The sequence below is a fragment of the Pistacia vera genome, unplaced genomic scaffold, assembly GCF_008641045.1.
Source record: "Pistacia vera cultivar Batoury unplaced genomic scaffold, PisVer_v2 Contig189, whole genome shotgun sequence".
NCBI lineage: Eukaryota > Viridiplantae > Streptophyta > Magnoliopsida > Sapindales > Anacardiaceae > Pistacia > Pistacia vera.
Genome location: NW_022195989.1, coordinates 540680 through 611519, shown reverse-complemented (window position 1 = coordinate 611519; position 70840 = coordinate 540680). Strand labels below are relative to the sequence as shown.

General features: G+C 34.3%; 8 protein-coding genes, 1 long non-coding RNA gene and 2 pseudogenes across 23 annotated transcripts in view; 4 read left to right on the top strand and 7 right to left on the bottom strand.

Moving 5' to 3' along the window:
- Positions 1–3430, bottom strand: part of LOC116127066 (anthocyanidin 3-O-glucosyltransferase 2-like) — a 4158-nt gene extending 728 nt beyond the window's left edge. Inside the window, exons 1-3 of the mRNA XM_031412730.1 lie at positions 3313–3430; positions 2707–2861; positions 1–1137 (exon numbers count right to left, since the gene is read on the bottom strand). The exon at positions 1–1137 is cut by the window's left edge and continues 728 nt beyond it. Of these exons, the coding sequence (XP_031268590.1) occupies positions 1–925 (925 nt within the window). The 5' untranslated portion in view covers positions 926–1137; positions 2707–2861; positions 3313–3430. The remainder of the gene's footprint in view (positions 1138–2706; positions 2862–3312) is intronic.
- On the bottom strand, positions 1845–6682 carry LOC116127120 (annotated as a pseudogene).
- An 8214-nt stretch (positions 6683–14896) lies between these two features.
- LOC116127067 (RCC1 domain-containing protein RUG3, mitochondrial-like) lies at positions 14897–18005 on the bottom strand. The gene is made up of 7 exons (XM_031412731.1): positions 17740–18005; positions 17205–17344; positions 16320–16448; positions 16108–16190; positions 15683–15755; positions 15341–15408; positions 14897–15250 (listed from the first exon to the last, which is right to left on the bottom strand). The coding sequence occupies exons 1-7, from the start codon at positions 17913–17915 to the stop codon at positions 15152–15154; spliced, it is 768 nt and encodes a 255-aa protein (XP_031268591.1). The 5' UTR covers positions 17916–18005; the 3' UTR covers positions 14897–15151.
- Positions 18006–23081: 5076 nt separating this feature from the next.
- LOC116127119 (anthocyanidin 3-O-glucosyltransferase 6-like) lies at positions 23082–23501 on the top strand. The gene has a single exon (XM_031412788.1). The coding sequence runs from the start codon at positions 23082–23084 to the stop codon at positions 23499–23501; it is 420 nt and encodes a 139-aa protein (XP_031268648.1).
- Positions 23502–26065: 2564 nt separating this feature from the next.
- Positions 26066–26752, top strand: LOC116127118 (anthocyanidin 3-O-glucosyltransferase 2-like). Its single transcript, XM_031412787.1, has one exon. It carries the CDS (start codon positions 26066–26068, stop codon positions 26750–26752), a length of 687 nt encoding a protein of 228 aa, XP_031268647.1.
- A 2550-nt stretch (positions 26753–29302) lies between these two features.
- LOC116127168 lies at positions 29303–30417 on the bottom strand. 2 transcript variants are annotated; one of them, XM_031412824.1, is made up of 3 exons: positions 29783–30417; positions 29588–29612; positions 29303–29461 (listed from the first exon to the last, which is right to left on the bottom strand). In XM_031412824.1, exons 1-3 carry the CDS (start codon positions 30353–30355, stop codon positions 29346–29348), a joined length of 714 nt encoding a protein of 237 aa, XP_031268684.1. In that variant the 5' UTR covers positions 30356–30417; the 3' UTR covers positions 29303–29345. The 2 variants fall into 2 exon arrangements, with proteins under 2 accessions (XP_031268684.1, XP_031268683.1); XM_031412823.1 differs by having other exon boundaries at positions 29303–29612.
- On the bottom strand, positions 30391–31227 carry LOC116127117. Its single transcript, XM_031412786.1, has 2 exons — positions 30886–31227; positions 30391–30459 (listed from the first exon to the last, which is right to left on the bottom strand). Exons 1-2 carry the CDS (start codon positions 31225–31227, stop codon positions 30391–30393), a joined length of 411 nt encoding a protein of 136 aa, XP_031268646.1.
- Positions 31228–32502: 1275 nt separating this feature from the next.
- On the bottom strand, positions 32503–34787 carry LOC116127116. Its single transcript, XM_031412785.1, has 2 exons — positions 34375–34787; positions 32503–32685 (listed from the first exon to the last, which is right to left on the bottom strand). The coding sequence occupies exons 1-2, from the start codon at positions 34651–34653 to the stop codon at positions 32503–32505; spliced, it is 462 nt and encodes a 153-aa protein (XP_031268645.1). The 5' UTR covers positions 34654–34787.
- LOC116127076 (disease resistance protein At4g27190-like) lies at positions 34432–63438 on the bottom strand. Of its 13 annotated transcripts, none has more exons than XM_031412737.1 (12): positions 49022–49275; positions 48787–48879; positions 48517–48549; positions 48066–48174; positions 47897–47976; positions 47785–47817; positions 47334–47442; positions 47163–47242; positions 47051–47083; positions 46363–46433; positions 45100–45196; positions 34432–37466 (listed from the first exon to the last, which is right to left on the bottom strand). In XM_031412737.1, the coding sequence occupies exons 11-12, from the start codon at positions 45104–45106 to the stop codon at positions 34792–34794; spliced, it is 2682 nt and encodes an 893-aa protein (XP_031268597.1). In that variant the 5' UTR covers positions 45107–45196; positions 46363–46433; positions 47051–47083; positions 47163–47242; positions 47334–47442; positions 47785–47817; positions 47897–47976; positions 48066–48174; positions 48517–48549; positions 48787–48879; positions 49022–49275; the 3' UTR covers positions 34432–34791. The 13 variants fall into 13 exon arrangements, with proteins under 13 accessions (XP_031268597.1, XP_031268599.1, XP_031268601.1 ...); XM_031412739.1 differs by having other exon boundaries at positions 48787–48837; XM_031412741.1 differs by having other exon boundaries at positions 48787–48792.
- Positions 38142–43563, top strand: LOC116127078. 2 transcript variants are annotated; one of them, XR_004127573.1, is made up of 4 exons: positions 38142–38372; positions 39200–39308; positions 41819–42012; positions 42835–43563. It is a non-coding gene; the product is annotated as an uncharacterized LOC116127078 (long non-coding RNA). The 2 variants fall into 2 exon arrangements; XR_004127574.1 differs by lacking the exon at positions 41819–42012 and having other exon boundaries at positions 38163–38372.
- Positions 63439–67239: 3801 nt separating the features above from the next.
- LOC116127061 lies at positions 67240–68295 on the top strand (annotated as a pseudogene).
- Positions 68296–70840: the final 2545 nt, after the last annotated feature.

The following is a 70840-nucleotide window of genomic DNA, read 5'->3' as shown; positions in this document are numbered from 1 at the left end:
AACCATTCTTATTTGTTTTCTCCAGGAACTCATTTGACAATACTTCCTGGAGATCACCTTTGTAATCACTAGGCCCTTCAAATTTATCCTTTGGTGGCGGCTTGCGTAAAGACCACAAGAATTTGTGACCACATTGCTCCAGCCCGAGTGCTATTTCTTTCACTTGCTCTCCATCAAAGCTCCCTAGGCCTCCAAAGCACAAGAAAACAACTGATGAATCAGGTTGATCATCAAGCCATTTCATGATCTCATCTCTTTCTGAATCATCACTGAAACATAACTTAACACTCTCCCCCTTCACATCAAAAAGCGGCCCAACTGTGTAAACATGATGTAAATTATCGTCTTCAAAATCATTCAACAAAAATTTAACAGCATGAGCCTCCAGCTCTGTGTAAGTGTTGACAATAATCCCTTTGGTCTCCTTGAATCTTCTTCCAATCTTCACAAATGTATCATAACCACCATACTTGTTAAACAAAAACAAAGGCATAATTCTGCTAGGAATTGGATTAACATAACCAGGAATTATATAATCAGAATATAACTCTTCAAACTCTCTTCCAACTTCATCATCTCGACCTGGAAGGTACAACATGAGACCAAGAAAATCTGCATTACAAGTGAAGAACAAATAAGAAGGAACACCTAGTTCATTTCCCACATCTACAATTGATGAACAAAACATATCAAACACCAACCCAGCAAGTGGAGCTGAGTTAGTGTTTGAAAGAACATTCTTAATAATAGCTTCTTTAACATAAGGTTTGTAACTCCCTCTATGATCAATCACAAGTTTTTCTCTGGAAACTTTAGATTTTTCCAGTGAAGGAGGGTCTACATAATGAAGATTAATGAACCTTATTTGAGTATCAAAAGCTGGAAGTGATCGAGTGTGATCAGAAGAGCCATCAATTGTTTTCATGATGACAAGAACTGTGATTGAGAACTGACCATCTCGATCCAACAGCCGCTTTGCAAAATCAGTAGTTGTAACTCATTTTTGCTTCTGGTTTTTCTGGTGATAACTCTCTCTTGGTTATATTTTCTCTTGCTTTAAGCTTTCTTGATTGTATCAGGGAGTTTTGTAAGAATAGTTGGTTGAGAAAACTTAGAATACGAGTCGTATCACGTCGTCTGTATAACAAATTACTGAATTTATGATGTGCATAAATGACATGAAATATTTACTTCTTAACTGATCATGCGGTATATGTGAGTTGTTGTATCATAAATTCTCTCAATATTTATATAATTATAGTTAAGAGAGATGAGGAGATATAAAGTTTAAATCACATAAGTTTTGTGTGAATGATGTTCTCCATTAACGTGATAGTTTATTTAGCTGGCTTAACTTCTATGAGATCTACCAACATTGAGGCAAATTCTACCCTTTAGCTTCTTCAAGAACGAAAAAGTTTATGTTACCACGGGATACCGCATTAATGATATCACAAATCAATATATGCATACTACGTAGATATTCAGTTCAATCACCAATCTCATTGATTACAAAAATGGATGGTAAAGAAAAAAAATTCTCAGACAACATATATACATGGACTTGTGACATGACTGACATGATATCTTGTGATATTCTATGTTTTTCTCGAAAATATACCCAACTTTAAATTTATCACTTTATAATATTGTCCACAGTTCCAGAGCATCAAAGATCATACAACAAAACCAATGGATATTCGTAACAGGGCATCAAATGCACCTGAGCAAACATAATTTATTTGCATGCTTTCTTATTAAAATTCATCGCAAATATTTCTCATGTCGACTCAAATAAAAGCAACTGAGCAATATGATCAATATTAAAAGGAAAAGTAGTCATGTTTGCAATAAACTTTCAACAAAAAGGAATGTCAATAAACTAATATGTAACGAGATGATGCATACAGTGAGAGGGAACAATAGGCATTACATGAGATTATGAAGGTAACTTGCATTTGTGACAAGAACTTATAATGTCAAAATTCTCTACTCTTCCCAGATAATTTAATTCATTAAAGGGATTCAAACAAAAGCAGTTATGAGTCAGCAATTGTCAAGGTGAAGCTCCACTTATTGACTAACCAGTCAGCAACCTGAATTCACCTCCTAAATACTTTGGCAATATTTTAGTAACTTAAAGAACTTACCCTATCCTCAGATTCTACACATCTATTCTAGCCTCCGTTTGAGCTGTTAAACGATACATACTTGTTTGTCGTGTCTATATGAGTTGAGAAAACCTTTCGATTAGTAGACCATCTTTAACAACATGACCTGGAAACCAAACATATGGCATGAGATGCACCAACTGCAATAGATAACACATTGTGGGGTCCCAATTGACTTCAATAGGCACAGTTGTACCTCTGGCAACCCAGGAACTCCCAATTGAGAATCTTTGGCATTTCCCCACATGTACAACTTCCCTTTATCTGAATATATAGCAAATTATCAAACATTATGGTAAAAACAAATATATACTCATGAGCTTTATTTATTTGATTTGCATATAAAATTATTGTTCTATAATGATATCCAAATATTTGATTTTATTAAATTTAAGTATCTTTCAACTTATGTTGAATACTAAAAGATATCCTCAACCTCATTTATGTGTTATTATGAGATCGGAAACTAAGATACGTTGGAAGATTGTAGGATTGAAGGGTGATGGAAATATCAAAGACCATTTAACTTTCTTACGTGTTATGGCTGCTGACGATGAGCCCCCACAAGAGAAGTAAACTACACACTCATCAGCTAAAGCCTCGATCACCACAGGTACTTTCTGATTTTCGGTGAAGAATGACCCAACTGACCATGTCCACCATATCCCCAAGAAAGAACTTTGCCTTCATCTGAAATTATACATAAAAAAAGAAAAACCAATATTAGTATACAGCCTAGAATGGAACGAGGGGCGGCAAGTGAGGAATGGATTTAATAAGGTTACTGTGGCAATCGTGAATTTAAGGAATTATTTTACTGTTAATGCAAGGGAGTGACAGCCACCACTTGCTATCTGAATGATACGAAATCTTCAAGGCTAGGAATTGGCTTGGGTCTCCACCACCAACCTTATCACCTCTTCCAAGCTCATAGTAAAACTTTCTGAGCAGAACACATGACAATGTGTAATATGATGTCATTGTAATGTTAGAAGCAGAGATAGATGAAATTCATCAAAGTTGAAAACTTAAGAGAGTGATATCCAGAACTGTGAACTTTCCGAACAAATAAATGAAAGTAACTAAACTGCAATTGGGTAGAGATAAGGAGAGAAATAAACAAAAGAGTTGATATCTTTACCTCCCCAATTCCAAAGTTGCCCTTCCTCTGTCAGCACTATTGTAAACAAGCCACCACAGAAACAGCAGCCATAGGTACAGGTAATGCTTTGACCTTAGAAGGGATACTAAGTCCACCTCCCTCATTAGGGCCTCAACCAGGACCAAGGCCAATTTCCATCTCCTTCTCGACTCCAAGTGCAAAGTTCCCCCATATTCAATAATAGATGGATTAAGATATTTGACATCCTCTTTCTTTATTTTTTCTGTAATTAATATGAAGGCAATATGAATCATCTTCTCATAAAGAACAACAGAAACCCATAAATGCTAGTATATAAACCTATAGACATTTGAAATATGTTCCATTCAATTTGTTCTGCAGTACTAGATTGATATGTTCACATATTGAGGTCAGAGGGCAGTTTCCAAAGGTCGCAAATCAAAACTCCTATAAATTTAGTCCAGGTTAAGCAGATATACCAAAATGCAAACCCCATAATACATGAAAGAAAGATTTCCATACAAAAAACAGGGTCAGTTAAGAAGAACAACCTGATTCAGTTATTGCAGCAGTATGTGTCCCACTGGTTGCAATGTGCCGTATTTTCCCATTCCAAGAACCTTCCACCAATCTAGGAAACAACCATGATAGACAGAATGTCCAACTGCACCAAAACCACCATAACCCCTGCAAACTTCATTGATAGAGCCATTTATTATCAGGCTAAAAACACGTAAGTGAACACAACAATGTGATGAATATGTGCACACAACTCTCTTCTCTGATATTTATCCAATCAAGCACAAGAACATCATTAATTATCAGGCAACAGTAAACTGACATAGATATATTCTAAATCATAACATACTAGTTGCTTCAACATCCCATTTTAACTAAGACAGGAAAATTGCTCTGGATCAAATGTGATTCCATATATCGATAAAAGCTCTTTTGCTTTCTGTTTCATTAGTCCTTGGTTGCAATTCAAGGAGAGTGCTACATCATGTCAACTAACTTCCCCAATAAGCTCTTTTAAAATATTAAATTACCATACCCAAGAAAATTTGGTTAGGGTATTACATTACCCCTGCAAGATTCATAGACAAATTTAAGGTCAAAATTTGTATAGACTCCAAATAAAACAACATCTCGTTGCAAATCATAAATAAAAGTGATATTTTTTGTAAGCCTTTTTGCTAATTACTTCTTAAAAAAAAAAAAAAAAAAAAATAGACACTCTTTAACCTTTGATTACTCAACACGTAATACACTTATAAAAACAATAGGCTTGCTAATGACGCCTAAGCAAAAGATGTTTAAACCTTCACACCAAACGAACAACATATCAATGAACAAAAATGAATGTAGAGTTGTTAATACCACTGACCAAGCGAAAATCTTCCCAAGTGAAGTCAAAGCAACGAGAGTGAACTCCACCAAGAGCAACACACTGAACAAGATCATCATCCAAATAAGGGTTCAAACTAGGCACAAACACAGTATTTCATGCCCAAAACAAGTCTCCACCATCTCTTTCTCTCTAACCACAGCTTTCCATCCACAACCACCCACTATGAAACAAGCCACAGAAATATTCAAACTTGAACCCGAACCACTTCAGAACTTTCTGAACAAGTCGGCGGGAGTTTGGGAGATGGTAAAGGGTAGAGAAAGAATGAGGTTTGGAACTGGCACCGAGTAGAGTCTCACTTCTTCAATGCCACCGCCCAACTGGCCTGAGGCGCCTCCCCCAACGAGAGGAGTGGAGAGTGACGTGTCATTTTGGTTTTCATTTGTGTGCGTGTAGAGAAGTGGGATTGGTGGATGAAGAGGAAAAGGGAAGGGAGGATGGCAATGAGAGTTGTGAGGCGTTGGCAAAGAAGCATTGAAGTTGAAGAAGGGGGTTGTATTGAGGAAATACCATTTTCATCCAATATTCTCGGAACGTGGTACTGTTACCCCTGTCAGATATGGAGTTAGGGTGTTAGACGGTGTAGGGGCTAAAAGTCTTTCAATACAATTTAGCAAAACAGAAGTAAAAAAAAAGGTAATCTTGTGAGTTCAATATAAAAGATGGAATGTTCTATTGGCAAAAAGCTTTTTAATGGTATTAATAAATAACAAAATCTCAATATTCATGATTCTATATATTAATAAGGTTTTCAATTTCTTTGTTTATTTTCCTCAAAATTTCTAAACGTGGAAAAACTATAGACTTCATTACAAATATCAATTATCGGTAGACCAAATTTATCTTGTAGTATTAACGGACGGAATTAAACATTGTTCCCTAATGCCAACAAACGTGATCTAAATTTGATATTTTCAGGAAATCTCATGAGAAAACTTGTATGCTTTTACTATAAAAGGACCTAGGGAGTTAGAGAGTTTGGGGGATCAAATTCTTTTTGTGAGTAGAAATTGTTCAAGATGTTCTAATTGCGTATATTTCACTAATGAATATCATAATCTAGACTGTAATGAGTGAGATAATTATAGAATATCTGTAAAGAAGGATAAGGTTCTGAGATTGATGATTCGGATCATTTTAGATTGGATGATAAAGAATTAAAGATTAGCCAAGCGTTTTGTTCGTCCTAAAAAAACCCATTTGGTCAGGTGTTTGGATGACTACACCTTCAATATAACCAAGAAGCACGATGAAGTTATATGTGAGTGATGAAGTGTGAAAAATTTTATTTTTAGTTGATTTTTTTCAACTATTATCAACATTAGATTGTTAGTTTACTTTTAATCTCCATTGTAGATGTTTCTATCGTGTAAAGAATCCTTTTTCTGAATTTGGTTTGTAGTTTGTCATGGGTAATTCTCTAATAATTATCTATTGTAGTTTTTCAAATCACTAATGCAAAGTATGAAGAATTTTAAAAAGATGTCTATACGAAGTAATGTGACAGGGAATGAATAAAAAGATGTCCGTATAAAGAGATATGACAGAAAATAAATAAAACAGTAATATGATAATTTGACTTTATATTCATTCGTCTATTTATTTTCTGTCAACATATTTGTACGTTCCACCTAGATTGGCAAAAGAAGTTCAGAACCGGTTTGACCCATACCCGGTCTGACCGTTTTGAAAGCGGGTGAGACGGGTACACCGCGGGTCTCGGTTTGTCTTTTGAATTGAAATCCTCATCATATCTCCTCTCTCACACTCACTCACTCTCGTCTCTCAAACTCACTCGCGCAACCGGCAAATCCACCGTCGCCGCTACCCAAGAACTCCACCGTTGCCGCTTCTCCAGTCTGCACTCTCCAGAGCCACGTCTACAGTCTCCACCGTCACCGCATCCTCAATCTCAGCCACAAACGCAACTCCACGTCTTGTAGTGATCTTTTCAACCTTAATCACATCCTCGTTCATAACTCACATTCACTCTCGTATCTTTAAACTCATCTCACAGTCACTCACCACTCACTCTGTTAAAGCTCCTCAGTCTCCACCGACTGCCACTTCTCAGTCTCCACAGGCCGCCGCTTCTCTAGTCCCACCGGCCGCCGCTTCTCCCGTCTCCACCGGCTGCCGCTTGCTCAGGTAACATGAAGCACATCTTACCTTAAACAGCAGATAGCTACAATGAATTAAATAATAAATATACATGAACTTGAAAATTTCATGGATGGAGAGAAAAAACAAATTAGCTTCTGTTTGTCTTAATTTGTTGCTCTTATCTCTTGAATGTACCGACTTCTTGTAATTATGGGGCCCGTCTCCGTATGAGATTATGATTCAAGAAAGGTAATGATTGACTTTTCTTCAACCTTACGGGAGACTGGTTGTGTGTGTTGGTTATTACAATATTGTTTTTATAATTAAGGATTAAGACCCCAAATTCAATCACGTCCTGCGGCTCCACCGATTATTAATCTAAATCTCACTTTCATTGCTTCTCGTTAATTATTTTTCAAGAGGATCTCTTTGCTTTGATTTCCTCTTCGTTGGTTTTTGGTTGGTTGGGCGCTCTGCTGTGTGTGCATGTTCTCTAGGTGTCTTTTTTGTGTTTGCTTGGGATGTTGTGGGTTCCTTTCGTGGCAGTTGGAGGCAGTTTTTGGAGTGTTGTGGAATATTTGAGTTCGGATTTTTTTAGCTGCTGTCCTTGCCCCATGTTGTTTGTTGGTATAGTGGGTTTTTTGGGTGATCATGCTGCTGTAGGTTTTTTCTGGGCTGTTGGGTTTTTGGCAGTTTTTTTCTGGTGTTTGTTCTGTTTTTTGCTGGTTAAGGCCTTGGCGGATGGTTTCTTGCTGGCTGGTTGGTGTCTGTTTGCTGCGGAACTGTGAGCTGGTGTGAAGACTGGTTTCTGGCCTCCCCGTGGTGTTTTTGAGGTGTGCTGCGTTGGGTTTTTCAGCTGCTGCTCTTGGGTTGTGTTGCTAGTTTTGCTTGGCTGTCCAAAGGCTGTTGTGGTTACTAAAACCATTGTATTATTTAATGTAAGTATTTATAATAACAAACTGTATGAAATGAGCTAATGCAGTAATAATATACTCTTTAATCTTATCAACTTTTCAGTCAATAATAAATATATTTAAATACATGTTTGAGGTATTGTGCTTTTCATTGAAGCTATGTTATCAGATGAAAGTTGTTTGATGAGGTGACTTTTTTATCGGTCTTAACTGCAGTTTCACAGTTGCAGGATGGACTTAGCTTAACAGCTGCATGCCTAATAATTAAGAATTTGGCAATATTGCCAGTTATGGATTGAGTGCAATTATTGTCATGTTCAAGATGCGGTTTGTCCTTACATCATTTAAAGTTTTGATAATATGCTGGAGCGGGATGTTGTTTCTTTGAATACAATGATTTTGCTTTGTGTCAGAATGGGTGGATGATGAAGGATTAATGCTTTTTTATGGATGCAGAAACAACAATATGATGATTCGTTATGTTACTGCTTTGCTTGAGTAGCTTCAAATCTGAGAAACCGTGATATTGGAAAGCAGACCCATGCTTATCTCTTAAGGCATGGCATTCAGTTGCGGGAATGGAAAGTTATTAAACATGTATGCAAAATCTGGTTTGATTAGAGCTTCTCAAAAATTTGAGAGAAACCATACTGGAACAGAGATCAAGCCACTTGGAATGCTATGATGCTGGGGATACCCAAAATGGATTGGTTGAGGAAGCTTTCATTACTTTTAGGCAGATGTTTGAGAGAAAGTAAATCAATGTGTGAATATAGCAATGTGTCCCAGTTGTAATCCAATGGGAAATATAGAGTTGGCCATTTGGGCAAGCAACTTCATGGATTTTCTATCCCCCATTGTTGGACAAAAATTTCTTTGTAGGCTCTGCTTTTGTTGATACGTTCTAATCGGGGTTCAATTTCTTATGCTGAAAATGTGTCTGCCCAAACCTCTAAAAAAATGCAATTGTAGAGCTTTCTTGTGTGCAGATGCAAGAATGTGACATGAACCTGATGCGTTACTTTGTTGCAGTGTTGTCGCTTGGTTATGCTGGCTTGGTTGATGAAGGTCTTCAAATATTTGAGTTGATGGAGAGTAAATACAAGATTCAGCCTCAACTGAGCGCTATTGTTGGTGTTGTGGATATGTAGGTAGGGTGGGAGGGTGGTTGAAGCCTATGAGTTGTCTAAAAATTAGGTGAAGAGGGGAATGTGTTGGAAATTTGGGGTTCGCTTCTTGGTGCTTGCAGACTTCATGGAAAATCTGATTGGGAGAAGTTGTTGCCAAGAAGTTGGAATTAGATACAAGACAAAAATGACGGCTATCATGTTTTGCTCTCAAATATCTATGCAGAGAAGAAGGAAACTGGGAAAATGTTGACAAAGTAAGGAAAGAGAGAGAGAAAGGGTTGAGAAAAGAAGTTGGATGTTCTTGGATTGATATGGAGGTTATGTGAACCGTTTCGCGTCTAAGGATCAAGTGCATCCGCAAAGTGATGAGATATATGAGAAGTTGGAAGGATAGCCATGGAAATGAAAAATGCTGGTTATAGGGCAAACGAAGCTCTAATCTAGATGCCATCTACAGTTTAATGAATGAACTGGAAATTCATATGGACTTTGAAAATGGGAGAATGAAAACCATGTTTAGTAAAGACAACTAGCTGCAAAAATATTGGTTGTTGAAAGGCCAGTAGTGGTCATTTAATTATGTGGATACAACATGATGGTAGGTCTAAATCATGGTCCTCTGTCAGGATTGACATATCGATCAATGCTCAACTTTCTCAGTTGAGCAGCTCAGTGTTTAGCAGACACAATTATCTAGATGTTAAGCAATGGGACTAAATTAAAGTGGATAAGCTGCTCAACTTTATTTAATCAGACCTTATCTCATTGATCGGTAAAATCAGAAAAACTCTCATTCTAGCATGATGGTAAAAAATTTCACCTTAAAAAAATTATATCACTCTATGCTCAGCAGCAACGAGACTTTATATATATGGTGCATGAATTTCTTTATTGGATCTTTCACACTTTTTCAACTGCAGTGGTTGCTTTCTCATTGCTTCTTAGTTATGGATATCTTCTTACGTTCTATCCTCTGCTGTGATCAAAGCATCTTCTTCATTGACTTAGTAAAGTGACCATACCTAAATTTTTGTCGCAGAATCTGTCTTTTGGGTGAATACAAAGAAGAAAATAAAAGATTGGTTTAAAATTCATCTAAGAAGTTTTTGTATGTAAAATTGTTATATAGTTTCTATTATTTAAATTTTCGATACTTTGTTCTTGAAACTGTTAGGATTCTCTTTAAACTGGTAGTTTAGATATTTTTTTATATCTCAACATACAAAATCATTTCAGGTAGATAGATTGGTAATATGGAGAGTTTGGACCTTATGCTTGAATAATGGATGATTGAAATGGAAATTTGAACTAATTTTGTCTTAGATGGGAATAAGTTTTAAACAAATAAAACCCGAGCAAAAGTTTAAAGCCATTTCCAATTGATATATAAGATTTTACATTCATTAAGCTAAGAAGAAAATGCCTACTTTGGATTTTTTATGGTCTTTTGTTTTTGCTTCATTTGCCTTGGAACGAGTTTTTGATATGTTGGTCGATGTGATGCTCTAATGGATGTTCACAAGAATCAATTAATTCAAAATTTTGTAATTTCATTTTCCCTTTTTTTTTGTAATGATAGAGCCATTTATTATCAGGCTAAAAACACGAAAGTGAACAAAACAATGTGATGAATATGTGCATACAACTCTCTTCTCCTGATATTTATCCAATCAAGCACAAGACCATCATTACCCCTGCAAGAATTCATGACTCCAAATAAAACAACATCTCGTTGCAATCATAAATAAAAGTGATTTTGCTAATTTACTTCTTAAAAAAAAAAAAAAAAAAAAAAAGGACACTTTTTAACCTTTGATTACTCAAATACATACACTTACAATAACTATATAAGCTTGCTAAATGACGCCTAAGCAAAAGATGTTTAAACCTCACACCAAACAAACACTCAATCAATGAACAAATAATGAATGTAAAGTTGTTAATTACTCACTGACCAAGCGAAAATCTTCCCAAGTGAAGTCAAAGCAACAGATGTGAACTCCACCAAGAGCAACACAATGAACAAGATCATCACCACATAAGGGTTCAATCTAGGCACAAACACAGCATTTTCATGCCCAAAACCAAGCACTTCCATTGGAGAGTGACGGGGTCGTTTTGGTTTTTCATTTGTGTGCGTGTAGAGAAGTGGGATTTTGGTGGATGAAGAGGAAGTGGAGAGATGGCGATTGAGAGTTGTGAGGCGTTGGCGAGAAGCATTGAAGTTGAGGAAGGGTTGTATTTCAGGAAATACAATTTCATCAGTATTTTCGGAACGTGGTATGTACCCTGTCAGATAATGGAGTTAGGGTGTTAGACGGTGTAGGGGCATAAAAGTCATTTCAACACAATTAGCAAAACATGAAGAAAAAAAAGGTATCTTGTGAGTTGTAATTCCAAAAATATAAAAAGCTTTTGAATTGATCAACTCATATTGTAAAATAACCTACCATAATTGTTATTTTAATGGTATAATAAAATAACAAAACTGATTCTATATATTATAAAGGTTTTCAATTTCTTTGTTTATTTACTCAAAAATTCTTAAACGTGGATAAAATATAGACTTCATTTACAAATATCAATTACGGTAGACTAATTTATCTTGTAGTATTAACGGATGGAATTAAACCGTTGCCCTGATGCAACAAACGTGATCTAAATTTGATATTTTCAGGAAATTCTCATGAGAAACTTGTATGCTTTTATATTAAATGACCTGGGAGTAGAGAGTTTGGGGGATCAAATTCTTTTTGTGAGTAGAAATTGTCAAGATGTTCTGATTGCGTACACTTCACTAATAATATCATAATCTTGACTGTAATGAGTGGGATATTATAGAAATATTCGTAAAGAAGGTTAAGGTTCTGAGATTGATGATCGAATCATTTTTAGAGGGATGATAAAGAATTAAAGATTAGCAGCAGAGTGTTTTGTTTCATCCAAAAAAACCCTTTGGTCAAATTTATTTTTAGTTGAATTTTTTCAACTATTATAACATTGGATTGTTAGTTTACTTTAATTCTCCATTGTAGATGTTTCTACCGTGTAAAGAATCCTTTTTCTGAATTTGGTTTGTAGTTTGTCACGGTAATTCTCTAATATTATCTATTGTAGTTTTTCAAATCACTAATGCAAAAGTATGAAGAATTTTAAAAAGATGTTTATACGAAGTAATGGATAGGGAATGAATAGAAAGATGTCTGTATAAAGTGATATGAATAAAATAGTGATATGATAAGTTTAACTTTTATATCTATCATCTATTTATTTTCATCACATCACTTTGTACCTCTAATATCACTTAGATTTGGCAAAAGAGATTCAGTCCACCGGTTCGACCCATACCTAGGAATAATAGGGTAAGTCCATGATTAGACCCATACCGGTCGACCGTTTTGAAAGCAGTGAGACGGGTACACGCGCGGGTCTCGGTTTGTCTTTGAATTGAAATCCCCCTCATCTCCTCCCACACTCACTCACTCGTCTCTCCAAACTCACTCGAGCAATCCACCGAACCGTCGCCGCTACCCACGCAACTCCACCATCGCCGCTTCTCCAGTCTGCACTCTCCAGAGCCACGTCTACAGTCTCCACCATCACCGCATCTCCAATCTCAGAGCCACAAACAACTCCACGTCTTGCTCATCCAAGGTATGTGTATATTTTTGAACCCTTTAATCACATCCTCTGTTTCAACTCGCATTCACTCTCGTTCTTTTACAATATCTCACAGTCACTCACTCATTCACTCTCAGTTAAAGCTCCTCCAGTCTCCACCGACTGCCGCTTCTCCAGTCTCCAACGGCCGCCGCTTGCTCAGGTAACATGAAGCCTCAATCTTTACTTAAATGCAGATAGCTACAATGAATTATATAATAATATGTACATGAACTTGAAAATTTCATTGGAATGGGAGAAAAAACAAATTAGCTTTGTTTGTCTTAATTTGTGCTCTTATCTCTTGAATGTATCGACTTCTTGTAATTATGGGGCCGTCTGTATGAGATTATGATTCAAGAAAGGTAATGATTGACATTTTCTTCAACCTTACGGGGAGACTGGGTTGTGTGTTGGTTATTACAATATTGTTTTTATTCTAATTGAGGATTAAGACCCAAATCCAATCAGGTCCTGCCGGCTCCACCTAATTACTTAATCTAAATCTTACTTTCATTGCTTCTTTGTTAATTTATTTTTCAAGGGGATCTCTTTGGCTTTGATTTCTCTCCGTTGGTTTTTGGGGTTGGGCGCTCTGTTGTGTTGTGCATGTTCTCTGGGCGTGTTTTGTTTGTGTGTTTGCGTGAGTGTTGGGGGTTCCTTTCGTGGCAGTTGGAGGCAGTTTTTGGAGTGTTGTGGTCTTTGAGTTTGGATTTTTTTAGCTGTTGTCCTTGCCCGATGTTGTTAATTTATTTTTCAAGAGGATCTCTTTGGCTTTGATTCCTCTCCGTTGGTTTTTGGTTGGTTGGGCGCTCTGTTGTGTTGGCATGTTCTCGTGGTGTGTCTTTGTTTGTGTTTGCATTGGGATGTTGTGGGTTCCTTTCGTGGCAGTTGGAGGCAGTTTTTTTGAGTGTTGTGGTATTTTGAGTTCGGATTTTTTTAGCTGCTGTCCTTGCCCCAGTTGTTTGTTGTATAGTGGGTTTTTGGGTGATCATGCCTGCTGTAGGTTCTTCTTCTGGGGTTGGGTTTTTGACAGTTTTTTCCTGGCTGTTTGTTTGTTTTTGCTGGCGTAAGGCCTTGGCGGATGGTTTCTTGCTGGCTGTTCTGGTGTTGTTTGCTGCAGACTGTGAGCTGGTGTGAAGACTATTTCTGGCCTCCCCGTTGTGTTTTGAGGTGCTGCGTCTGGGTTTTTTCAGTGCTGCTCTGGGTGTGTTACTAGTTTTTCTTGGCCTGTCTAAGGCTGTTGTTGGTTTACTAAAACCATTGTATTATTTAATGTAAGTTATTTATATACCAAACTTGTATGAAATGAGCCAATGCAGCTAATAATATACTCTTTAATCTTCAACTTTTCATTCAATAATAAATATATTTAAATACATGTTTGAGGTATGTGCTTTTCATTGAGCTATGTATCAGAAGAAATTGATTTTGATGAGGTGACTTTTTTTATCGTCTTAACTGCAGTTTCACAGTTGCAGCGATTGGACTTAGCTTAACAGTTGCATGCCTATATAATTAAGAATTTGGAACATTGCTATATTGTATTGAATGCAATTATTGTCATGTATTCAAGATGCGGCTTTGTCCTTACATCATTAAAGTTTTTGATAATATGCTGGAACGGGATGTTGTTTCTTGGTGCTTGCAGACTTCTGGAAAATCTGATTGGGAGAAGTGTTGCCAAGAAGTTGCTTGAATTAGATACAAGAAAAAAATGACGAGCTATCATGTTTGCTCTCAAATATCTATGCAGAAGAAGGAAACTGGGAAAATGTTGACAAGTAAGGAAAGAGATGAGAGAAAGAGGTTGAGAAAAGAAGTTGGATGTTCTTGATTGTACTAGAGGTTTGTGAACCGTTTCGCGTCTAAGGATCAAGAGCATCCGCAAGTGATGAGATATATGAGAAGTTGGAAGGATTAGACATGGAAATGAAAAATGCGGTTATAGGGCCAACCGAGCTCTAATCTAGATGCCATCTCGCAGTTTAATGAATGAATTGGAATATTCATTGGACTTGAAAATGGGAGAATGAAAACCATGTTTAGTGAAGACAACTAGCTGCAAAAATGTTGGTTGTTGAAAGGCAGTAGTTGGCATTTAATTATTTGGGATACAACATGATGGTAGGTCTAAATTGTGGTCCTCTGTCAAGACTGACAATTTCGATCAATGCTAACTTGCTCAGTTGAGCAGCTCAGTGTTTAGCATGAGCAATTATCTGGATGTTTGCATGATCTTTAGTGGTTAAGTTAAGCAATGGAGACTAAATTAGAGTAAAGTGGATAAGTGTCAACTTTATTTAATCAGGCTTTATCTCATTGATCAGGTAAAATACGAAAAAACTCTCATTCTAGCATGATGGTAAAATTTAACAGGAACAACAGGCATTACATGAGATTTGGAAGGTAACTTGCATTTCTGACAAGAGCTTATAATGTCAAAATTCTCTAGTCTTCCCAGATAATTTAATTCATTAAAGGGAATCAAACAAAAGCATTTATGAGTCAGCCATTGTCAAGGTGAAGCTCCACTTATTGACTAACCAGTCAACAATCTGAATTCACCTCCTAAATGCTTTGGCAATATTTTAGTAACTTAAAGAACTTATCCTATCCTCAGATTCTACACATCTGTTCTAGCCTCTGTTTGAGCTATTAAACGATACATACTTGTTTGTTGTGTCTATATGAGTTGAGAAAACCTTTTGATTAGTAGACCATTGTAACAACATGACCTGGAAACCAAACATATGGCATGAGATGCACCAACTGCAATAGATAACACCTTGTGGGGTCCCAATTGACTTCAATAAGCACAGTTGTACCTCTGGCAACCCAGGAACTCCCAATTGAGACTCTTTGGCATTTCCCCACATGTACAACTTCCCTTTATCTGAATATATAGCAAATTATCAAACATTATGGTAAAAACAAATATATAATCATGAGCTTTATTTATTTGTTTTGCATATAAAATTATTGTTCTATAATGATATCCAAATATTTGATTTTATTAAATTTAAGTATCTTTCAACTTAGTTGAATACTAAAAGATATCCTCAAACCTCATTTATGTGTTATTATGAGATCGGATAACTATAGATACGTTGGAAGATTGTAGGATTGAAGGGTGATGGAAATATCAAAGACCATTTAACTCTTCTTACGTGTTATGGCTGCTGACGATGAGCCCCCACAAGAGAAGTATACTACACGCTCATCAGCTAAAGCCTCGATCACCACAGGTACTTTCTGATTTTCGGTTGAAGAATGACCTAACTGACCATGTCCACCATATCCCCAAGAAAGAACTTTGCCTTCATCTGAAATTATACTTAAAAAAAGAAAACCAATATTAGTATATAGCCTAGAATGGGAACGAGGGGGTGACAAGTGAGGAATGGATTTAATAAGGTTGTTGTGGCAATCGTGAATTTAAGGAATTATTTTACTAGTTAATGCAAGGGAGTGACAGCCACCACTTGCTATCTGAATGATACGAACATCTTCAAGGCTAGGAATTGGCTTGGGTCTCCAACCACCAACCTTATCACCTCTTCCAAGCTCATAGTTAAAACTTTCTGAGNATCACCACAGGTACTTTCTGATTTTCGGTTGAAGAATGACCCAACTGACCATGTCCACCATATCCCCAAGAAAGAACTTTGCCTTCATCTGAAATTATACATAAAAAATGAAAACCAATATTAGTATACAGCCTAAAATGGGAAGGAAGGGGTGACAAGTGAGGAATGGATTTAATAACGTTGCTGTGGCAATCGTGAATTTAAGCAATTATTTTACCAGTTAATGCAAGGGAGTGACAGCCACCACTTGCTATCTGAATGATACGAACATCTTCAAGGCTAGGAATTGGCTTAGGTCTCCAACCACCAACCTTATCACCTCTTCCAAGCTCATAGTTAGAACTTGCTGAGCAGAGCACATGACAATGTGTAATATGATGTCATTATAATGTTAGAGAAGCAGAGATAAATGAAATTTCATCAAAGTTGAGAACTTAAGAGAGTGATATCCAGAACTGTGCAACTTTTCCAAACAAATAAATGAAAATAACTAAACTGCAATTGGGTAGAGATAAGGAGAGAAAATAAGACAAAAGAGTTGATATCTTTACCTCCCCAATTCCAAAGTTGCCCTTCCTCTGTCAGCACTGTTGTAAACAAGCCACCACAAGAAACATCAGCCATAGGTACAGGTAATGCTTTGACCTTAGAAGGGATACTAAGCCCACCTCCCTCATTGGGGCCTCAACCAGGACCAAGGCCCAATCTTCCATCTCCTTCATCTTGACTCCAAGTGCAAAGTTCCCCCATATTCAATAATAGATGGATTAAGATATTTGACATCCCTCTTTCTTTATTCTTTCCGTAATTAATATGAAGGCAATATGAATCATCTTCTCATAAAGAACAACTAGAAACCCATAAATGCTAGAATACATAAACCTACAGACATTTGAAATATGTTCCATTCAATTTGTTCTGCAGTACTAGATTGATATGTTTTCCACATTATGAGGTCAAGAGGGCAGTTTCCAGAGGTCGCAAATCAAAACTCATATAAATTTAGTCCAGGTTAACAGCCTCTATCTAAAATGCAAACCCACTACTATATACATGTAAAGGAATTTCCATACAAAATACAGGGTCAGTTAAGACGAACAACCTGATTCAGTTATTGCAGCCATATGTGTCCCACTGGTTGCAATGTGCCGTATTTTCCCATTCCAAGAACCTTCCACCAATCTAGGAAACAACTCTCTATGATAGACAGAATGTCCAAGTACGCTAAAACCACCATAACCCCTGCAAACTTTTAATGATAGGCCATTTATTATCAGGCTAAAAACACGAAAGTGAACAAAACAATGTGATGAATATGTGCAACAACTCTCTTCTCCTGATATTTATCCAATCAAGCACAAGACCATCATTACCCCTGCAAGATTCATGACTCCAAATAAAACAACATCTCGTTGCAATCATAAATAAAAGTGATTTTGCTAATTTACTTCTTAAAAAAAAAAAAAAAAAAAAAAAGGACACTTTTTAACCTTTGATTACTCAACATACATACACTTACAATAACTATATAAGCTTGCTAAATGACGCCTAAGCAAAAGATGTTTAAACCTTCACACCAAACAAACACTCAATCAATGAACAAATAATGAATGTAAAGTTGTTAATTACTCACTGACCAAGCGAAAATCTTCCCAAGTGAAGTCAAAGCAACAGAGTGAACTCCACCAAGAGCAACACACTGAACAAGATCATCACCCAAATAAGGGTTCAATCTAGGCACAAACACAGCATTTTCATGCCCAAAACCAAGCACTTTCCATTGGAGAGTGACGGGGTCGTTTTGGTTTTTCATTTGTGTGCGTGTAGAGAAGTGGGATTTTGGTGGATGAAGAGGAAGTGGAGAGATGGCGATTGAGAGTTGTGAGGCGTTGGCGAAGAAGCATTGAAGTTGAGGAAGGGGTTGTATTTCAGGAAATACAATTTTCATCTAGTATTTTCGGAACGTGGTACTGTTACCCCTGTCAGATAATGGAGTTAGGGTGTTAGACGGTGTAGGGGCATAAAAGTCATTTCAACACAATTAGCAAAACATGAAGAAAAAAAAGGGTAATCTTTGTGAGTTGTTTAATTCCAAAAATATAAAAAGCTTTTTGATATTGATCAACTCAAATATTGTAAAATAACCTACACATAATTTTGTTATTTTAATGGTATTAATAAATAACAAAATCTGATTCTATATATTATAAAAGGTTTTCAATTTCTTTGTTTATTTTACCTCAAAAATTCTTAAACGTGGAAAAAATATAGGCTTTATTTACAAATATCAATTATCGGTAGACTAAATTTATCTTGTAGTATTAACGGATGGAATTAAACCGTTGTCCCTGATGCCAACAAACGTGATCTAAATTTGATATTTTTAGGAAATTCTCATGAGAAAACTTGTATGCTTTTACTATTAAATGACCTAGGGAGTTAGAGAGTTTGGGGGATCAAATTCTTTTTGTGAGTAGAAATTGTTCAAGATGTTCTGATTGCGTACACTTCACTAATAAATATCATAATCTTGACTGTAATGAGTGGGATAATTATAGAAATATTCGTAAAGAAGGTTAAGGTTCTGAGATTGATGATCGAATCATTTTTAGATTGGATGATAAAGAATTAAAGATTAGCAGAGTGTTTTGTTTCATCCCAAAAAAACCCATTTGGTCAAATTTTATTTTTAGTTGATTTTTTTCAACTATTATCAACATTTGGATTGTTAGTTTACTTTAATTCTCCATTGTAGATGTTTCTACCGTGTAAAGAATCCTTTTTCTGAATTTGGTTTGTAGTTTGTCACGGTAATTCTCTAATAATTATCTATTGTAGTTTTTCAAATCACTAATGCTAAAAGTATGAAGAATTTTAAAAAGATGTTTATACGAAGTAATGTGATAGGGAATGAATAGAAAGATGTCTGTATAAAGTGATATGAATAAAATAGTGAATATGATAAGTTTAACTTTTTATATCTACTCATCTATTTATTTTCTATCACATCACTTTGTACCTCTAATATCACTTAGATTTGGCAAAAGAGATTCAGATCCACCGGTTCGACCCATACCTAGGTAAATAATAGGGTATAAGTCCATGACATTAGACCCATACCCGGTCCGACCGTTTTGAAAGCAAGTGAGACGGGTACACGCGCGGGTCTCGGTTTGTCTTTTGAATTGAAATCCCTCCCTCATCTCCTCTCTCACACTCACTCACTCTCGTCTCTCAAACTCACTCGAGCAAATCCACCGTAACCGTCGCCGCTACCCACGCAACTCCACCATCGCCGCTTCTCCAGTCTGCACTCTCCAGAGCCACGTCTACAGTCTCCACCATCACCGCATCTCCAATCTCAGAGCCACAAACGCAACTCCACGTCTTGCTCATCCAAGGTATGTGTATCTTTTGAACCCTTTAATCACATCCTCTGTTTCATAACTCGCATTCACTCTCGTCTCTTTAACACTCATCTCACAGTCACTCACTCATTCACTCTCAGTTAAAGCTCCTCCAGTCTCCACCGACTGCCGCTTCTCCAGTCTCCACCGGCCGCCGCTTGCTCAGGTAACATGAAGCCTCAATCTTTACCTTAAACTGCAGATAGCTACAATGAATTATATAATAATATGTACATGAACTTGAAAATTTCATTGGAATGGGAGAAAAAACAAATTAGCTTCTGTTTGTCTTAATTTGTTGCTCTTATCTCTTGAATGTATCGACTTCTTGTAATTATGGGGCCCGTCTCCGTATGAGATTATGATTCAAGAAAGGTAATGATTGACATTTTCTTCAACCTTACGGGGAGACTGGGTCTGTGTGTTGGTTATTACAATATTGTTTTTATTCTAATTGAGGATTAAGACCCCAAATTCCAATCAGGTCCTGCCGGCTCCACCTAATTACTTAATCTAAATCTTACTTTCATTGCTTCTTTGTTAATTTATTTTTCAAGAGGATCTCTTTGGCTTTGATTTCCTCTCCGTTGGTTTTTGGTTGGTTGGGCGCTCTGTTGTGTTGTGCATGTTCTCTGGGCGTGTTTTTGTTTGTGTTTGCCTTGGGATGTTGGGGGTTCCTTTCGTGGCAGTTGGAGGCAGTTTTTGGAGTGTTGTGGTCATTTTGAGTTTGGATTTTTTTAGCTGTTGTCCTTGCCCGATGTTGTTAATTTATTTTTCAAGAGGATCTCTTTGGCTTTGATTTCCTCTCCGTTGGTTTTTGGTTGGTTGGGCGCTCTGTTGTGTTGTGCATGTTCTCTGGGTGTGTCTTTGTTTGTGTTTGCATTGGGATGTTGTGGGTTCCTTTCGTGGCAGTTGGAGGCAGTTTTTTGAGTGTTGTGGTCATTTTGAGTTCGGATTTTTTTAGCTGCTGTCCTTGCCCCATGTTGTTTGTTGGTATAGTGGGTTTTTTGGGTGATCATGCCTGCTGTAGGTTCTTCTTCTGGGCTGTTGGGTTTTTGACAGTTTTTTCCTGGCTGTTTGTTCTGTTTTTTGCTGGCGTAAGGCCTTGGCGGATGGTTTCTTGCTGGCTGTTCTGGTGTCTTGTTTGCTGCAGACTGTGAGCTGGTGTGAAGACTATTTCTGGCCTCCCCGTTGTGTTTTTGAGGTGCTGCGTCTGGGTTTTTTCAGCTGCTGCTCTTGGGTTGTGTTACTAGTTTTTCTTGGCCTGTCTAAAGGCTGTTGTTGGTTTACTAAAACCATTGTATTATTTAATGTAATGTATTTATAATACCAAACTTGTATGAAATGAGCTAATGCAGCTAATAATATACTCTTTAATTTTATCAACTTTTCATTCAATAATAAATATATTTAAATACATGTTTGAGGTATTGTGCTTTTCATTGAAGCTATGTTATCAGAAGAAATTGATTTTGATGAGGTGACTTTTTTTATCGGTCTTAACTGCAGTTTCACAGTTGCAGCGATTGGACTTAGCTTAACAGTTGCATGCCTATATAATTAAGAATTTGGCAACATTGCTAGTTATTGTATTGAATGCAATTATTGTCATGTATTCAAGATGCGGCTTTGTCCTTACATCATTTAAAGTTTTTGATAATATGCTGGAACGGGATGTTGTTTCTTGGTGCTTGCAGACTTCATGGAAAATCTGATTGGGAGAAGTTGTTGCCAAGAAGTTGCTTGAATTAGATACAAGAAAAAAATGACGAGCTATCATGTTTTGCTCTCAAATATCTATGCAGAAGAAGGAAACTGGGAAAATGTTGACAAAGTAAGGAAAGAGATGAGAGAAAGAGGGTTGAGAAAAGAAGTTGGATGTTCTTGGATTGATACTAGAGGTTATGTGAACCGTTTCGCGTCTAAGGATCAAGAGCATCCGCAAAGTGATGAGATATATGAGAAGTTGGAAGGATTAGCCATGGAAATGAAAAATGCTGGTTATAGGGCCAACCGAAGCTCTAATCTAGATGCCATCTCGCAGTTTAATGAATGAATTGGAATATTCATTATGGACTTTGAAAATGGGAGAATGAAAACCATGTTTAGTGAAGACAACTAGCTGCAAAAATGTTGGTTGTTGAAAGGCCAGTAGTTGGTCATTTAATTATTGTGGATACAACATGATGGTAGGTCTAAATTTTGGTCTTTTGTCAAGACTGACAATTTCGATCAATGCTCAACTTGCTCAGTTGAGCAGCTCAGTGTTTAGCATGATGCAATTATCTGGATGTTTGCATGATCTTTAGTGGTTAAGTTAAGCAATGGAGACTAAATTAGAGTAAAGTGGATAAGCTGCTCAACTTTATTTAATCAGGCTTTATCTCATTGATCAGGTAAAATACAGAAAAACTCTCATTCTAGCATGATGGTAAAAATTTAACCTTTAAAAAAATTATATCACTCTATGCTCAGCAGCAACGGGACTTTATATATATGGTGCATGAATTTCTTTATTGGATCTTTCACACTTTTTCAATTGCAGTGGCTGTTTTCTCATTGCTTCTTAGTTATGGATATCTTCTTATGTTCTATCCTCTACTGTGATCAAAGCATCTTCTTCATTGACTTAGTAAAGTGACCATACCTAAATTTTTGTCGTAGAATCTGTCTTTTGGGTGAACACAAAGAAGAAAATGAAGATTGGTTTAAAATTCATCTGAGAAGTTTTTGTATGTAAAATTGTTATATAGTTTCTATTATTTAAATTTTCGATACTTTATTTTTGAAACTGTTAGGATTCTCTTTAAGCTGATAGTTAAGACATCTTTTTATATCTCAACATATGAAATCATTTCAGGTAGATAGATTAGTAATATGGAGAGTTTGGACCTTATGCTTGAATAATGGATGATTGAAATGGAAATTTGAACTAATTTTGTCTTAGATGGGAATAAGTTTTAAACAAATAAAACCCGAGCAAAAGTTTAAAGCCATTTTCTATTGATATATAAGATTTTACATTCATTAAGTTAAGAAGAAAATGCTTACTTTGGATTTTTTATGTTCTTTTGTTTTTGCTTCATTCTCCTTGGAACGAGTTTTCGATATGTTGGTCGATGTGATGCTCTAACGGATGTTCACAAGAATCAATTAATTCAAAATTTTGTAATTTCATTTTCCCTTTTTTTTTTTTTGAGAATATCAATTATAATTGTGACAGGCACAAATGTTACATGGATTGCAGAACTCAAAAAGACCATATTCTCCCTCTAGCACATACTCATCTGCAATCAAGCAGCATGATCATGGAGTGGCCAGGTGAATTGACGCCATTTGCTAGTTTGCACCAATGTTCCTCTGCGGACCATATGAATTAAACCTAGGAGATTGAAGGAGCTACAGCAGTTGACCTTCAACCAGACATTATAAGTTCCAAGTTCCAACCTTGTTTTCTCTTCCTTCAAAACAAGGTTTTGCCTTTTGCGTACTTGGAGAAAGATTGGTCTATGATAGTGTTTGAGCAAGCAAGGAGGTTCTGAAGGGTTAAGGGTATTGTTGTAAATTCATTCATGGAGCTGGAGTCTAATATGATAAAGTCTTTCTCAAATGGTGAAACCAACATCCCACGTGTTTATTCTATAGGACTCATTTTGAATCTTGCGGGTGATAGCATTGATTTAGGGTCAGGTGGGTCCAAAATAAAAGCAGAAATCATGGAGTGGCTTGATGATCAGCCACCATCGTCGGTTGTGTTCCTATGCTTTGGGAGCATGGGAAGTTTCGATAAGGATCAGGTGAAAGAGATTGCTTGTGCACTCGAGCAGAGTGGGCATCGGTTCTTATGGTCCCTACGTCAACCTCCACCAAAGGGTCAGTTCGCCATACCGGGTGACTACACAAATCCAACGGACGTGCTGCCAAAAGAATTTCTCGATCGAACAGTTAAGATTGGAAAAGTAATCGAATGGACTCCACAAGTGCAATCTTAATTTTACTTTGTCATAAAATTATAAAACTATTGATGTTCAAGATTTGACATTGGCATAATTTGGATGGATTCTCTTGGTTTCTTGTTTTCAATATGTTGGTCGATGTCATGCTCTAACGGAGGTTCACAAGACATCTTTGTCTGAAATATTTGAACATAAATCACTAAAGTAAGGTTAGATTCGTTAGAGTCTAAAAAGTAATACTCAGCTACTTTTCAATTTCCAGTTATTTGAACACATACATGTCTTCTCCTTATTAGCAAAGTATTTACATCATCACTGACTTATTGTCTTGTTTACATAAATGGTTTTACTTCAATTAATTTCTATTTAAAATCCATTAACTTTCATTGAATTTTACTCTCAAAACTCAAAAACACAATAACCAGCTTCAATGAACAAGAAAGCCAACCTCGTCTTCATCCCTACACCAGGCGTAGGCCACCTCGGCTCCACTGTGGAGCTGGCCAAGCTCCTCATCCACCGCCACCAACGCATCTCCATCACGGTCTGACTCCAAAGTTAACACCTATCTAAACTCACTCTCTGTTAGCAACCGCATCAACTTCGTTCATCTCCCAAGCGATGACATTCAAGGATTCGACCCAGAAGCTTCTTCACTTCATTCATTGAACATCGTAAACTCCTCGTCAAAGAAGCAGTCTCTAAGCTAGTTCACTCCGAGTTAGCCTCCCATGACTCACCTTGACTTGCCGGGTTTTTCCTCGACATGTTTTGTACTAGCATGACTATTGGATTATTAGTATAATCAATTAATTAGTTTAGTTAGCTAGTTAATCTGTCAGTTAGTTAGTTAAGTGGTTTAGTTAATTGGTTAAATAGTTAGTTAGTTGTTATGGTTAATTAAATGTGATTGACTAATTATGGTTACTTGTATATATATATATATAAGTTGTTCTTCTGGTAAACGGATCCCTTTAAGCTGAATAAAAAAAATTCTCTTCTCTCAAATGCAATTTGTTCATGTATCAGAACAGTGTTTTTTCGGTGGTCAGATCTTTTGTTGTTGATCTGGCCTTTTTCGATCAGATCCACTGTGGATCTAGCCGAAAAATGATATATTGACGTATTACCGGTCAGATCCAATCGATAGTACGCCATTATACTAGATTTTGGCTACCTTTTTGTGGTGTTGATCGGAATCTGACAAATGTGGGTTATAAGGATGTTTTTGTCAATTTCTAAATTTTTTTCGATGAATGTTTAGTCAAATTAATAAACTTAAGGAATTTAAAAATAGTTGAATAAAATATAATAACATTTTTAGGAAAATAAATTGGTATTTTGGAAATAGTATAAGTAGAATAGTGAAAAATATTAAACCAAACGGACCTAGACTTCTGCAAATTCAAATCTCCTTCCAAAATTCATCTGTCCTAAATTTGCAAACCAAACAATAACCAGCTAAGGTGGCATATGCCATGTAGGATACCGCATCATGAAATAAAAAAAATGGTGTATCCATACTTAAAAACAAAAATTTAATGAAATAAAATAAGAAAATGAAGTATAATAAGACAAGAGATATTAAAGTCTTTTTCTGTTATACACCCATTAATGTGTCTCATTCTCACGTTGGTTTCCACACATCCGTCGATATTATTAAACAAACAAGTAAAATTATAGTTACAAAAGTAGTATACCAAATTCGTATACCAAATAACATGATATAATCATGATGGTTGATTAATATAAATTATATCATATTATTCGATATATAAATTCAGTACACTCTATTGTTAATTCTATTATTTTCCTAAACAAATCTTTCACTACAAATGAAAAAGCACTACAATGATAATTGAACCATTAAACAACACCACATTTATGATGAGTCAGTTATCGAGTTCACTGAAACAGGGACGTGTGTTTATCTTGGCCCACTCGCCCCGTGACAGGGGCAGGCACAATAATAACTCAATGCCTTCAGATATGGACGGTCGAGATGATAATTTTAAAAAAATTATTTTGATTTACAAGCGTGATCTCGCCGCCTAAGCCGGCGGCGACCAGGCCACATTTTTTATTCCTTTATTATTTAATAAATATTTTTCTCATAAACTGGCATAGTAATTATATCATCATCTTCATCAGCCCTTTGTCCTGTATATAACTGTCCATCAACTTTGTCAGTAAACAAAAGTACAAAACAAAAGGATGAAGAAAGCTGAGCTACTGTTGATCCCTTCATCGGGCGTCGGCCACGTTGTAACGATGGTGGAGATGGCAAAGCTTCTGGTCCACTGTGACCACCGCCTCTCCATCACCGTCCTCGTCATGCAGCTTCCCTTCGACACCAAATTCCCCGTCTACCTTCATTCACTCTCTCTCTCTCCACTCAACCCGAACTTCAAAATCATTCAACTCGCAGAAGTCAATCTTCCCCTTCAAAATCATCTTCTCGTGTAAGCTTCATGGATTCATTCGTCAAAAGCCATTAACCCCTCGTCAAAGAAGCAGTCACTAAGCTAATTCAGACAGAGTCAGCCTCTGGTGGCTCACCTCGACTCGCCGAGTTCGTTCTCGATATGTTCTGTGCGGACATGATTGAAGTTGCGAATGATTTTGGAGTTCCTAGCCACATTTTCTACATCTCCAGTGCAGCTTTTCTTAGTATGCAGTTACACTTGCAAGTTCTTTGTGATAAGCAAAACCAGCCCATCACTGAGTTGAAAGACTCGGCCACAGAGTTGATTGTCCCGAGTCTCGTTAAGCCGTTTCCTGTTAGGAATTTGCCTATCGTGTTCATAGAGAAAGAGTGGACTATTGTTATATTTCAACAAGCGAGGGGGTTTAGAGAAGCAAAGGGCATTATTGTAAATACATTCAAGGAGTTGGAATCCTATGCGGTCGAGTCTTTCTCTGATGGTAAGTTGAACAACACCCCACCTGTGTATACACCGGGAACCATTTTGAATTTAGAGGGTGATGAGATTGATCGAGGATCAGGTGGATCCATCTCAATAACAGAGATCAAGGAGTGGCTTGATGATCAACCGCCATCATTGATTATGTTTCTTTGCCTCGGGAGCATGGGAAGCTTCAGTGAGGACCAGGTGAAAGAAATCGCTTGTGCGCTTGAACATTGCGGCCATCGGTTTTTGTGGTCCCTATGTCAACCTCCACCGAAGGGTCAAGTTGGTAATCCTACTGATTATGCTAATCTGACGGACGTGCTACCTGAAGGGTTCATTGATCGGACGACTAAGATTGGAAAAGTAATCGGATGAGCAATTTGGATGTTCACAAGAATTAATTCATTCAAAAATTTGTAGTTTCATTTTCCCTTTTTGTGAGAATCAGTTATAATTGTGAGATTGCGGAACTCAGAAAAACCATGTTTACTATATAACCATTATAACCTTATGAATAATGACCTTAAAAGAAGTTAAATGTGATAAATGTATAATCCTGCAAAGGGTTGTTCTGTGATGTTGGTGATGGTGGTAGTATAGTGATTCGTGGTGTTGAATATGCTTTTAAGCACTAATTGTTAATATGTGGTTTTCAGTACTAGCAAAGCACTGACATCATTTGCAATTATTTATGTATGTAAATCGATAAAAGCTTCATATAATTTTACTCAAAAGGAATCATCAATCATCCACACAATGAACAAGAAAGCTCAGCTCGTCTTTATTCCTATACCAGGCATCGGCCACCTCCTCTCGACAGTGGAGCTAACCAAGCTTCTCGTCCACCGCCACCACCACCTCTCCATCACCGTCCTCGTCATGACACTACCTTCTGACTCCAAAGTCAACGCCTACCTCAATTCACTCTCTGCAGCAAACCACATCAACTTCGTTCATCTTCCTAACGATCACCTTCCACTTCTAGAATCCAACCCCAGAAAATTCTTCCCTTCATTTATTGAATCTCATAAACCCCACGTCAAAGAAGTTGTCTCTAAGCTTCCCACTCCGAGTCAGCCTCTGATGACTCACCCAGACTCGCCGGGTTCGTTCTCGACATGTTCTGTACAGTCATGATCGATATTGCTGATAAGCTTGGAGTTTCGAGCTATATCTATTACACATCGAGTGTAGGGTCTCTTGGTTTGATGTTTCACGTGCAGGCTCTTTATGATGATCAGAACATGCACACCGCTGTGTTAAAAGACTCGGATGCTGAGTTGGAAGTATCGAGTCTCGTTAACCTAATTCCTTCCAAGCTTTTGCCTTCTGCGTACTTTGATGAAGATTGGTCTATGATTCTGTTTGAGCAAGCGAGGAGGTTCCGAAGGGTTAAGGGTATTGTTGTAAATTAAATGGAGCTGGAATCCAATATGATAAAGTGTCTATCTAATGGTGAAACTGAAACCAACATCCCGCCCGTTAGCATTGATCTCGGGTCAGGTGGGTCCACCACAAAATTGGAGATTATAGAGTGGCTTGATGATCAATGGCCATCGTCGGTTGTGTTTCTATGCTTTGGGAGCATGGGAAGCTTCGATGAGGATCAGGTAAAAGAAATTGCATCTAAGGATCAAGAGCATCGGCAGAGTGATGAGATGTTGGAAGGATTAGCCATGGAAATGAAAAATGTTGATATAGGGCCACCTGAAGCTCCAATCTAGCTAGATGCCATCTCTCAGTTTAATGAAAACTCAGAAGAGTTTAAAAGTTAATCCATGTGAGAAGTTCAGTGCTTGAATTGAAGCAAATGCAAATTTGTAGAAAAAAATATCTGACCATTGGATATCATACATACAGTTTCTATTATTATAAGTTTGCTGATAACTATTGGTGTCCAGGCCACCTTCATCTATAGCTTTGAAAATGCTCTTTTCTTCTGGGGAGTGGATAAGGGATCCGGACCGCTCCTTTGATAAAGTAGTGATCTTGTTGCACACGTGTATGAAATCTCCACCACAAAATATAATCTTAATATATTTAAAAATTATTAGAATTTACTCTAATCTGCATAAATAAAAAGTGCCTTTAAAAAAAAGCACTTTTTGTTGATTCTAAAGCCTTTTGACGAGTTTAAAAGTATAACAGAAAACCAAAGCCTTAAATTGCCAACTAAACTCACTCATCCATCCATGGCCTTGCCCACCACTTTTCTGCCACCCCTTTCCCTTTCACCGCCACTTCCCAAACTCAAAACCCCCGCAATCCGTTTCCGCCTGATCAAAATATGCCAGGAAGGCCAAACTCATGTAGCCCGTCAACTGTTCGACACAATTCCCCGCCCAGCTACAAGTGCTTAAATGCAAATGGCAGAGATTGATACACATTATGTAAGAGAGCAAGTTGTAGCAAATTTGATAAGAATTTAGTATGTTCCTAGTGAAGTGCAAAATGTTGACATTTTTACAAAACCATTGGTGGCAACTGGCAAGACAGTTTGTGTTCTTAAGAAGTAAACTTATTGTTATACCATCTTCTCNAGCAGAAGTACTGATTAGATCCACCAGATTATAACAATTAAGCACCTGATTAATGAACTTCACCCTGAATTATACAAAATACATCAGTTACTAACCCAAACATAAACTCTGTCAATAATCCATTAGAAAATTCACATAACAAGTGAATTGATATTGGACTTAAAACAGAACAAATATATATAACAAGTGCAGTTTAGAAAATTCATCAAATTGAAGACAGTGAATTGAATTTTCTTCTGCTTCCCTTCAAACAGACTAGTCTTCATTGGATTAGGTGGAGCCAACTGAAAAATCATCAAAAGAAATATAATTAACCACAAGTACATTTATGTTGGAGCATCTTCAAACAAATTCAATGTGTAGAATAATAAATTTAATTACCTGATTAGAAATGATGAGCATGTTACTAAGTTTCAGTGTTATTTTCTTCATTTTGTTGGATGAGAATCGGAATAAAGCTCTTTATTTTTCATGTACCGAGGTAATTTTCGAAAATCACCCCTGCAGCAAATGAGATCTGTAGACGTCTCTTCATGACTATCATCTTCACTGCCCATTTCAAGTGCCTGCTCTTCATGAATTTCATCTTCACTGCCTCTTTCAGGTGCCTGCCCTTCATGACTATCATCTTGGCTACCTATTTTGGGTTCCTGCTCTTGCTGACTATCATCTTCGGCGCTACTTATTATGGGTGCCTGCAAAGCCAGATATCTGAAGCATCAAATGCGAAGGTAGTAATATTAAGCTTTCTATGGCATTACACAAGGAGTATATGTATGAAAAGAAGTTCCTTACTGTGAAGAATAATGAGCAAATCCTTTTGACTTAATATCTTTAATCAATTATAATTAAAAAATAGAAGTACCTTTGCTTCCGCATGCACACTTTTATTTTCTTCATCCCATGAAAATCTTGTACTTATCTGTGGACATCTTATGACTTCCAAATGACGAAGTGGTGGTGCTGGAAATATGAAGTGATGATCCACATGGCAAAAGTTGGTGAGTCTTGGTAAATCTTTCAGGTATATTGTCTGAAGTTGAGGCAACTGGATTTCTTTCTCATCAATCACATCATTATCTCCAAATATTTCTTCTAATTCGGAGTTATCAATTACAATTAGGAAATTCAGTTGTTGAAAACCCCGAGCTATGGAGATAGGAAACAGATTTTTTAATTTATGGCACTTTTCCACTCTAATGTATGATAGAGTTTGGAGAAGATTTGCTCCAACTTCTTCACTAACTTTAACATCAATGATTTGCTCCAATTCTGCACATTCTCTGATGCGCAACTCTTTCAATTGCAACGTATGATTTCGAGCAACAGTTGGTGAGAAGATATGTTTAAGCTTGTTGAAGTGGGTTATTGTTAAAGAGGTCAAATTCTTCAGATTTGAGAATGATAATTCATGTTCTAGTACTCTGCAGTCTTCCATGCTTAATTCTTTAATATTTTTGAAGAAGCCACATCTCAACCCAGAGAGAATTCCATCTCACAATTGACGCAATTACTCATCTCTAGAACCTGCAGATTCTGAAACTGCAAAACAATGTTATAAAAAGTTTATTAGATAAATTTATGCCAATAGATTATAACGTACTACCAACTACTAAGAAAAACGTAAGAGAATCTTTTATATATTTTATTTAATTAACTAAAAAATCCAAAATTTTTAAGAGAAGCTGAAAGTAAATATTGAACAATAACAAACTAGATTCATTTATAATTTTAAGTGAATGGTCTGATATGCTATTGCTGAATAAGTTCTATTAAACTTGGAAGAATTTTATTCCCATAAAGGGAGTGGTGGTAATTGGTAGACTTAAATTTTAACAATTTTTTAATAATGTACATAGAATATCTATCCAATTAGTGCTAACTATTATTATTGAATATTACTAACTCTTCATGCATAAAATATCTATCCAATTAGTAAAGGCCTAATAGATAAAAGATTTAACATACCTCTTCAACAATGAAAGTTGTAGTAAATTTGGAACAGTCTTTTACTCTGAACTCTTCCAAAGCTGGACAGCATGCATCATATTTTTCTGGAAAAAAGCTTACTAGCTTTGCAAGTCTTAGTAGATCTAAAATCTTCAATTTTGGAAGCACGATGTTCTTATGATCTCCTCCACCTACATACTCTTCTCTTTCATGATCCAAATAAAATACTTGTTCCAAATTCTCACAATCACATACTCTAAGTGATTCCAATTGACCCAACCCCTGAGCAAGAGTAAATGAGAGTATATGTTTCAGCTTCTTGCACTTGCTTATGGTTAAAGTGGTTAGATTCTCCAACATTAGAATATGAGTAGGACCTTTACATAAACCTTCTAGTTCTTCCAGATGCTTCAAATCCAAACTCTTTAATTTTGGAAGTGAAAATTCATGTTGTTGTCCTTCCAATTGGAATACCTCTTTTACTCCACAAAGCTGATTGCCTAATTCTTCAAAATTTTTGAAAAAGCCAATCTATCCTAGAGAGAATTTCACACACAAATGAATAATACAATAATCCATCACCACACTCCGCCTTTCCTGAAAAGACAAATACTTTGATCTCTTAAAAAAAAGTTAGAGACCATGACATCACAATAACAACTACTAAAATTAATAAACGAAATCTGTTATTTTATTATTGAAATAAAATGAAATAATTTCTCAAAAATAATAACACTAATAATAAAGAAAATGCTAATTTCTTCTCTAATAATTTAACTTAACTATTTTTAAATATGCAAACTCAACAAATATCAAAATTGAAATTGTAGTTATAATAGCTGAAATTCTAGTTAGATGGCAATTATCATGTGTAATCATTGACCATGCATGTTGCCAAATACAAGTAAATCAAACTTCTTAGAAAAGGCATTAATAAATAAACATTGAAAAGTAAAAGATGTATATGGTCAATAAAATAAAAGTAAAAAGGCATTAATTGGTATTCAAATATTTTTATTTAATTTAACAAAAACAAACTTATTAGATTCGCGAATAAAGACCATTAGTCAAAATATCATTTTAATTTATGCTTTTTTTTTTTTAAATCTTATTACCATTATTAGTCAAAATTCACACATTCAATTATTTTGCAAATAAAAAAAAAAATAAAGACAACGGCTTCAAGATAAATTTGATTTTATTCAGAAAAAATAAAAATAAATAAAAAAACATACCACTTTGAAAAAAAAATCGTACTGCAAAGCCGTAATATACTCCCAAACACATTTATTTTGAACTCTTCCAAAGCTGGACAAGTTAAATGATATTTTTCTGGACAGAAGCTTTTAAGGTTCGCAACTGCTTCAAGGTTTATCTTCTCAATTGGGAGGTGAGTTGATGTTTTCTCATCTCCTAAACCAACATTTGTCTCCAGATAAAAACTTGTTCCAAATTCTCACAATCTTCTACTAAAGTGATTCCAATGACCCAATCTTCTCGCAAGAGTAAATGAAAAGATACGTTCAGCTTTTTACATCTACTTATTGTTAAAGTGGTTAGATTCTCAACCTTAGAACATGAGCAGGACCTTTACATAAATCTTCTAGTTTTCTAGACATTCCAACTCCAAACTCTTTAATTTTGGAAGTGATAATTCATGTTGTTGTCTTTCAAGATTAAATCTTCCAATGAAATACAACTTTTGCTCCACAAATAACATGTGTAATCTTTCAAATTTTTGAAGAAGCACGTCTTATCCAGTGAGAACTTTGTCAACAAACTGATGATTACAATCGTCACGCTTAGATCACACAATTTTTGGGGAAAACAAATCACTGATCTAAAATTTATTAGATCACGATTATAACAATATGCAATATATGTTTCTTTATAGTAAAATGAAACAAAATAACAATAATAAAAATTGTAAGTAATAAAATATGACTTATATGATCGACACGTCAACAACATTTATATAATCTAGTAGACATCATGTACAAACATAATTTGATTACGAAAAAATACAATAACATTGATTTGTGAACGTTGATTACACTAGTTTATATATACTAATAAAGATTATAATACATTAAACATGAGGTGAGGTTGAACCAAAAATTTATTGAATATAATAAGGTAAAAAAGGAATCCAATTAGGCCACTACCATTATGAATAAAGTTGTCATTACATTATCAATCGGGCCCATTGTGACTAATCAGGAAGATCCAAAATTAATTTAATTAAAATAATAAAGCAAAAATAGTCTTGGGCACTAGTTATTTGTCCTTTAAGATGGATATGGGTTTGTGACAGAGTCGGGTTGGGCCCATGGGCCAATGTGCCCATGAGTAGGGGTTCAAAAAAACAAAAACCGAACCGAACCGGTAACCGAACCGAAAAAACGGTTCGGTTACGGTTCGAAAAATTCAAAAAAACGAATTTTCGGTTCGGTTAACGGTTCGGGAAAAAATAAAAACGTGTAACCGAAACCGGTTTTTTGAACCGGTTTTACAAAATATATATATATATATATATTATATTATAAAAAATAAAAATAAATATATATATTAAATAAAAAATAATAATATTTATAATTATATATTAAATAAAAAATATAAATAATAATATTTTTAATGTATCGTTAGTAGTAGTCAAGGTATATATGAATGTCTAATTTTTATTTGGATATGTATTATTTATATTTACAATTTAATTTAAGAAAAAATAAAAAAATAAGTTTTATAAAAAAAAGGGAAAACCGGTTCAAAACCGGTTAACCGAAAAACGGTTTTCTCTAAACCGGTTCGGTTTCGGTTCGGGAATTTTCCCGAACCGAAAAACCGGTTCGGTTAACCGCTTTTGAACACCCCTACCCATGAGAAGTCGTGTGGAAAATGGTGATTATGTTTCTTGTGTCAATTTTATATTTTTAAATACTGAATGTTATAATGGCCACCAAGGGGACATCTTTAATTTAATTTAATAATAATAATAACACTTTTACTTCAAAAAAATTTATTGTTAAACTTCAAAATTTAACAATAATTTTAACTCTAATTAACAAAAAGTTAATTAGAATTTAATTTAATTTTATATAAGGGTAAAGTAATTGTATAAATTTAAATTAGTTCTTTTTAAAAAATAATATAAAATTACTCACAAAGTATACAAAAATTAAAAATTAAAAAGCAATAAAATCATTAGGGCCCTTGAGACTTAACAATCTCTCGGGGGCTGAATAAAATTAGTTTCAGTTGTATTGAAAAATTAAATCATAATTGTTAGAAATTTTAAAATAATGTATAGCTAAATGAACCGTCTAAAGGTCTAATAGATAAAGATTTTACTATTATGATATAATTTTTCATTGTTGATATCTCACTTAAAGTACTATCTATTTTAATATTGGTCAAATTCAAGCATGTTCGTCCATTTTAGGCAAAAAAAAAAAAAAAAAAATGTGACAATAATTTGTATTGAGATAAAAATAAAAATTGAAAACATACCTCCAAAGCTGGCAAATTTGAATGATTATTTTCTGGAAAGAACCTGGTAAGCTTTCCAAGTTTGTAAACGTTTAGCTTTTTTAAATTAGGCAACTTGATGTCCTTTCCTTCCTCTGCAACATCATTTTCTTCTTTTCCATGAAATACTTGCTTCAACTCTGCTGTATCTTCTATTTCAAGATTTTTAAGTTGCATAAGACCTGTTGCAACAAACACTGGAAAAACATATTCCAATCTCTTGCATCCGTGAATTCGGAGATCTTCTAATTTTGACAACATTTTCTCTCCCCTGCCATTATCACCCTCTTCTATCTTGATCAAGAACTCCAAACTCTCACAAGCTGTTACACGGAGTGATTTCAACTGCCCCAAACTCCGGGCAATTGATAAAGTGAAAAGATAAGCCAAGCTTTTGCATCATCCCACATTAACATCCGTAAGACTTTGGAAGTTTACAATATGAATGGACATGGGCCCCTTCCATATACACTGCAATTCTGGTAACCCTTCCAAATATAAATTTGCTAAACTTGGATGCAACTTAGGATTTTCTTCCCCCACTTGCGATACATCCATCATGCATTTCAAGTCTTTACAACGTATAACCTCAAGAGTATTCAACTTCTTCAATCCCTTTTGGTCAATGCTTGGGAGGATATTTTGACAACCTGTTACTTGTTCCAAATTAAGATGTTCTACACTATGATATAGTGCTTTAAATAATGCAGTCAATAAGGTTGCATCAATATTAGCAATTCTTAAAGCTTTTGATGATTCTGAATATCCATAAGAACTTCTGTTCACACAAATTTCATACCTTGAAAGTTCGGAGAAAGCAAAGTCTTTTGGAAGGCATTTTGAATTTATTTTCAAATATAGAACAGCCAAGCAAGGTAGATAATTTACCTCTGAAAGCCTAGCATTGCCTGTTTCTATACTCTTCTCTTCAGCCTCCCATTCTTCAAAGATGTCCTCCATGTATAATTCTTCTAATTGAGAAAGGCTTCGTATCAAATTGGAATGAATTCTTTTTAGCCGATAACACCCACGTAAATCGGAAGAAATTTTTTTTAGCTGATAACACTCACGTAAATCCAACATTCTTAGTTCCTTAAGTTCACTCAATTCTATTGGTAATTCGTCAAAACGAGAACCTCTAAAGCTAAGAATCTCAAGTTTTTTCAGCTTGGCAAGGGAACAAATGTCTCTCAAATTACAATAACACAACTCTAGAGTCTTGAGATTTGTCAAGAATTGAAGTGATTTCAATGAAAGGTCTGCATATCTTAAACTTACAACTTCTAGTGCTTTCATCTCTTCGAAACATTCATCTGAAACTTTCAACTGTGACCGTTGATTTTCACCACCCAATAGCAATAGTTTAAGCTTAGGACATACCAGTCTAACAGAGAGCGCTTTTAGTTTGTTCTCCAACAAGGAGATTGCTGTATATTGTTTCCAACCTTTCTCCCTTGTCAACTGCGTCAAATCTATGCCAATCTTGCTCATGAATATATTCTCCCCCTTTGATGTTATCCATAGACAAACATCACGAACTATATCATGCATTCTCACAAATTCTTTTCCATAAGCATCTAATAGCAAACCCAAATCCTTCAGGGTTTCAACCATTGAACGTAAGGCCCTTCTTGCTTCTTCAATGGATGAAACATCTTTATACAAATCTAACCCCACTCCTATTCTAACCAAATCCTCCAAAGGAATTTCAAAATCCTCAGGAAATAGTGAACACATCAAAAAACAGAATTTAATTTCATCTGTCTTCAAATAATCATAACTTAACTTAAGACTGGCATAGACACCTCTCTGTTCACTATTAACATGACATAAATCCTCCAGTTTTGACTTTTTTAGTTTTTCACACACAAATTCCCACATTTCAATATTTTTCTCTCCACTCAAGTGCCTTCCGGTGGTTACAATTGCTAAAGGCAAACCGTCACATTCATTAGCAATTCGAGTAGCCAAAGTATTCAAGTTGTCACAGTCATCATCTATACCTGCTTGCCTTTTGAGTAACGCCACTCCTTCATGTTTCTCTAAAACATTTAGAGGAATTAACGATTGATACTCCCTATGAGCGTATATTTTTTTGTTGCGGGTTGTCAAAAGCATTTTGCAACCTTTGCTCAATGGAACACCTATTTTTTCCTCGAAATTGAATTCTTCCCAAACATCATCGAGGATTACAAGGCTATTATTAGACTTTGACAATCTTGAAGACAACCTCTGAGCTCTTCCCTCTTCAGTTTCCTCCGTAAGTTTCAAATCTAGGAAGTCAGCTAGCTGACCTTGAATACTTCTGAAGTTTGGAGTTTGCGATACAATAGCCATCACAACCTCCTTAAAAATGCCCTTTTCTTTGACCGTTTTACGCACTTCTCTTGCTAAAGTTGTTTTACCCACACCGCCCATCCCATACAATATAACGATATGGGTGCCATCATTTTTAAGTGCCTCCATAATCCCATCAAAAGCAGCCTTCGTAGACCGGCAAAATTCAAAATCTTTAGGTGATGAAGGTTCACCTGATAGAGGTGCAGGATCTTTAGGTGCTGAAGGTTCACCTGATAGAGGTGCAGGATCTTTAGGTGCTGAAGGTTCACCTGATAGATGTGCAGGATCTTTAGGTGCTGAAGGTTCACCTGATAGAAGAGCACGACACCCCACTCTTTCAAATTGGCCTCTATCTATAATTTCCTTCAATTGAATGCTTGTCTTGGTTGCTTTGCGCCCCAACTGATGTCGAGAGCCCCAATTAGGACACCACCCATTAAGACAAGTTTTATTAACTTCTATTTTTCCTTTCAACGTCTCAACTTCTTCCATGATTTTTCCCGAATCAGATAGCCAATCTTGTACAGTTGCCTTAATTTTTTCATCATTTCTTTCTGCAGCTTTGATTTCTTCCTCCACATCACGCTGTTTCGATTTCAAGTTTCGCTCTGCTTTTGTAAGATCTTCAACAATTGTGTTGAAACGAAATATATAACGGGCTTGGTTTCTGGTCGGCTCCACTAGGTATTCTCCAACCTTTGATACAATAGCAGTTACGATCTCCATCAATATATCTGTTATCAAATAGAAACTATATCAGTATAAAAATTCATCAGTAAGTGTAAAATGCAATTATAGAGATATGAATTTGTAAAATTAATCTTGTCGGAAGCAGTTCAGATAACATCTCTTTTAGTTTTTGAACAATTTATTTTTTATTTTAAAAATAAAATACATCATACGATCTTACTCTTTTTCTTTGTAACATTGAACCATGTAACATAATTGTAATTAGTGAACAGATAAACTTCTAATATTTCATGATTATTTTATTTGTTTGCTGTAGAAAAGAAAATACACTTTGGGCAAAACATGATTTTTAGCCTAGATAAGTGTTTTTAATTCCTAATGACTTTGTCTCATAAAAATGTGTAAAAATCTTAGAGAGAAAGCGTGTGGCCACAATTAGTGAGGCCACAAAAAGAGATAAGAGGAGAGTAAATTTGTAATGTTAAAGAGACCTATAATATTCTTCTTCTGTTTCATGGTCATATAGACAGTAAAGCACTATGAATGTAATATCCCACATTTTATGGGTTATTTTATAAAATTTATTTTGTTTTCTCGGGGAAAAAATGTGAGTTTCTAAATATTTTTTGGGGCCTTTTGCAAGAAAAGCTGATGTGGAAGGGTCATCGTAAGAATAAGAGAATAATTGGGGTAGTTTCACAATTTTAGAAAATTGTTTTATACAAAGGTGGGCTTTTCGCTCAAATGGAGAAGAACCGAGAAAAAGGGAAGAAAAGAGAAAGAATTGAAGAAAAAAAAGTGAGAAAAGAAGACGAGAAGAAAGAAAGAAAAGAAGGGAGAGAGATGAAACCGAGAAGAGAGAGAGAGTGATGAAGATGGCTGGAAAAGTGGCCGCCAGCGGGCAATCTCCGGTGACCAGAAGGCGTAGAGGAGGATTAAGCATGTGGGAGGTGAGTAAAGCTTAAGATTTCCCTCTTTGATGACTATTGATTAATTTGATTTGTGTTGTTTATGATTGAGTGCAATGGTATAAGATTAAACTGAAAAGGGAAGATTAATTACAATAATGTTATGTGGATAGAACATGTATGTGATTCCTAAGCAAAAAAAAATTGTTAAAGATGTGATTTTTTATATAAGGGGTACTGTACAAAATCTGACGATCTGGGATTCTGAAAAATGTTTTCCTGTTTTGGATTTTTAATTGAAACTGAATTTCGGATATGTTATTGTAGACTTCTTGAGGAGTTTAGAAATTTGTTTCACTCAAAAACTCGAAGTATTGGATTTTCTATGGATTTTTGAAGTTTGCCCTGCAATTCTTAAATTTGGGTTTCTGCAAAACGAGTAGTTTAGTAGATGATTTGATATATCTATTCCTTTTTAAATTTGATGATTTTAAATTCTTCTGAATCCTATAGGCGTCTACTTTAATTCTGGAGGTTTTCGTGAGGTTTAGATTGAAGGTTAAATTGTTATAAATTTTACAAGTCAATAACCTCAGTTCTGGAAGCAGTTGGCAGTTTTGAAAAGGTTGAAAGAAAATTCTGTTTTAAACGGTTATGGACTCTAGAATGGCTTGGATAATTACTGGAACCTCATATGTGTGTCTTGAATGCCCCATTAAAATTATGGCTTAAACTGATGAATAAAATTTTTATGAAAAATCCTAGAGTGATTAGTGTTCGGTTATGAGACAGTTTTTGTTAAAGGATGTTAAGTTAATCTTTTGTTGTTTAAGATGTCCAATGAATTTAATGTTGAAGTGTTACCATAGGGAGACCTTTGCATGGAGAGGTCATTGGATTTCGGATAAAGGAAGACAAGCGCATACATCATTACAAGATTCCGACCGCTTCTTTGGATCAAGAATTTAGCTTCAAAAGGTGAGTGGATAAACCAAAATTGCCTTGCTAAAAGTCTGATTTTCTGTTTTATGTAATGCGTGGAAGCTTATTGTGGCGTTTGATGTGCGTTTTGGTGATGAAAAAAAAATGCATTCTTGCTTGGTGGATTCTTTAGTAGGCTTGAAGATTTTATGTTTGTAACTTAATCATGAATTTATGTGTTTATATATTTTGGATATTGTATAATGAGCTTGATTTGGAATTGATTGTGATTGGAAATAAATCGAGCCAATTGGTGGGATTGGTTTGCTTGATTTACGATTGGGAGTGTTGGATATTAAATAAATGAAAATGGTATGGATTGACATAGGAGGTTGTGGATTATGTTGATGAATTGGCTTAATGTTGTTTAATCAAGATCATGATTATTGGTTATATTTTGGCTTATGAAAAATGTTATATTCATATTGGCATAAAGTGTTTGATATGCACAATCATGGGTTATGGATCATGTATTGGAAGGGAACTTGCATAATTTGGATGATTGGAAATTAAATTGTGAAATTGCATGTGGAATTGGTTATTAAAATGAAAATCCAGCCAAATTTTGGGGAGGGCTGGTTTGTTTGTTCTTGAATAGAGAATGAGGAAATTGTAGGGTAATGTTGGTGGGAATAGAGTTATTGTTGGGATGAAATGAAATTCTTGGTTTCGGTTGAGTTGCAGTGTAAATTTGGTGGATATGGGTTGTTGTCAAATTGAATAAAATATTGGTGGTTGGTTTATCAAACTCTTGATAGATTGAAGTATTGATGAGCTTATAAAAAGAGATGGGCTTGGCCCAAATTTAAGAAGCTGTGAGTAATGGGTGTTTTGGGTTGGTTTATAATTGTGAAAAGATATATTAAATTAGTATTGGGTTTGTTTATATTTGGGGGGCATAAGGCCCAAATTTCTTTGCTTTGGGTTAGTATTTGATTGTAAGTGGTGGAAGGATTCCCAAGGGAGCAGATTGTCAGTTTTGTGATTATTGGAGTAAGGCACTAAGGCAGGGGGCTAATTGTAATGTTTGAAACCTTTGGGACTAAATGTGAGGGATAAATATGAGGTGTAAATTGATATTTTATAAGTTGGTATACTTCGGAATATTATACTCGTATTTACATGATGGTTTTATTAATAATATATGGCACCCATATTCGAACACTTGCATGAAGGCATGTAATATTATTGAAGATTGGGAATTTTGGAGCTGGGATTGTGGAAGTGTTATGTGGACTGGAACCAACTTTTTGCATCCACTACTGTTTTATTTGTTTGCTGTAGAAAAGGAAATGTATCATAAAAATGTTGTGAGACGTCCTAGACATTATAAATATGCGTTAAATCGTAGACAGAAACGTGGTAATAGAAATTGAGGGATTGGTGGTCTGAAGAACTGTATGGGAAGGTGTGAAGGTAATTTCTCTAGCACATCCAGTAGCCAGGCCTAGGGCCAGTGGGAGGCAAGGGAAATTTAATGGCCACTAGTAGTGCAATAGAGCCTCTAGAGGGAACAGAGGATGTTGTGTGACAATGTGGCAGGTACCATGAAGAGTAGTGTTGGGGTGCAACTTCAGTCTGTTGTCAATGCAGACCATTTGGACATATTAAGAGAGAGTGCCCCAAATTGTCTGAAAGTGGAAGTGTATTTTAGAGGGCAGTCCAGTAGGGTGAATAGGGAGGGAGTAGTTGTGTTAAGGGACAACAGAGGTCCCAACCTAAAGAAGGGTCTAGGTCATGGCAAAAGAGAGAGGCAGAGAGAATTGGGACAACCTTGTATTTAGACCCGAGTATACGCCATGACCTAACAAGAGGCCTAGACCATACCAAAGGAGGTAACTTTTTAGGAAGTCAGGAATGCCAAAGTCAATGTTTTGTGGAAAGCACCAAGTAACTCCCTCTTGTCTAATTTTAGAGGCGACTATTAGGAAGTACTTTCGGAAGGGATGTCAAGTGCAACTGCCTTTTGTGGTGGATACACGAGTGGATGGTATATTGATTGGAAGGTATTTTGATGGTAAGGAAATTGGAAAGTTTAATTGCAAGATGTGGTGCCCATGTATTAAGAAAGATTGTAGGGTTTGGCTCCAGATATTCGTTATGCCAACTAAATGAAGCGAACATTAGAGTGGCACAATGGAAGCGAGTGGGCCTATAACCTGCAATCCCCAAGACCGTCCCTTGGATAGAAATTCAATGTAGTGATCATACGGAAGAGGGAACAACTTGAGAGAGTGTGAGAAGGATATATGTGCACTGTATCCGAAGTTGTTCTAATCAGGTGTTTAAATTTCGAAGACGAAATTTCTTTAACGGGGGAAGGTTGTAATATCCCATATTTTATGGGTTATTTCATAAAATTTATTTTGTTTTCTCAAGGAAAAAAGTGAGTTTCTAAATTTTTGCTGGTGGCATTTTGCAAGAAAAACTGATGTGGTAGGGTCATGATAAGAATAAAAGAATCATTGAGGTGGTTTCACAATTTTAGAAAATTGTTTTATATATAGGTGGGCTGTTCACCCAAATGGAGAAGAATCAAGAAGAAAGAAAAGAGAGGAGAGGAAGAAGAAAAGAAGGGAGAGAGATGAAACCAAGAAGAGAGAGAGAAGAGTAGAGAGCGATGAAGGTTGCTGGAAAAGTGGCCGTCGGCAGGCAAACTCCAGTGATGGGAAGGAGTAGAGGAGGATTAAGCATGTGGGAGGTAAGCTTGAGATTTCCCTCTTTGATGATTATTGATTAATTTGATTTGTGCTGTTTATGATTGAATACAATGGTATGAGATTAAACTGAAAAGGTAAGATTAATTACAATAATGTTATGTGGATAGAACATATATGTGATTCCTAAGCAAAAAATTGGTTAAAGATGTGTTTTTTTATATAAGGGTTACTGTGCAAAAACTGACCATCTGGAATACCGAAAATCGTTTACATGTTTTGGGTTTTTGACTGAAGCGAAATTTTGGATATGTTGTTGTAGACTTCTTGAGAATGTTTAGAAATTTGTTTCACTCAAAAACTCGAAGTATTGAATTTCTATGGATTTTTTAAGTTTGCCCTACAATTCTGGAATTTGGGTTTCCTGTAGAACGAGTATTTTAGTAAATGATTTGATGCATCTATTCTTATCCAAATTTGATGATTTTAAATTCTGGTGAATCCTGTAGGTATCTAGTTTAATTCTGGAGATTTTCGTAAGGTTTCGATTAAAGGTCAAATTGTTATAAATTTTGCAAGTCAATAACCTCAATTCTGGAAGCAGTTGGCAGTTTTGAAAAGGTTGAAAGAAAATTCTGTTTTAAATGGTTATTGACTCTAGAATGGCTTGGATAATTTACTGGAACCTCATATGTGTATCTTGAATGCCCCATTAAAATTATGGTTTAAATTGATGAATGGAATTTTTATGAAAAATCCTGGAGTGATCAGTGTTTGGTTATGAGACAGTTTTTGTTAAACGATGTTAAGTTAATCTTTTGGTGTTTAAGATGTCCAATGAATTTAATTTTGGAGTGTTACCATAGGGAGACCTTTGCATGGAGAGGTCATTGGATTTCGGATGAAGGAAGACAAGCGCAGACATGGTTAGAGGATTCTAATCCTTTCTTTGGATCAAGAATTTAGCTTCAAAAGGTGAGTGGATAAACCAAAATTTCCTTGCTAAAAGTCTGATTTTCTGTTGTATGTAATGCGTGGAAGCTTATTGTGGCATGATATGTGTTTTGGTATGAAAAAAAAAATGCATTCTTGCTTGGTGGGTACTGTAGTAGATTATGTTTGTAACTTAATGATGAATTTATGTGTTTATATATTTTGGATATTGAATAATGAGCTTAATTTGGAATTGATTGTGATTGGAAACAAATCCAGCCAATTGGTGGGGCTGGTTTGCTTGATTTACAATTGGGAGTGTTAGAGATATTAAATGAAAATGGTATGGATTGCTTTAGGAGGCTGTGGATTATGTTGATGAATTGGCTTGGCCCAAATTTAAGAAGTTGTGAGTAATGAGTGTTTTGGGTTGGCTTTATATTTGTGAAATATTGGGTTTATTTATATTAAATTTCTTTGCTTTGGGTTAGTATTTGATTGTAATTGGTGGAAGGATTCCCAAGGGGGCAACTTGTCAGTTTTGCGATTATTGGAGTACAGGAAAGGGGTTAATTGTAATGTTGAGGTGTAAATTGATATTTTATAAGTTGGTATACTTTTGGAATATTATACTCGTATTTACATGATGGTTTTATTAAGAAATATATGTCACCCATATTCGAACACTTGCATGAAGACCTATAATATTATTGAAGGTTGGGAAGTTCGAAGGTGGGATTATGGAAGTGTTATGCTGACTGTAACCACGTCTGTAGTACTGTGCCCTTCAAACATCAGCTAGTATTTATATTTGGCCTCATGTGTGCAATGAGATGGTCCATACTACCGCATTGTGGTAGCATCCTATCGGGATAGTATGGACGCCTGACGAGCTCCAAGCGAGATTACAACAAGCAGGTATTGGCTTGAGTGGGATTATGACACCCAATGGGTATTGGCTTGGGTGGGATTATGACACCCAATAGGTATTGGCTTGGGTGGGATTTGATGAGACTATTGGGCGGGTATTGGCCTAAGTGGGATATGATTAGCCTCATGCGTGTATTGAGATGACCCATACTTCCAAACGATAACGATCTATAGCATCCTATCGGGACAGGTCGGACGCCTGATGAGCTCTAGGTGGGATTACACCCCGAGATAGACCTTAGGAGAGATTTGACGGATTACACGAGACGGGTATTAGCCTAGTTGAGCAGCTAGTTGGTTGCCTATATTAGGGACCTTGGTACTAGTGTGGAAGTGGTGACGGTGGTGGTGGTGGTTGCATTAACTGAATGAGTGGAACTTGTGAACATCTAGCGGGTATAGGTTGGGATGAAATTTATGAATATCCAGCAGGTATAGATTGGGTGGAAATTGTGGACACTTGGCAGGCATTGGCGTGAGCAAAAGTGGGTTTCGTGTCGAGAAATGCCTGCTCAACTTTGATGATGGTGTATCGGTTTTCGTAAAATTAATACAATGATCCATGGTAATTGGAAAGTTTGTACAAGGATGTGACTTACCTTGCTAGGCATGAGTGGATACAAATCAAGGAAATTATGTAAGGAAAGTGTGGTTTCGTTAAAGGAATAGTTATGTGTTACGTGAAATGCAAGTTTTGCTCATGCAGGTTTAAGGTTGAAAGTTATTTTTATTTATAAATTGCATTTGGTTGGTTGACAGACATATGTTCATTAGCATGATGTTTATACACATTAGAAGCACTCTAATACATTTGTTCTGTAAATTGTTTTCTAAGATTTACATTTTCATAACTATGTTTTGTGTTACACTACTGTCATTAAAGTTTTTATGAATGGAATTGATAAATTGTTTTTGAAAAAAAATAAAATAGAAATCACCCTCCTCTTGGGATCTTGAGTCCCTCGGAGTGCCCGGATTCGACGGATAGGGAATACTCGGGAGGGGATGTGACAATAAATCCTTGTGAGTATGGTTTGATTAATTTTGCCCTTTTGGAATAGATTAATGCTAGGTAATTAGTATAAAAGATTTCATCATATTCAACAAGTGAAATATGGCAATCTTATACTATGTTATTTGTATTTTGAATTAATAATAATAATTTAGATAAGATAAACAAATAATTAGCCGTGTTACTATTTTATATATTTTCTATGCTATATAAAATTTAAAAAATAAAAAAACAATATAACTGAAAATTCATATACCTTGCATAAAAACCAATGATATTTTCGTGAAATGTCAAGCTTTGAGTAACTACCAACAAAGCGCAAGCATCTGGTTTTGACTAGACTAGACCTTTATCTGAAAGAGGTAAGACAAGAAAATAAATAAGATGTCAAGTAATTAAATATAAATTAATGTTAAAAGAGGAAAAAGAAACTATGAAGCATTGTTGATCATTCCTTTAAATAATTTAATTATAAAAAAAAAAAAGGAAAAAACTTTTATTATTATTTTGCTCTTGGTTAATGTTTGCTCAATTACCACCCCAAGAAATAAAATCATATCTAACCTTACTGATATTAAAATTTTTATTTCTAAATAACATAAGATATATATACATACTCAGTTAAACCTTAATAAATTAATATCATTAGGACCATAAAAAATTATTAACAAATCAATATATTAAGTAATCGTATAAATTAATAAATTATTAATTTATTGAGGCATTCTCTATTTTCTTTTTCCAAAACATTGAACTTAATGCATTACATATTGTGTATAGTTAATGTGGTGTACAAAATAGCTCATAGTTAATGCACTTAAAGCAACAATTACAGTGCATAATTTTTGCTTGCAATACGAGAATACTACACTAGTGGTTCTTAATGCACTAAAAAAGGTTAGAGATGAAATCCAAGAAGACATTAATTTTAAGAGGAAACAAGTAATGTTTGACTCATTTTATAAAAGGCCTCCTAATTAAGTCATGCATATATATAATTTTAATGTATAAGGAGATTATTAGTTTATATATCAAGTGGTACTTATGTGTGTGTGTCTGTGTGTGTTTTTTTTCTTTTAATGTATTATCTTATTAATTTAGCAAATTATTAATTTACCATATTGGTCCTAAGTCAAGACCGGTCAAAAGTATTATTTAATTGAAGTTACTAATTTATCGAGTATTAATTTATCGAGATTTAACTGTATTTTTTAACCTACACAAAGTTAACCATGGCTCAAGAGGTCCACCTTCAGTTAAGACATTTTCTTTTAATTTAATAATAAAATATTAAACTATATGATAAATTTTGGTTTCATGATGATGCTCTAAAGCACAAGTTTTAAAATAGGTCTTTCCATTAAGCTACATCCATGGAGATTTCCTTATTATATTTTCAAAAGGTTTTTATTTTCATTCATAGCATAAATGTTCAACATAGAAACATAATTTATTGAAGAATATTTAATTATTATAATAAATTTCAAAAGCACAAAAGAAAAAAGGACATTTTCTGTACCTTTTTCTATTAAGATATATCTTGACACAATAGAAAACTATGCTCTGTGAGAAAATACTATGACCTGTATTCTGCAAGTGAAACGATAAAAATAAATTGCTAAACAATAAATGACGAATTTTAAATATTTTATATAATCATGCTCGATTAAACTAGAAGATATTATCCTCTACATAGGGCTAATAGCTCACAACCCCAAGTAAAATATCCTAATAATAGCTACTAATTAGTCAAATATCATAAATTGTTAAGAGCTATAAGCTAAAACTAGGAGACAACAAAGTCAACAGTTACCTCTTCTTCTCAAACTATATAAGTTGTTGTGCCTCTTATCTTACATTTTAACAAAAATCATTTTTCAGAAACCTCATCTCACAAGTTTTTTCTTTATTCTTCGCATAAACTAACTTAAATTATGCAAATGTAATAAGAAAACAAAATTTCAACCCTATCCTTAGAGTAATGGAGAAAACCTATATGCAATATTATTCTAAACAAAAATTTTTGTCTACTTTAACCCATGTGGAAAATTAATTTAGACATGTGGCCACTGGCCACACATTCTAAATAAACTTCAGCAAGCCAATGAAGTTCAAAACATTAATTTTTGTAGTCTTTTTTTTTAACTTTTTAATGAAATAATTTGTAATGGTATAATAATGAAGTTTAAAGATGATAAGTATCATACCCAATTGTGATGATGCTATTTGAGCTTGAGAATCTGCGGTTACAATTCACAAAGTTTAGCTTTATGAACGAGGATACATATCTAAAGTCAGTATAAAGTTTGTGACTGATACCTTCTAGGTAAGAGAATCTGTAGTAAAATTCCACACCCAGAATAAAATGTATTTGAGATCTTCGATCAGATCCTTGCAAACTTTAAGTTTACAAAAACGTTAGCAAGTAAATAATAACAAAAAAAAAAACCAAGTAAAACCAGAAGAGAAGCTGAAGTTGAAACATCATACCGATTGGTGTTCTCCTTGAAATGAAACTTCTCTTGTATCTATAAATCTTTGCACAATCATCTCTATGCTTTTATCAATGGATGACCCACAATGTCTCTAATAACTTGACCTATCAAATGAGAAAAAGATAATTAAGTAAAATACAAGTAACTGTATTATGGAGCCACAAAAGCATTAATAACAAAATAAGTAAAACAAGTTAATCTTGGAAATGAATAAAGACAATAATGAAAACAAACATTCAATTTTATGGGGTATTTATATTTTTTAACGAGATTAAACAAGAAATTAAAATGAAATTGCCAACCCAAATTCTTGACGGGTAGTAATTAGTCTAAAGTTGAAATAATGAAGTTCAAAACAAATTAATTTTTGTAGTCTCTCTTTAACTTTTTAATGAATTAATTTGTAGTGGTATAATAATGAAGTTTAAAGATGATAAGCATCATACCCAACTATGATGATGCTATTTGAGCTTGAGAATCTGCGGTCACAATTCACAAAGTTTAGCTTTATGAACTAGGATATATATCTAAAGTCAATATAAAGTTTGTGACTGATACCTTCTAAGTAAAAGAATCTGAAGTAAAATTTCACACTCAGAATGAAGTGTATTTGAGTTCTTTGATCAGATCCTTGCAAACTTTAAGTTCATAAAGACGTTAGCAAGTAAATAATAACAAAAAAAAACCAAGTAAAACCAGAAGAGAAGCTGAAGTTGAAACATCATACCAATTGGTGTTCTCCTTGAAATGAAACTTCTCTGATATCTGTAAATCTTTGCACAATCACCTCTCTGTTTTTATCAATGGATGACCCACAATGTCTCCAATAACTTGACCTATCAAATGAGAAAAAGATAATTAAGTAAAATACAAGTAACTGTATTATGGAGCCACAAAAGCAGCAATAACAAAATAAGTAAAACAAGTCAATCTTGGAAATGAATAAAGATAATAAAGAAAACAAACATTCAATTTTATGGGGTATTGACATTTTTTAACGAGATTAAACAAGAAATTAAAATGAAATTGTCAACCCAAATTCTTGACGGGTAGTAATTAGTCTAAAGTTGAAATAATGAAGTTCAAAACAAATTAATTTTTGTAGTCTTTCTTTAACTTTTTAATGAAATAATTTGTAATGGTATAATAATAAAGTTTAAAGATGATAAGTATCATACCCAACTGTGATGATGTTCTTTGAGCTTGAAAATCTGAAATCACAATACGTAAAGTCCAGCTTTATAAAGTAGGATATATATCTAAAGTTAGTATAAAAGTTTTTGATTAATACCTTTTAGGTAAGAGAATTTGAAGTAAAATTTCACACTCAAAATGAATTGTATCTCAGATCTTGTCTATTTCAGTTGGAAAAAAGGCAAATTGAATGAAATTATTCAAAGTAGAAGACCAATAATTTTGATTAAAACCAAAAAAGGGTAGGAAATTACCTTCTTCTATAAGCCAATATAATTCACCATCACTAAGAAGACTTCAGTTAACTTGACTAGAGCTCAGAGATATGAATTAGTACATAAAACCAACTAAAAGCAGAAAATAATAAATAATTATATGGAAACTGACCCTGTAAGTCTTCAATCAGATTCTTGCAAGTAATAACAAAGAAGAAATTAATTAATTAAACCAACTAAAACCAAAAGAGAAGTTGAAGTTGAAACATCATACCGATTGGATTGGTGTTCTCCAGGAAATGAAAGTCCCCTGTATCTGTAAATCTTTGCACATAAAGCTGAGTTGAGAGAGAAAATGTAATTTGGAAATTAAAGTATTCTAACAATTACGCGTGAAAACTGCTTTCATCATTGGACGAAATTATGGTGGAGACATAAGGGGACGGCAATAAATTTTTTTCAACAAAAGAAAAAGAAGACAACCAACTTTATAATTTCAATGACCCACCATGTTTGCCATTACCTTGCGGGATTAAAGAGACGACAAATTCCAGGAGCTGCCAAGAAACTACTGGACTTTATATTTTAAGTGTTCAATGTGCAAAAGGGTCAAATTCTTGAGATATTGTATTTTCTTTTTAATTATCAAATTTTATAAATGTTGATAGGGTGTTGAATGGATAAAAAGTTTACTTATTATATATTATGAAAATTCATAATTGTTAGAGTAAAAAATCGTCCTTAGCCCAAATAGGAAAATGAGCCCGACACTGAAGAAGAAGCCAGGCCTAATCCCGATGTGATCCAATCGGATTAGGCCCTTTCGGTACAAAATACAGCCGACCCAAACCACGTGGGCGCGAGCCTCTTAATACCAGTCCATTTCTCAGGTCCATGGGCGAATTCAGAGCCCACAGCCCCTCAAAACACTTCCCTACTCCTAATCAATCCCCTATTCAAGGTCGCCTTCCTATTTCTGATCGCTTTCCTATTCGGAGTCAATCTCCTAATTATAATCACCTTCCTATCCGGACACAGATAAGACGGCTTACCACGGCCCTAATTCTTCTAGGGTTTGCATCAGAGTCACACTAGGACTCCTACTTCTACCAGGATTGGGAGACCAGACAATCACTATATAAGCAGAGGCCAGCCCTCTCACAAAGGACATTGACATTACACCTTCACACCCTAAGCTTTTACTTGAGAGTTTCGCTTTACCGCCGTAGTCACAGTTCCCGACTAGACTTCCGGTAATCTCTCACTCATTAGCCCTCACTATATTAGCCTTCCAGCCTTGCTGACTTGAGCGTCGGAGTGCCTATGGCAAACACCACCCCGGTGTTTCCCGTTCGCTTCACGTGTGTTTCTCTACGTGTGCAGGTACAGCAGATCGCTAGTGGCCTCAACCTCACGGGATCAGACCCCCCCTTCCGTACGGGTAGATTTTTACGTCTACAATAATCTATTAGAATTATTTCATTTTTTCAATAACTAATTGAAGTAGATTATTTACTATATAGCATTCAATAGTATTAATTCTAATAAACAATTTTAAAATTTTAATTTCTCAATACTTAGTCTTCTTAGTCAAGAACAAAAATAATTAGAATATGTTGTCTTTTTAAAATGTTGTCTAACGTTATTTAACATGGTCTAGCATATTTTAATTAAACTGTTAAATACTATGTCATTAAATGTAGTTTGTTTTGGTATAATCTAGGGTTATGTGTTAATAAACAATTTTTTTATTTTTTCTTAATTTTATAATTACATATACCCTATAAATAAAAGTTTTGACATTAGAGAAATTAGAATCAATAAAATGATTATATAAATACAAATCATTTTTGAATGCCATAAGTTAAGAAAGTGAATCTCTCTTTTTCGAAAAAAAAAAAAAGAAAAATAAAAACTCAATTATTTTAGGTAGATTGAAGATACTTTCTCAAAATTCATACTGCATAAAACATGTTGCAGTAAATTTAATTATGGCTAGTTGATCTTTAATCTTTTATTTATTTATTTATTATTATTTTTTTTGTTAGAAAAACTAACTAATTGATTGAAATAATTTAAAGTGATCTTGTAACAATAATGCTAGAGACACCGAAAAATTTGCACCGAAATTTTGTACCGGCCTACGTGTAACATGTTTCTGATTTTTTAACAATTTTTTCTAGTGAACGGCCGTCCATCAAATTTGGACGGCCGTTCACTCACATGGACGTCCGTCCATATACAAGGGATGGGCGTCCCCATGTAAAGGACGTCCGTCCATAAATAAAATACAATAAAATTTTTTATAAACATTTGGGACGCCCGTCCAAAACGTTTGGATGGGCGTCCATTCATAATGGACGCCCGTCCAAAACGTTTGGATGGGCGTCCATTCATAATGGACGCCCGTCCCTTATGTTTGGACGGGCATCCATAAAATAAAAATTAAAAAAAAAAACTGCTCAACTTCTACACTTTCGCTTCTCTTCTTCTTCTTCTTGTTCTTCTTCTCTGATCATCTAATAATTGTCCACGACTTTTAACTAATCAGACTTTTAAGTAAATGTATGTAAATATACATATGGGCCTGTATATCTCCATACTCAATACTGATTAAGATAAGAATACATTATTAATATTATTCTAACTACATCTTTTTTTATCTTTAACAAATCCACCTATCATCGTTAATATTACCTTTTAAAAAATATGTTGAAAGATGATATAATAATGACATCTCATTTGTAATGGTATTATAAATATAGTGTTTGGGATAAGTGTATAATCCTACTGTCTCGAAATAGGATCTTCCCATCTTACAAGGATAGTCTTTTGTCTTCACTCATTAACCTCGTTTTTGTGATCATTTTACTTATCTAAAGTTTCCTGTAGCCGACGAAACTCATGCAATTTGTTTAAATTTTATTTTTTATTTTCTATGTATTTATATTAACTAAGCTGTTGATACAAACTAATATTTACATACTACCGAGTTTAATTTATTTAATTTAAAACTATTTAATCATTTTAAAATGCATCAGTTTTTATTAAAAGAATTATTCATTTATATACTTTTAAAATGATAGTTTCTTTTTTTCTTTACTTTTTTAATTTCTAATTAAAGTTCTTAATTATTATTTGGTACAAGTTTTAATTTTAATTCAATATTCTAAACATATTAAATATTAAACAATACGATTTTATGTACTAAACACAAAAGACAATATTAGTTTATATTTAGTGCAGTATTATCTCATTAAATGCATTGAAACACTATATCCGAGATAAATCTTTTCAATGATGTCAGTTTATTTGAATGATAAAAGCAGATGATAAGGTTGATCTGTTTTTATTCAAAGATGGACGAAATCATGGTGGAGACATAGTGGGACAGCAACGAATTTCTTTTTGACAGAAGAAGACAAATAACTTTAAAATTTGAATGAATGACAGAAAAAGCAATGAATGCGAGTGTTCAATGTGCAAAAGGGTCAAGTGCTTGGATATCGTGGATTCGTGGGTGCGTTTGTTTCAATATTTTTATCAATATTCTCATCTTATTTTTAGAGTATTGTTTGACATATTATTTTAAAAATATTAATATATTTTTTTAATTACTTTTAAACCTTTTAAATTTACTAATTTTATTAAATATCTCTAAAAAAAGTTTAAAAATTAGCAAAACACTCTCACCTACCCATACTTATAAGATTCCAACAATTACTATCGATGGTAATCAAAATCTGTCCCTACAGCTTACACCACGACCAAAATTGGCTGGTTATTCATCGATCTGATGGCCAAAGAAATGGTCGTCATTGATGGTCAACGACGACTAAATCTTGACTATCGTTAATCGAAAACGATAGCCATATCTTTGACCGCCACCTTTGCGGTCGTTAGATCTAGCTTTTTTCGGCCAGATCTGTGATGGATCTGATCGAAAAATGTCATATCGACGCGTTACGACATAGATCCGACTGGTCTGTGTCGTAACGCAATTTTACAGTCAAATTCTAGCGGTGGTGGCCGGAATCTGGCATTGCGAGTGGTGGAAGTGTTTTTGTCATTTTATATGTTAGGGTGTTTAATTAAATTAGTAAACCTAAAGGCTTTTTTTTTATAAATTTTTAAATTTTACCTCGTAGTACTCCCTTATTCAATTACCCAATATTATTCTCAAAATCATATCCAAAACAATGAACCAAAGGCACCCAAATTTTCTTTTTATTATCAAATTTTTTGAATGTTGATAGCGTGTTTAATGGATAAAAATTTTAATTATTATATATTATTAAAATTCATAATAATCTATTAGAATTATTTCCTTTTTTCAATAACTAACTGCAGTAAATTATTTACTATATAAACATTTAACATTATTAATTCTGATAAACAATTTTAAAATTTTAATCTCTCAACACTTAGTCTTCTTAGTCAAGAACAAAAATAGTCAGAATATGTTGTCTTTTAAAATGCTATACTACTTAGTGTAACGTTAAAATAACACATGGTCTAATATATTTTAATTAAACTGATAAATACTATACTATTAAATTTAGTTTAATTTGATATAATCTAACGTCATATGTTAATAAACCAAATTTTTATTGTTTTTTAATTTTATAGTTACATATATCCTATAAATAGAAGTTTGATATTATAGAAATTAGAATAAATAAAATGATTATATAGGTGCAAATCATTTTTGAATGCCATAAGTTAAGAAAGTAAATCTCTCTTTTAAAAAAATAAAAAATAAAATAAAAACACAATTATTTTGGGTGGATTGAAGACACTTTCACAAAATTCATCTTTCATCAAACACGTTGCATTAAATTTAATCATGACTATTTAATTTTTTGCCGATCTTTAATTTTCTATTTATTATTTTTTTTTTCTTTTGTTAGATAAACTAACTAATTGATTGAAATAATTTAAAATGATTTTGCAAATTCCCTTTTTTTTATTATTAAATTTATTTTTTCAATCGCAAGTGAAATTACTAATCCACTATGTCTGCCGCAAGTTTAATTCCCATGAACTAATTAACATGACGCTGCAAGCCTAAATTCTTGACGGATAGTAATCAGCGTGACTTCGCTAGTTCGCCTTCACTCGTCCGGTGTTCGCCATAGTTTACTTTACTTTAATCTTTGATTCTCCTGTCCTTATTCTGGTTTCAGCTAATTTGGATCTCTCTTTCTAACCATCCCTTACGACAACTCATTTTGTCATGGTGAAAGTGGGTTCCGTCGAAGGTGTTCTTAACCCGCGCCCACCCCCTTCCCTTGAGTATTTCCTATCCAATCGGATCCAAGCGTTTCCAAAGACTCAGGATCCTGAGAGGAGGGTGAATTTTTTTTTTTTTTTTTTTTGGGAAAACTCTTCTACTATGTTATTTTATTTTGAATTAATAATATATTTAGATAAGATAAACAAATAATTAGCCGTGTTACTATTTTATATTTTTTCTATGCTATATAAAATTTAAATAAAAAAACAATATAACTGAAAATTCATATACCTTGCATAAAACCAATGATATTTTCGTGAAATGTCAAGCTTTGAGTAACTACCAACAAAGCGCAAGCATCTGTTTTGACTAGACTAGACCTTTATCTGAAAGAGGTAAGACAAGAAAATAAATAAGATGTCAAGTAATTAAATATAAATTAATGTTAAAAGAGGAAAAAGAAACTATGAAGCATTGTTGATCTCCTTAAATAATTTAATTATAAAAAAAAAAAAAAGGAAAAAACTTTTATTATTATTTTGCTCTTGTTAATGTTTGCTCAATTACCACCCCAAGAAATAAATCATATCTACCTTCTAGTATTAAAATTTTTATTTCTAAATAACATAAGATATATATACATACTCAGTTAAACCTTAATAAATTAATATCATTAGGACCATAAAAAATATTAACAAATCAATATATTATATATCGTATAAATTAATAAATTTTATTTTTGAGGCATTCTCTTTTCTTTTTCCAAAACTTGACCTTAATGCATTACATATTGTGTATAGTTAATGTGGTGTACAAATAGCTCATAGTTAATGCACTTAAAGCAACAATTACAGTGCATAATTTTTGCTTGCAATACGAGAATCTACACTAGTGGTTCTTAACACTAAAAAGGTTAGAATGAAATCCAAGAAGACATTAATTTTAAGAGGAAAAACGTAATGTTTGACTCATTTTATAAAAGGCCTCCATTAAGTCATGCTATATATATTTAATGTATAAGAGATTATTAGTTTATTATCAAGTGGTACTTATGTGTGTGTGTCTGTGTGTTTTTTTTCTTTTAATGTATTACTTATAATTTAGCAAATTATAATTTACCATATTGGTCCTAAGTCGACCGGTCAAAGTATTATTTAATTGAAGTTACTAATTTATCGAGTATTAATTTATCGAGATTTAACTTTATTTTTTAACCTACACAAAGTTAACCATGGCTCAAGAGGTCCACCTTCAGTTAACATTTCTTTTAATTTAATAATAAATATTAACTATATGATAATTTTGGTTTCATGATGAGGCTCTAAGCACAAGTTTAAAATAGGTCTTTCCATTAAGCTACATCCATGGAGATTTCCTTATTATATTCAAAAGTTTTTTATTTTCATTCATAGCATAAATGTTCAACATAAATAATTTATTGAAGAATATTTAATTATATAATAAATTTCAAAAGCACAAAAGAAAAAAGACATTTTCTGTACCTTTTTCTATTAGTATATCTTGACACAATAGAAACTATGCTCTGTGAGAAAATACTATGACCTGTATTCTGCAAGTGAAACGATAAAATATTGCTAAACAATAAATGACGAATTTAAATATTTTATATAATCATGCTCGATTAAACTAGAAGATATTATCCTCTACATAGGGCTAATAGCTCACAACCCCAAGTAAATCCTAATAATAGCTACTAATTAGTCAAATATCATAATTGTTAAGAGCTATAAGCTAAAACTAGGAGACAACAAAGTCAACAGTTACCTCTTCTTCTCAAACTATATAAGTTGTTGTGGCTCTTATCTTACATTTTAACAAAAACATTTTTCAGAAAACCTCATCTCACAAGTTTTTTCTTTATTCTTCGCATAAACTAACTTAAATTATGCAAATGTAATAAGAAAACAAAATTTCAACCCTATCCTTAGAGTAATGGGAAAACCTATATGCAATATTATTCTAAACAAAAATTTTTGTCTACTTTAACCCATGTGGAAAATTAATTTAGACATGTGCCACTGGCCACACATCTCAATAAACTTCAGCAAGCCAATGAAGTTCAAAACATTAATTTTTGTAGTCTTTTTTTTTAACTTTTTAATGAAATAATTTAATGGTATAATAATGAAGTTTAAAGATGATAAGTATCATACCCAATTGTGATGATGCTATTTGACTTGAGAATCTGCGGTTACATTCACAAAGTTAGCTTTATGAACGGATACATATCTAATTCAGTAAAGTTTGTGACTGATACCTTCTAGGTAAAGAATCTGTAGTAAAATTCCACACCCAGAATAAAATGTATTTGAGATCTTCGATCAGATCCTTGCAAACTTAAGTTTACAAAAACGTTAGCAAGTAATAATAACAAAAAAAAAACCAAGTAAAACCAGAAGAAAGCTGAAGTTGAAACATCATACCGATTGGTGTTCTCCTTGAAATGAAACTTCTCTTGTATCTATAAATCTTTGCACAATCATCTCTATCTTTTATCAATGGATGACCCACAATGTCTCTAATAACTTGACCTATCAATGAGAAAAAGATAATTAAGTAAAATACAAGTACTGTATTTGGAGCCACAAAGCATTAATAACAAAATAAGTAAAACAAGTTAATCTTGGAAATGAATAAAGACAATAGAAACAAACATTCAATTTTGGGGGTATTTATATTTTTTAACGATTAAACAAGAAATTAAAGAAATTGCCACCCAAATTCTTGACGGGTATAATTAGTCAAGTTGAAATAATGAAGTTCAAAACAAATTAATTTTTGTAGTCTCTCTTTAACTTTTTATGAATTAATTTGTAGTGGTATAATAATGAAGTTTAAAGATGATAAGCACATACCCAACAGATGATGCTATTTGAGCTTGAGAATCTGCGGTCACAATTCACAAAGTTTAGCTTTATGAACTAGGATATATATCTAAAGTCATATAAAGTTTGTGACTGATACCTTCTAGTAAAAGAATCTAAGTAAAATTTCACACTCAGAATGAAGTGTATTGATTTCTTTGATCAATCCTTGCAAACTTTAAGTTCATAAAGACGTTAGCAAGTAAATAATAACAAAAAAAAACCAAGTAAAACCAGAAGAGAAGCTGAAGTTGAAACATCATACCAATTGGTGTTCTCCTGTAATGAAACTTCTCTGATATCTGTAAATCTTTGCACAATCACCTCCTGTTTTATCAATGGATGACCCACTGTCTCCAATAACTTGACCTATCAAATGAGAAAAGATAATTAAGTAAAATACAAGTAACTGTATTATGGAGCCACAAAAGCAGCAATAACAAAATAAGTAAACAAGTCAATCTTGGAAATGAATAAAGATAATAAGAAAACAACATTCAATTTTATGGGGTATTGACATTTTTTAACGAGATTAAACAAGAAATTAAAATGAAATTCAACCCAAATTCTTGACGGGTAGTAATTAGTCTAAAGTTAAATAATGAAGTTCAAAACAATTAATTTTGTAGTCTTTCTTTAACTTTTTAATGAAATAATTTGTAATGGTATAATAATAAAGTTTAAGATGATAAGTTCATACCCAACTGTGATGATGTTCTTTGAGCTTGAAATCTGAAATCCACATACGTAAAGTCCAGCTTTATAAGTAGGATATATATCTAAAGTTAGTATAAAGTTTTTGATTAATACCTTTTAGGTAAGAGAATTGAAGTAAAATTTAACACTCAAAATGATTGTATCTCATCTTTTCTATTTCAGTTGGAAAAAAGGCAAATTGAATGAAATTATTCAAAGTAGAAGACCATAATTTGATTAAAACCAAAAGGGTAGGAATTACCTTCTTCTATAAGCCAATATAATTCACCATCACTAAAAGACTTCAGTTAACTTGACTAGAGCTCAGAGATATGAATTAGTACATAAAACCAACTAACAGAAAATAATAAATAATTATATGGAAACTGACCCTGTAAGTCTTCAATCAGATTCTTGCAAGTAATAAAAGAAGAAATTAATTAATTAAACAACTAAAACCAAAAGAGAAGTTGAAGTTGAAACATCATACCGATTGGATTGGTGTTCTCCAGGAAATAGTCCCCTGTATCTGTAAATCTTTGCACATAAGCTGAGTTGAGAGAGAAATGTAATTTGGAAATTAAGTATCTAACAATTACGCTGGAAACTGCTTTCATCATTGGACGAAATTATGGTGGAGACATAAGGGGACGGCAATAAATTTTTTTCAACAAAGAAAAAGAAGACAACCAACTTTATAATTTCAATGACCCACCATGTTTGCCATTACCTTGCGGGATTAAGAGACAACAATTCCAGGAGCTGCCAGAAACTACTGGACTTTATATTTTAAGTGTTCAATGTGCAAAGGTCAAATCTTGAATATTGTATTTTCTTTTTAATTATCAAATTTTATAATGTTGATAGGGTGTTGAATGGATAAAAAGTTTACTTATTATATATTATGAAAATTCATATTGTTAGAGTAAAAATCGTCCTTAGCCCAAATAGGAAAATGAGCCCGACACTGAGAAGAAGCCAGGCCTAATCCCGATGTGATCCATCGGATTAGGCCCTTTCGGTACAAAATACAGCCGACCCAAACCACGTGGCGCGAGCCTCTTAATACCAGTCCATTTCTCAGGTCCTGGGCGAATTCAGAGCCCACAGCCCCTCAAAACACTTCCCTACTCCTAATCAATCCCCTATTCAAGGTCGCCTTCCTATTTCTATCGCTTTCCTATTCGGAGTCAATCTCCTAATTATATCACTTCCTATCCGGACACAGATAAGACGGCTTACCACGCCCTAATTCTTCTAGGGTTTGCCAGAGTCACACTAGGACTCCTACTTCTACCAGGATTGGGAGACCAGACAATCCCTATATAAGCAGAGGCCAGCCCTCTCACAAAGGACATTGACATTACACCTTCACACCCTAAGCTTTTCTTGAGGTTTCGCTTTAACCGCCGTAGTCACAGTTCCCGACTAGACTTCCGGTAATCTCTCACTCATTGCCCTCACTATATTAGCCTTCCAGCCTTGCTGACTTGAGCGTCGGAGTGCCTATGGCAAACACCACCCCGGTGTTTCCCGTTCGCTTCACGTGTGTTTCTCTACGTGTGCAGGTACAGCAGATCGCTAGTGGCCTCAACCTCACGGGATCAGACCCCCCCTTCCGTACGGGTAGATTTTACGTCTACATAATCTATTAGAATTATTTCATTTTTTCAATAACTAATTGAAGTAGATTATTTACTATATGCATTCAATAGTATATTCTAATAAACAATTTTAAAATTTTAATTTCTCAATACTTAGTCTTCTTAGTCAAGAACAAAATATTAGAATATGTGTCTTTTTAAAATGTTGTCTAACGTTATTTAACATGGTCTAGCATATTTTAATTAAACTGTTAAATACTATGTCATTAATGTAGTTTGTTTTGGTATAATCTAGGGTTATGTGTTAATAAACAATTTTTTTTATTTTTCTTAATTTTATAATTACATATACCCTATAAATAAAAGTTTTGACATTAGAGAAATTAGATCAATAAAAGATTATAAAATACAAATCATTTTGAATGCCATAAGTTAAGAAAGTGAATCTCTCTTTTTCGAAAAAAAAAAAAGAAAAATAAAAACTCATTATTTTAGGTAGATTGAAGATACTTTCTCAAAATTCATACTGCATAAAACATGTGCAGTAAATTTAATTATGGCTAGTTGATCTTTAATCTTTATTTATTTATTTATTATTATTTTTTTTGTTAGAAAAACTAACTAATTGATTGAAATAATTTAAAGTGATCTTGTAACAATAATGCTAGAGACACCGAAAAATTTGCACCGAAATTTTGTACCGGCCTACGTGTAACTTTTTTTCTGATTTTTTAACAATTTTTTCTAGTGAACGGCCGTCCATCAAATTTGGAGGCCGTTCCCTCACAGTGACGCCTTCACATATACAAGATGGGCGTCCCCATGTAAAGGACTCCGTCCATAAATAAAATACAATAAAATTTTTATAAACATTTGGGACGCCCGTCCAAAACGTTTGGATGGGCGTCCATTCATAATGGACGCCCGTCCAAAAGTTTGGATGGGCGTCCATTCATAATGGACGCCCGTCCCTTAGTTTGGACGGGCATCCATAAAATAAAAATTAAAAAAAAAAACTGCTCAACTCTACACTTTCGCTTCTCTTCTCTTCTTCTTTCTTGTTCTTCTTCTCTGACATCTAATAATTGTCCACGACTTTAACTAATCAGACTTTTAGTAAATGTATGTAATATACATATGGGCCTGTATATCTCCATACTCATACTGATTAAGATAAGAATACATTATTAATATTATTCTAACTACATCTTTTTTTATCTTTAACAAATCCACCTTCATCGTTAATATTACCTTTTAAAAAATATGTTGAAAGATATATAATAATGACATCTCATTTGTAATGGTATTATAATAAGTGTTTGGGATAAGTGTATAATCCTACTGTCTCGAAATAGGATCTTCCCATCTTACAAGGATAGTCTTTTGTCTTCACTCATTAACCTCGTTTTTGTGATCATTTTACTCATCTAAAGTTTCCTGTACCGACGAAACCGTGGCCAGGATTATGTTGATGAATTGGCTTGGCCCAAATTTAAGAAGTTGTGAGTAATGGGTGTTTTGGGTTGGCTTTATAATTGTGAAATATTGGGTTTATTTATATTTGGGGGGCATAAGGCCCAAATTTCTTTGCTTTGGGTTAGTATTTGATTGTAATTGGTGGAAGGATTCCCAAGGGGGCAAATTGTCAGTTTTGCGATTATTGGAGTACAGGCAGGGGGCTAATTGTAATGTTTGAAACCTTTGGGACAAAAAAACAGACAAATATGAGGTGTAAATTGATATTTTATAAGTTGGTATACTTCGGAATATTATACTCGTATTTACATGATGGTTTTATTAAGAAATATATGCCACCCATATTCGAACACTTGCATGAAGGCTTGTAATATTATTGAAGGTTGGGAAGTTCGAAGGTGGGATTGTGGAAGTGCTATGTTGACCGTAACTACCTTTGTAGTACTATCCCCCTCTAGACATCGGCTAATATTTATATTTGGCCTCATGAGCACAATGAGGTAATCTGTACTACCGCATTGTGGTAGCATCCTATCGGGACAGTACGGACACCTGCGAGCTCCAAGCGGGATAATAACAGGCAAGTATTGGCCTGAGTGGGATTATGACACCCAGTGGGTATTGGCTTGGGTGGGGTTATGACACCCAGTGGGTATTGGCTTGGGTGGGATTTGATGAGACTAATGAGTGGGTATTGGCCTGAGTGGGATATGATTAGCCCCATGCGCGTATTGAGATGGCCTGTACTTCCAAACGATGACGAGCTATACCATCCTATCGGGACAGGTTGGGTGCCTGACGAGCTCCAGGTGGGATTACACCCCGAGGATAGACTTTGGGAGAGATTTGACAGATTACACTAGGCGGGTATTGGCCTAGTTGAGCAGCTAGTTGGTTGTCTATATTAGGGACCTCGGGTACTAGCGTGGTAGTGGTGGTGGTGGTGGTTGCATTAACTGAATGAGTGGAACTTGTGAACATCTAGCGGGCATAGGTTGGGATGAAATTTATGGATATCCAATAGGTATAGATTGGGTGGAAATTGTGGACACTTGGCGAGCATTGGCGTGAGCAAGAATGGGTTTTGTGTTGGGAAATGCCTGCTCAACTTTGATGATGGTGTTTCGGTTTTTGTGAAAATAAGACGATGATCCATGGTAATTGAAAAGTTTGTACAAGAATGCGAATTACCTTGTTGGGCATGAGTGGATACGAATCAAGGAAATTATATGAGAAAAGTGTGGTTTCGTTAAGGGAATAGTGATGTGTTACGTGAAATGCAAGTTTTGCTCATGCAGGTTTAAGGAGGAAAGTTATTTTCATTTATAAATTGCATTTGGTTGGCTGACAGACATATGTACATTAGCATGATGTTTATACACATTTAGAAGCACTCTGATACATTTGTTCTGTAAACCGTTTTCTAAGATTTACATTTTCATAACTATGTTTTGTGTTACACTATTGTCATTAAAGTTTTTATGTATGGAATTGGTGAATTGTTTTTGAAAAAAAAAAAAAAAAAAAATCACCCTCCTCTTGGGATCTTGAGTCCCTTGGAGTGTCCGGATTCAACGGGATAAGGAATACCCGAGAGGGGGTGTGCCAATAAATCCTTGTGAGTATGTTTTGATTAATTTTGCCCTTTTGGAATAGATTAATGCTAGGTAATTAGCATAAAAAATCTCATCATATTCAACGAGTGAAATATGGCAACCTTAGGCTCCGTTTGGTTCAAAATTTGGGGGTTTTGGGAAAAGTTTTTTGAAAAAAGTAAAAAAAAAAAGTTGAATTGGGCGGGTATTACGATGTAGAATTTATAAATTAATAAAATACCCTTTATGTTTTTTTTTTTACAAAATACCCCCTATAATAAAACATTAAAAGTTAACAAAAATACCCTTAATCCACCCTCAAACACCCCCAGCCGGCGACCACCACCGGAGGTGGCCGGAGTTGTCGTATGGGCGCATGACCGGTTGGATCTTGCCGGTCATGCGTCGCTATGGCCTTTTCCGGCCAGATCCACGGTGGATCTGGCCGGAAAAGGCCAGATCTATGGTTAGATCTGGCCGTTTTTGGGTCAGATCTGGCCGTATTTGCTAACGGTCGTCATTGATGGTCAACGACGACCGTTTGTTGGCCGTCGTTGAGAGCAAATACGGCCAGATCTGGTCGGAAAACGGCCAGATCTAGTCAACGACGACCGTTTGTTGGCCGTCCTGACCGAGTGTTACGGCCAAAGATCTGGCCGTCAACGGCCAGATCTTTGGCCTTAGATCTGACTTTTTCTGGCCAGATCCACGATGGATCTGGCCGGAAAAGGCTAGATCGGCGCACTACCGGCCAGATTCAGTCGGTAGTGCGCCATCCTACCAGATTCTGGCCATTTTCCGGTAGTGGTGGCCTGAATCTGGTAAATGTGGATTGTTGGGGTGTTTTTGTAATTTAAAAAAATATATTTAGGGGTATTTAATTAAATTAATAAATTTAGAGGGTTTAAAAAAAATTAAATAATATTGAAAATAGTATTCCCAAAAATGAGAGATTTTGGGTATTTTACTGTTTAACTTTTTTGGGAATACCAAGAGTAGTATTCCCAATCTTAAACCAAACGGAGCCTTATATTGTGTTATTTGTATTTTGGATTAATAATAATTATTTAGGTAAGATAAGCAAATAATTAGCCGTGTTACTATTTTCTATGTTATATAAAATTAAAAAAACAATATAACAGAAAATTTATATACCTTGCTTAAAATCCAATGATATTTTCGTGAAATATCAAGCTTTGAGTAACTACCAATAAAGCGCAAGCATCTGGCTTTTATTAGATCTTTATATACAAGAGGTAAGACAAGAAAATAAATAAGATGTGAAGTAATTAAATATAAATTAATGTTAAAAGAGGAAAAACTATGAAGCATTGTTGATCATTCGTTTAAATAATTTAATTATAAAAGAAGGAAATTTTTTTTTTTTTTAATTATTTTGTTACTGATTCATAACAAACAAAGCCAGTTCATACTAGAGTATGTATTTCATTGTAAGTTTTATTCTTGGAGTCCCTTGTTAATGTTTGCTCAATTTCCACCCCAAGAAATAAAATCATATCTAACCTTACTAATATGAAAATTTTTATTTCTAAATAACATAAGATATATATACATATATATTTAAATCTCAATAAATTAATATCATTGGACCATAAAAATTTATTAACAAATCAATATATTAAGTAATCAAATAAATTAATAAATTATTAATTTATTGAGGCACTCCTTTTTTTTCTTTTTTCTAAAACATTGAACCTAATATATTATATATTGTGTATAGTTAATATGGTGTACTGAATAACTCACAGTTAATGCACTTAAAACAACAATCACATTACATAATTTTCTGTTGTAATACGAGAGCACTACATCAGTGGTTCTTAATGCACTAAAAAAAGTTAGAGATGAAATCCAAGAAGGCATCAATTTTAAGAGAAAACAAGTAACATTAGACTCATTTTATAAAAAACCTCATAATTGAGTCATGCATATATATGATTTTGATGTATAAGGAGATTACTAGTTTATATATCAAGTGGTACTTGTTTTTAATGTATTATCTTATAAATTTAGCAAATTATTAATTTACCACATTGGCCCTAAATTAGGACCGATCAAAAGTATTATTTAATTGAAGTTACTAACTTATCAAGGTTTAACTATATTTTTTAACCTACACAAAGTTAGCCATGACTCAAAAGGTCCACCTTTAGTTAAGACATTTTCTTTTAATTTTAAGACTAAAATATTAAACTATATGATAAATTTTGGTTTCATGATGATGCTCTAAAGCAGAAGTTTTAAATTAGGTCTTCTCTGTTAAGCTATATCCATGGAGATATCCTTATTATATTTTCGAAAGGTTTTCATTTTAATTCATAGTATAAATATTCAACGTAGAAACATAATTTATCGAAGAATATTTAATTATTATAATAAATGACAAAAGCACAAAAGGAAAAAAGACATTTCCTATACCTTTTTTTTATTAAGAGATATCTTGACACAATAGAAAACTACACACTGTGAGAGAATACTATGACCTGTATTCTGCAAGTGAAACAATAAAAATAAATAGTTAAAAAATAAATGATGAATTTTAAATATTTTATATAATCATACTTGATCAAACTAGAAGATATTATCCTCTTCATAGGGTTAACAGCTCACAAGCCCAAGTAAAATATCCTAACAATGGCTACTAATTAGTCAAATATCATAAATTGTTAAGAGTTATAAGCTAAAACTGGGAGACAAAAAGTCAACAGTTACCTCTTCTTCTCTAACTATATAAGCTGTTGTACCTCTTATCTTACATTTTAACGAAAATCATTTTTCCAGAAACCTCAGCTCGCAAGTTTTTTTTTTCTATATTCTTTGCATAAATTGACTTAAATTATGTAAATGTAATAAGAAAACGAAATTTCAACCCTATCCTTGGAATAATGGAGACAACCTCTATGTAATATTATTCTAAACAAAACTTTTTGTCTGCTTTAGCCCATGTGGAAAATTAATTTAGACATGTGGCCATTGACCATACATTCTAAACAAACTTCAACCAAACTAATGAAGTTCAAAACATTAATTTTTGTAGTCTTTCTTTAACTTTTTAATGAAATAATTTGTAGTGGTATAATAATCAAGTTTAAAGATGATAAGAATCATATCTAACTGTGATGATGCTATTTGAGCTTGAGAATCTGCAGTCACAATTCGCAAAGTCCAGCTTTATGAAGTAGGATATATATCTAAAGTCAGTGTAAAAGTTTGTGATTGATACCTTTTGGGTAAGAGAATTTGAAATAAAATTCCACACTCAAAATGAAGTGTACCTCAGATCTTGTCTATTTTAGTTGGAAAAAAGCAAATTGAATAAAATTATTCAAAATAGAAGACCAATAATTTTGATTAAAACCAAAAAAGGGCAAGAAATTACCTTCTTCTATAAGCCAATATAATTTACCATCACTAAGGAGGCTTCAGTTGACTTGATTAGAGCTCACAGATAGGAATTAGTGCATCGAAACCAATAAAAAGTAAGAAATAATAAATAATTATATGGAAACTGATCTTGTATATGTCTTCGATCAGATTCTTGCAAGTAAATAATAACAAAGAAGTTAATTAATTGAACCAACTAAAACCAGAAGAGAAACTGAAGTTAAATCATCATACCGGTTGTTGCTCTCCTAGAAATGAAAGTCCCCTGGTATCTGTAAATCTTTGCACATAAAGCTGAGTTGAGAGAGAAAATGTAATTTGAAAATTAAAGTATTCTAACAAATGCGCATGAAAACTGCTTTCATCATTGGACGAAATTATGGTGGAGACAAAGAACTTTATAATTTCAATGACCCACCATGTTTGCCATTACCTTGCCGGGTTAAAGAGAACACTTAAACTACTGGACTTTATATTTTAAGTGTTCAATGTGCAAAAAGGTCAAAGTCTTGAGATATTGTATTTTCTTTTTAATTATCAAATTTTATAAATGTTGATAGGGTGTTGAATGGATAAAAAGTTTACTTATTATATATTATGAAAATTCATAATCTATTAGAATTATTTCATTTTTTTCAAAAATTAATTGCAGTAGATTATTTATTATATAACATTCAATAGTATTAATTCTAATAAACAATTTTAAAATTTTAATTTCTCAATACTTAGTCTTCTTAGTCAAGAACACAAATAGTTAGAATATATTGTCTTTTTAAAATATTGTCTAACGTTATTTAACATAGTCTAGCATATTTTAATTAAACTGTTAAATACTATGCATTAAATCTAGTTTACTTTGGTATAATCTAGGGTTATGTGTTAATAAACAAAATTTTTATTGTTTCTTAATTTTATAATTACATATATCCTGTAAATAAAAGTTTTGGCATTAGAGAAATTAGAATCAATAAAATGATTATATAGATATAAATCATTTTTGAATGCCATAAGTTAAGAAAGTAAATCTCTCTTTTGAAAAAAATGAAAAATAAAAACTCAATTATTTTGGTTGGATTGAAGATACTTACTCAAAATTCATCTTGTATCAAACATGTTGCAGTAAATTTAATCATGACTCGTTGATCTTTTGTCGATCTTTAATCTTTTTTTTTATTTTTTTTCTTTTGTTAGAAAAGCTAACTAATTGATTGAAATAATTTAAAGTGATTTGTACATAAAACTGAGTTGAGGAAGATGTGAGAGAAAATGCAATTTGAAATGGGCGTGAAAACTTGAAAGACTGATATGCTTTTTATGAATGGATGACCTACAATGTCTCCAAAAAGTAAAAAGAAGTTAATAAAATTAATGTTACATATAGAAATAATTAATATTTGATCTATCTAAGGCTTTTATTTAGAATTTCCCCTGTTTGAACTTTCTGGTTGCTAATCGGTCGTCCAGGCTGAAAATATTCTTTTTCTCTATCTTTTATTATTCAAACATATATATACGAATTCTCCATGAATGAAACTTCTTTGTTTATCCTTGAAGTCAAAATGCGCGGCCGCATATTTTATAGTCATTTGACTTTTCAAACGAAAAACATGTAAGGCAACTCTTTGCTAAATACTTTATATTAGATCGATAATCACCAGAAGATAGTTGGAATAAATTGCAAATTGAGTTCACAGTTCATATCGAAGCTTATCAACATGGGTGAAGTGAAGGTGATTGGATCAACTTTAAGTCTATTCTGCACGAGAATTGAATGGGCTCTGAAGCTTAAAGGGGTTGAATATGAATACATAGTGGAAGATTTAATGAACAAGAGTCCAATCCTTCTGAAATACAATCCTGTGCATAAGAAAGTCCCTGTGCTGGTTCACCATGACAAACCGATTGCTGAATCACTTGTAATTCTTGAATATATCGATGAGTTGTGGAAAGAAAAATACCCTTTACTGCCTGAAGATCCATGTGAGAGAGCCATGGCTCGCTTCTGGGCTAAATTTGCTGATGAGAAGGTACATGAAAAATATGTTTGATTAATCAGTGTTAACTTTGTGCTTATACAAGGCTTCTAATCTTTATTTAATTTTGTATGAAACTAGTGTTTGATGGGTGCATTTGGAGCTTGCTGGAAAGAAGGAGAGAAAAGGACAAAGCAGTGGAGTCTGCAATAGAATCTTTGCCTTTCTTGAGAAGCAGATTGAAGGAAAGAAATATTTCGGTGGAGAAGAAATAGGATATCTGGATCTCACATGGGTTGGATCCCTCACTGGCTGAAGGTAAGGAACAAGTTGGAGAACGAAGTGGTTGATGGTGAGAAATTGCCATTGCTGATGAATGGTGCCACAACTTCATCCAAATTCCACTCATCAAAGAAAGCCTTCCCCCAAGAGAAAAGCTTGTCACCTATTTCACCGCTAGTGTAGGCTACATGCGCTCTTTGCACCCACAACTAATAATGAGTTGATCTTAACTTACTCTCTAGTTCATGGTTTTTGCTTGGGCCCTCTTGGAAAGAGGATATATAACTAGGTGCATTTTGATTTTTAGGGTTTAATTGTTGCTTCTGTTCTCCTGTTTTGTTTTTTGTGTTTTAGTTGTTAATGTTTGATATGAAAAAAGGTTATTATTCTATGATATAAATATTTATAACATGTGACTTTTTCGTTGTCATCAAAGACATTAGATAACCTCGAAATTCAGTTCCATTAAGTAAGTAGTAACTGAAAGTAGTTTCTGTTGAAGTAGCTGCAAACTTAGAGGATAGTTTTAGAGAACCATTGATGGTAACAACATATAGAAAATGCTCAAAATAGTTCACCAACAGTAAAGAATGTTTACGTGACATGACTCTATTAAATGTCCGAGTACCTATTACTCAACTTATTTCCAAAATTCAGATCACAATGACACAGATGCCAATGAGATTGACATTAAATGACTAAGGGAGTATTTGTCCAGCTTATGAAAATTACTTATAATAACGTGCTTATAGTATTGAAATTTTAAGCAATTACTGTTTGGTTAAAATACTTATACGTGACTGATAAGTAGTTGACGCGTTTGGTAAATTGTGCTTATAAGTATTTTTTATAAAATAACTAAAAAATGTACTATATTAACAAGGTTATCTATGGAATTTTAAAATTAAACAAGGATAATGTGGTAATATACTTGGTCAAACTACTTATAAGCAGAGTGCTTATAAGCAAAAAAAAAAAAAAAAATTATTTTTTTTTTTGCTTATAAGCTTGACTTATAGATCAAAAAGTTATAACAAATATGTCAGTTTAATTTTTGAGCTTAAAACTAGTTTGACCAGTTTAAGCTTAGACAACACACCCTTAAGCCGCTGGTGTGCAAACTTTTGGAGGAAATTGATGTATTGACTTGGATAAAATTAACTTTTAAAAGCTAACTCAAAGATGAGGATATCCAATCTAAATATACAATAATACCTTAGCAATTTAGATTTGATGACAGTGGAACAAATTCAACTGGAATAAATTGATTATATAATATTGAGTAGCGACATGTTCCCCAAAAATTAACGAAATGGCAAGTTTCCACTGTTTTCATTTATTCTAGATTTTTAGTCTGTTAGGTTATGACCCTGACAACCTGACAAACATGCTCCTCAGATTTTATAAGTATTTACATATTTGAAAACTCTATGTGAAAACCTAACAAACACACCCTTGCAGCTACTATTGCAGCTTCTGCGACTGCTATGGCAATAGTATGGCGGCGGTACAGAACTGTGTTTTTCTCTCTTTTATTTTTTTACTTTTTTCTCCACCCATCCCTCTCCACCCACCAACACTCGTCAAGCTCTCTCACCCTCTTTTCGTCCGCAAAGCACACCTCCTCCCCTATGGCCAAAACTCCACCCGACCCACCTTCCATCCATCTAGTGCAACAACCTCCCATCCTAGTAGCCAACTGTTACATCCCACCACACAATATCACTGCCATAGACACAAAAACAAAAAAAAAAAAAAAAAAAAAAAAAAAAAAAAAAAAAAAAAAAAAGCCGTTTTTCGAACACTTTATGCGCAATCGGGAAAAGGTTGAAGGTGAGAGTTTTGGGGAGCACCAACGACCGGAAATCAACAACACAGCCTCAAAACACTTCAGAAAACCTTCCTCAACGGTCTTCCAATCGAAACAAACAAAAAGTTCGAACAAATCAAACCCAATTCATCTTTCACACTCAGAAAACCCTAGGGTGGTCGTTGTGTCGTGTTCATCACACTGATGAGGTCGTGATGGGCCGCGCAAGCACATCTTTCCTGGACACCTAGCGAATTCCCTGCGAGGTACGGTCCTTCAAATATAACTCCTACGATGTAAATACCCTTGCAACCACGACGCTTCTTGCTCGATTCCTCTTGATTTTTCTACCTTGCGGGAGCAGAGTTATCAACATATTCTTTAAAATGCCCCTGCTTGATAAGATCCTTGATTGCCTGCTTGAGAGCTCGGTACTCATTAGTGGAAAACATCGTCCTCTAACTACAGCTCTTTCCACAAATCTGTCTGTGGACAAACTCCCGCAATGATGAGAGTCCTAACGGACTCCTTGGGAGTATGAGCTACTTTATGGAGCTCCCTAAGGTAATGATTACTGAATCTGGGAGTGGGTCAGGTTGCCGTGCAAATCCTTCTTTGTATCTCGTTATTCACTTGCTCGAGTGATTTACTCTGGGTGCGCAGGGATTAGACACGTGGAGCACCTCCAGCCTTTCATTACTCCGGCGCACACCCACTCCACTGGCAGGAGCATGCTACTCATGTCAGCACGATATGTGACTGCGTCTGAATGGTTGCAGGATCTACCTAAGCTCTAACCTCTTGCGCTGACAGGACTCTGCGTCAGCCCTACTTTTCTAGGCATAACATTATGATTAACATCTATGGTAAGGAAGAAGCATGATTCATGCAATGGAATAACCTTCAAAAAATTCAATCCCAGAACAATGTCCTAAGAAGCTACTAACATCTTTCCCCTAAAGTTACGAGTGTCCAACTACTTGAAGATGTCTTTGACAGTAGTTCTAAATTTTTTGCAAAATGATTATGAAGAATCTAGTTAATAGCACTGTTTCAGCTCCATTTAAACAGTAAAACCAGTGTAATGTAATGCCTCCCATAAACTCACACCACCACTTTGCAGTGTAAGAA

What these genes read in the sequence shown, in the direction of transcription:
- LOC116127067 (XM_031412731.1), bottom strand. Translation starts at nt 17,915, where the DNA reads ATGAAAAACCAAAACGACCCCGTCACTCTCCAATGGAAAGTGCTTGGT. An exon ending in ATCGTCAGCAGCCATAACAC is followed by an intron (nt 15,409 to 15,682) that starts GTAAGAAGAGTT and finishes CTATATATTCAG; the next exon opens with ATAAAGGGAAGTTGTACATG. An exon ending in GAGTTCCTGGGTTGCCAGAG is followed by an intron (nt 15,251 to 15,340) that starts GTACAACTGTGC and finishes TTTGGTTTCCAG; the next exon opens with GTCATGTTGTTACAATGGTC.
- LOC116127119 (XM_031412788.1), top strand. Translation starts at nt 23,082, where the DNA reads ATGGAGCTGGAGTCTAATATGATAAAGTCTTTCTCAAATGGTGAAACC.
- LOC116127118 (XM_031412787.1), top strand. Translation starts at nt 26,066, where the DNA reads ATGATTGAAGTTGCGAATGATTTTGGAGTTCCTAGCCACATTTTCTAC.
- LOC116127168 (XM_031412823.1), bottom strand. Translation starts at nt 30,355, where the DNA reads ATGGAAGACTGCAGAGTACTAGAACATGAATTATCATTCTCAAATCTG. An exon ending in GTGTGCATGCGGAAGCAAAG is followed by an intron (nt 29,613 to 29,782) that starts GTACTTCTATTT and finishes CTGGCTTTGCAG; the next exon opens with GCACCCATAATAAGTAGCGC.
- LOC116127117 (XM_031412786.1), bottom strand. Translation starts at nt 31,227, where the DNA reads ATGTTGGAGAATCTAACCACTTTAACCATAAGCAAGTGCAAGAAGCTG. An exon ending in CAACTTTCATTGTTGAAGAG is followed by an intron (nt 30,460 to 30,885) that starts GTATGTTAAATC and finishes ATTGTTTTGCAG; the next exon opens with TTTCAGAATCTGCAGGTTCT.
- LOC116127116 (XM_031412785.1), bottom strand. Translation starts at nt 34,653, where the DNA reads ATGTTGTCAAAATTAGAAGATCTCCGAATTCACGGATGCAAGAGATTG. An exon ending in CAAATTTGCCAGCTTTGGAG is followed by an intron (nt 32,686 to 34,374) that starts GTATGTTTTCAA and finishes TGTTTTCCCCAA; the next exon opens with AAATTGTGTGATCTAAGCGT.